The sequence below is a fragment of the Pseudochaenichthys georgianus genome, chromosome 5 (assembly GCF_902827115.2).
Source record: "Pseudochaenichthys georgianus chromosome 5, fPseGeo1.2, whole genome shotgun sequence".
NCBI classification, from domain to species: Eukaryota; Metazoa; Chordata; class Actinopteri; order Perciformes; family Channichthyidae; genus Pseudochaenichthys; species Pseudochaenichthys georgianus.
This window is the reverse complement of record NC_047507.1, coordinates 36,166,238-36,238,326: the sequence shown is the minus strand read 5'-3', so window position 1 is coordinate 36,238,326 and position 72,089 is coordinate 36,166,238. Positions and strand designations below refer to the sequence as shown.

Sequence of the window (72,089 nt, the reverse complement as noted above, 5' to 3'; positions counted from 1 at the left end):
TACAAATCAGAGATAACACTCACTATTAAATATGCTTTTTTATCAAATGAGAAATATCTCTTCAAAGACAAGTATCTGGTGCATTTTTCAGTACTTTTTTTTTAAACTTGATGTTACGTTACATTTAGTTGTAATGATTCGTAACAGGCCTTCTTTAACACAGCTTACATGTAATACCAAAGTTAAACACTTTTCTTACAGTTATCATTAAAAGCTTAAACAGCGTAAATACTCCTCCAAATTCTTGCTGTCAGGTCGGAAAAACCTCAAGTGTTTAGATCATTTGAAAACAATCTGACATTTTAATCAAAAACTTCTGAATGAAACACTTTTTTTCTTTTACTTTCAAAAGTGCATAGTGTGTTATAAAGCACGTTCACATTTGACAGCTTCAGAGTCGTATCTTCAAAACCATTGACCTGAATCTACCTCTGCATGCCCACAGGTAAAAACAGCAGCAGCAGCTCTCCATGCGGAGGCTTTTATCACGGCTGCATGCCTCTCATATCTTCACAGAAAATTACCCTAAGTGTTCAAACGTTTCTTTTGATAGGAAGAACTTGGGAGTGGAGAGTATGCAAGACCAAATCCCATCTCCAGGTGCTTATCTGACACTGGCAGATAAAACTAAAGGCTGTGTAGAATTGCCATTTTAGTTACAAGAAAAAACGTTATGATGGCCTTTATCTCACTAAAAAATGTATTAGAAAGCTGCAGCTGATTCAGAACGCCGCTGCTCGAGTCCTCACTGACACTAAGAAAGTGGATCACATCACTCCAGTTCTGAAGTCTTTACACTGGCTTCCTGTGTGTCAAAGAATAGATTTCAAAATACTGCTGCTGGTTTATAAAGCACTGAATGGTTTAGGCCCAAAATACATTTCTGACCTGCTGCTAAATGATGAACCATCCAGATCTCTCAGGTCTTCAGGGACTGGTCAGCTGTCTGTCCCTAGAGTCAGAACTAAACATGGTAAAGCAGCGTTCAGTTATTATGCTCCAAACATCTGGAACAAACTCCCAGAAACCTGCAGGTCCGCTGCAACTCTTACTACTTTTAAATCCAGGCTGAAGACTTTTCTTTTTGTCGCTGCTTTTAATTGAACTATTCATATCTTAAACTGCACTGTAACTTTTATCCATGTATTTTTTATTTTAATGTTTATTTTATTAGCTTTTCTTTTTTAATGCTTAATGTCTTTCATTTTTTGTAAAGCACTTTGAATTGCCTTGTGTTGAAAAGTGCTATATAAATAAACTTGCCTTGCCTTGCATTTATATCTATTAAGAAAAGTACCAACAGTGTGTATGTAAAGCAGATTGGTAGTTGGGTTAATTGTGCATGTTTTGCCTGTGTATGTATAACCTGTGTAATGTGTTTGGGTGTGTATTCTGGTGTGTGTGTTTCCTGTGGGTTTGTAGGTGTTGTGTGTTTGATCAGAGCCTGGGTGTTCAGGGAGAACAGTCAGGAGTCGAGGTGTCAGAGACACGATGTGCAGATAATCCTGCGTTGCCATGGGGTGCCACTAAACAGTCTATAACTCACACACACACACACTGAGCATCTGTTGCACATTTACCCTGTGGTCATGGCCCTGTGGAGCCCCGGCTTCTCCTCTCTTTCTCTCCCTTTGTTTCAGAAAGGCTTCTCTGATCTCTCTTGGTCTCTTCCAAAGAGCAGCCATAACTCTCCTCTCTCTTCATCATCCTGTGTTTCCTCTTTCTGTTGTCCCCATGTCTCCTCTTCTTCAAACTGTAAATCTCACTCATGAGATTTATATGTTAAACCATAGGGAAAACATATTAAATAAGCATTTATATTATTAAAGCAGGCTGGTGTCTTTTTGCAAATGTATCAAAATCTGGAGCAGCACATTTAAAGGACATGAAATGACATTGAAGTTACATTTAAACATTACATTATGCTTTTGTGTTTCATGATTTGTACTTTTAAGGGATATGTTAATGCTCCAGCATACAGTGTTATAGCAATTAAGATATTATAGACAATTGTGATCTTCCATCTTTTTAATGATAATGCCATCATGCACAACAACATTTAAAACTGATGTTTTAATGGGAATGTTTAACAGGACACCCCAATTTATTGAAATGTGATTTAAATCCCAGTATGGATAGTGTATTATTCAAATCGCCAACGGTGTAATATCTCTGCTCACAACAAATATATGTTTAATAAAAAAAATTGAATCAGGTATTGTGGTGCTCAAGAGAAGTCAAGGCCAACACATTTTATTTTTATTTAAAAATAAATCCTTGTTTAAAGTATCAGAACTCTCATAGAGAGGCCATCCTGCAAGTCATCATCAACGTTAAAACAGTAATGTTTACTATTTTTATTTATTTTTTATTTATCCAGAAATGTCCCATTGAGATACAAGATCTCTTCTTCCAGGGAGTCCTGACCAACACGGCACACAACAAGTTTCAACATAAAACAAGGGCATTAAACAAAAAAAACATACAATTCAAATATAAATACTGAAGGCCATTTGTGCAGTGGCAAGAAGCATAATCACATCAGCAATAGCATCAGGTACAGCTACATGTTTCATGAAGGGCTAATCGTAGCATACCTTTAAAAGCATTTACAGTAGGAAGTGCCTCTAGACAAAGTTTTACTTGCAGCGTATTCCATAAAAAGGGAGCATAGTGGGAGAATGCAGCTTTACCAAGCTCTGACTGCATCAAAGGAACATTTAAAAGCATCCCATTTGCTGCTCGTCTGGTATTAAAAAAGCAAGTATAAAAGGACAGAAGTCTGGAGATATATAAGGGCAGCTTACCTAGCAATGACTTAAGGATAAAAATCAACATGTGTGATTGTCTTCTTTGGTACAGAGAGGACCATCCTAAGGACTGATACAGAGTGCAGTGGTGGGTGCGAGAGCCTGCACCCGTTACAAAACGTATAGCAGTATGGTACGCAGAATCCAGCTTTTTAAGCAGGGAGGAAGAAGCATGCATATAGATCACATCGCCATAGTCTAATACAGACAGAAAGGAACTCTGCACAATTCTCTTCCTGGCTTCAGACGGGAAACATTTCCTTAAACTTTCTTCCGGTGCTTTGCATGTACTAAAGTACATATTCTCAAATATATATTGTACTTTATTCAGGTACTAATACTTTATTATCATTTATTTTTAATTTGATACTACTTTGCAAGTTTACACAACATTTTTTAGGCCAAAATTCAACTTTTTACTACACTTAATGTACTTACTTAACAGATGTAAATACATCAAATACAGATAGCTAATGCATAAAATAGATATAACTCAGTAATTTCAAATATATGATATAAATATATTCTAAAATGGGCTATTACCCATCGCATTTATTCTATTACTTAACGTTTATTTTGATGACAATACTTTTGTATTTTCAGTTCAGTAGGATATGGAATGCATTGAGTATATTTACGCTTCGTAAACATCGAGTTACTTATTCCACTACAGATTTCTTCTATTGAGAAACAATGCAGGAGCTTTAAGCTCATTTTATTTGCCACATATAGGAATTCTACACACAAACTGCATAACAACCGAACAAGTTTCAATGGACATGTTCCAAAACTCCACAGCATTTTTTTTATCAGATCATAGATTAAGCCGCAGAATCACACTCTCTCACACACTAAATTCATATGTATGCACGCACACGCACGTATGAGAGGCCCTTTAAGCTCACAACTCATACTTGGTCTTACAAACAATATCAGAATCTCACATGTACACCACCAGACTCTTTCACAAACAGCATCATACCGTCTTTAACGTACTGTCATTCCTTCCATCATTTACTATCATACTAGGGCGGGCCATACTATTTTTTTTTTCTAAATCGACCGAGAGGGGTGTTCAAATAACGTAGTTTGGCGTGTAGAACACAAATCTGAAGACATTTTTCAATTTCAATAAACCTAAGCTACATCAATTTGCAGTTGAATATTGTCTATTTTTTGATTATTTAGCTATTCTTCAGGAAAAAAGAGACTTAAGTTGGGGGGCTTTTATTTTGAAGTCAGGGCTTTTATTTTGAAGTCAGGGCTTTCATGTTCCTGTCTGACGTGAAAATTACAGGAAATGAAACGTTTTCAGTGTGAACTAGTTGAAATGGCTCAAGTCAAAACAAGGGCAAAATCGAATTCTCATTTGAGTAATCTTGTTGGCACTGGGCGAGAGCTGTTGGTGTCTGAACTGCCAACTTTGAGGGATATCCTGAGGTATGGCATCTACTTGAGGGATCAAAGTACAGATGATAGGAGGAACTACCCAGTGGACCAGCTGGTGGGTGACATCTTCCCTGGTCTGATTGGTCAGTGGTCCAAAGCGAATGCTCTTTTCAAGCCACCTGTTATAAATGAAAAGGTGACCATCATGTCCAAGCTCAAGGAGGTCTGGAATCAGGCAGTGAAGTTTTCCCTTGGGAAGGGAAAACTTGATGCAAAAGAGAGGTTCAGTGTCAAGTTAGACCAACTATTTGATATTTTGACTTGCAAGTCAGATTAGCAGTTGTGAGAGGGGAGGCTGTGATGGCTGTGTGATTCAAGCCCACATGAACTGTTGCTGCAGCAGAGAGAACAGGATTCCTTTAAAAGATCTTGCATACATCAAGGGACAGAAAGAGAAGGTTGGAAGTAAAGGACCCCACCAAATGGGGGCCCCTGATCTGCAGGAGCACAAGAGACAGGTGAGGACATTGGAAAGGCAGGGGATGGAAAACATGGCTGAGGAAAGGAGAAGGAGCAGGGAGGAAAATGCTGCAGCAGCAGACAAGGCAGCCAAATATTGCGCTTGCTAGTGTAAGGTATGGCATAGGGCTGAGACCAACTGCAGCGATAGCAACTGCAGCTCTGATTGATGCAGGAATCATCACAGAAGACAACACAAGTAAAGTGATTGATAAGAACAAGGTCAAGAGAGCACAGGAGAAGTTGATGAGAGAGCTGGGAGAAGAGTTTGAGGAGAAGTGCAGGGAGATGGGGGGGATCTCCTGCATCCTCTTTGATGGGCGGATTGACCTGACCAATGTGATGATGGAAGCTGAGGGCAGTGACCAATCTTTTCCTGCAAAGATCAAAGAAGAACACTATAGTGTTGCTAGTGAGCCTGGCAGCAACTATCTGTTCCACTTTACCCCAGAGAAAGCAACTAAAGAGGACTCACATGCTGAGCAGATTGCTAAGGTCCTGTTGGCCTGGCTGAAAGAAAGGGGTTTTGATAAGACCTTATCGGCCATTGGAGGAGACTCAACTAATGTCAACACTGGTGTGAAAGCTGGGGTTATGCGAAAGCTGGAGCTGCACCTGGGGAGAAAGCTGGTGTGGTTGGTGTGCAACCTGCACACTGGTGAACTTCCCCTGCGCCATCTCATTGTTGGCCTTGATGGCCCTACTCTGTCAGACAGCAAATTATCTGGGCCAATAGGAAAGCTCCTTGATTCCGCTACAGACTTGGATATCAATCCAAACTTCACCCGGATCTTTGTTGGCCCTCCACTGATCAAGCTGCCTGACAAGGTCATTCAAGATCTCTCAACTGATCAACACTATGGCTATAAAATGGTCTGTGCAGTCAGGGATGGAGTGTTTCCTGCAAGACTGGCTCTGTTGGAGATTGGACCAGTAAACCACAGCCGCTGGCTCACCACAGCAAACAGACTTCTCAGGCTCTGGGTGTCAAAGCACAGACTTAAAGGAAAGAAACTGAAGAATCTGCAATTGATTGTGGAATTCATCATTGGAGTGTATTATCCATGTTGGTTTAACGTGAAGGTCAAGCACTCCTGGATCGAAGGGCCTAGGCACATCCTGTTTCAGCTGGACTGCCTCAAGTCCCAGAGGAAGGAGGTTCTGGAACTTGTGATGCCAACTGTGAGAAGATCTGCTTGGTATGCCCACAGTGAAGCCATCCTCCAAACACTGCTGTGCTCTGAGGATCAGAAGGAGAGAATTGAGGGGGTGGGGAGAATCCTGGCCATTAGGGGAGAGGGGGACCCAGACACTCAGCTGGGGGACTCCTCTGTCAGGACCAGAAGGACTCCTGACATCAATTGTGATGCTTCCAGCATTGGGGACTTGATCAGCTGGTCAGAAGGTGTGTCAGAGCCACCTCTCACCTGCTTGCTAAGCACCTCGGAGGTGAAAAACTTCATCAAAACCCCCATGGAGGTACTAAACTGACCTTGCCATACTCAAAGCATTGAGAGGGTCGTTAAAATGGTGACCGAGGCTTCTGCTACGTACTTCTCACAGGAAAAGAGGGATGGAGGGATCAGAGCTCAGGAGACCAGCAGGAGACTGATGTCCAAGAATGAGTCAAAGCAGGACTTGTGCCACCTGACAAAGTTCAGATCAAAGTCAGAAGATGTTTCTTTGTAATCTTATCCAGTTATACATATGCAGTTCACCTGTTAATAAATATGTAAAAATGATTTGGCTTTGTCAATATAAATGATTTCCCTTATATATTTTACTATCTTATATAGACGTTCGAAAGGGTAAAATTGCCAATTTAGAAATACAAAACGATGTAGCTTAGAGTTATCCTATCTAAAAAATAAGCTCATATTTGAATTCCCCATAGAAAAACACATAATTTTGACACCCCTCATGTTAGGATTTCCTTCAGATTCATTTTGGCACCTGAGTATGACCCGCCCTACTATCATACTATCATACATAAATAACTATTCTCTCTCACACACAAAAACAAAATCTCTTAAACGCGCCATCATACTCTCGTACACACACTATCGTCTTTCACAAACAACTCTAATCTAATAGAACATTATAATAGTGTATGTGAAAGAGGATAGTAGTATGTGTGTAATCGGTAAACAATTTATGTAAGACAGAATAATAACCTATGTAAGAGGGAATAGTATTTCATGTTAATAACAATAGTCATATTATGTAATACAGAATAGCAGTGAATGAAAGGCCGAATAATAGCTTATATAAGAGGTAATAATAGTTAATTTGAATGACTATAGGTATGTGTATAAAACAGAATGTGTGCATAAGATAGGGTGACCGTTTTCCAGGGACAGTCCCCGTTTGTATTGCCCTGTCCCCGGAAATGGCCCCGCTTTTTAATATACGTTAAAAACACATAGCAACGTGAAATAAAACGTTTCATGTCAGGAAACACTGGGTAAACACTGCAGACTGTGGTCAAGCCAGCCCGTGACTGACAGGGGCCCCAAACATTTTTAGAACATTAAGAAAAAAAGTTTAAGTCACCTTTCATCAATCATCAACAATTAACATTAATATAACGTTAAATTGATAATCTACTCACTAAATTTACGATTAATTTAACTTTTTTTCTTCCAAAAGTCTCAACGACTAACAAAGTCAGGCTTTCAAAATAGAAAAGAAAGGAGAGAAAGACAAGAGAGGGACTAAAGGGCGACAGTATGTCACCCAGTTTTTCAAAAATAAAAGGTGGGTGTGGTCCATGAGTGGTGGAAATTAGTCTGTTAGCTAAGCTTAGTCCATTGTAAATAATAATTGTAATGTTTTGCAGACATTAAGTAGCCTCTTTTCTTTTTTCACATGTCATGCTTTTCTGGTTATTACCCGTCTCCTTGTGTGTTATGAAGGTTTTTATTCATGTAAACGGTCTGTAGAGTCAAAACCCTCAAAGTACACCCTGTAGCGAGTAAAACTCTAACACAGAAAATACCTCCCCAAAACGCCTCGTTGGTGAAACGTCATCATCCATTTGATTCTTCCGAGTACGAGATTACGTAAGCACGTACCCGGAACGAAATGGACCAATCCGTGGAGCTGTTACGTTACGTCCGCGGAACCGTTACGTTAAGCCCCCGCTGATTGGTCCAAATTGACCAATCCACGGACTTCCTCACACACTCAGTGCAGGCAGCTCAGCTGATTTCTCCTCCCTGACTGCAGGCTGATAACAGACAGTTGGGATTGCGGCGACATTCTCTCTGCAGACCCATTCTCACAGCGTTTATCAACCTTTTCTTACTCAATATCAAGCCACACTTATTGTTTTTACTTCGGCTGTGACTTTGTGTGTGCTCAGGGTGTGAGTTTGGCTGTGTTTGGCTGTGTATCGCTAAACAAGGAAATGACACCTCCATGGAGCTCAGCGCGATTCACAACGTCCCGACCAATCAGAGCACACTGTGCTCACAGGGAGGGTGGGGGCTGGAGCTACAACGAGCCGTTAAAGGCAAAGAGTGAAATTCAGTGAATACACGTAGTTTACAGAGATGCTGTATGAGAAACCAATGTGAGTTTGGAAAATTGCGCAATATAAATCTATTCTAGTAGACCTCAACAATGGAATTATGATCAGTGGAAAATGACATGTCTCCTTTAATATCTTCACAGAAAATGCAGAGGCTTTTCATTTCACTCCTCTTTTAGTTGACATTTAATAAATGCAGGTACATTTTTAGCAGCTATTCATACTAAATCAGTTGTCCCCCCCCCTGGTGCCAGGACCAACAGATCCATATTTAGGCTCAGCAGCCCTGTCCCCCCATAAGGCTTTGCAGTCTTGCCATGCTGTCCATTGAAAGCCAGTTGGCTAGAAAGCTTTAAGAAGGACTTGATCAGTGACTTTGCCTGTAAGAAGGCTAGGCGCTGGGCTTTTGGTGAGTAAGGCTGAGCAAGGGCTCGTAATAACTATTTTATAAATGATAATATTGGTGTTAATGTTCACTTTATTTTAATTTAAGAGGTCATGTATATTTAAGTTATATTTATTTAGATGTATGAATGTTCCATTCAAACATGTTATTAAAAGGGCATGTACACCATAAAAGATGACTATTGAGGTCTATTGTCAGGAATGTTAGTGTTATATCAAATAGTGAATTCTACTGCAGCAGAATATTGCACGTCTGCACAGTGTTATATTTTCATCGCACAGTGTCAGTAAATATTGTGCAGTTAGTATTGGACTACAAGATAGATGCAAGCCTGTACAGGTAGAGTTATTTAAAGCATACATGGGTTGGTTGGGTTCTGGAGGTGTGGTTACAGCATTGTGCTTGGTTGGCGTGGCCTGGGCCTGGTGGTGGGGCCCAATGTGATATATTTCCATGGGGCCCAAAATCCCTGGCGGCGCCCCTGCCCACTTTGTAAAACACAGTCAAGCCAGCCTGCGCGTTGTATTGCGGTGCGCGAATATCCTATGCATTACGGTAGAGGCCTGTAAAAACTGCCTTCAAAATAAAAGCGTTTACTCGGTCAATAACAAATATACCTAAAAAACACACCAAACACATTCATATATACTGGAGCTTAAATTAAGAAATATGTACTATAAATTGTGATCAATAATAATTTAAAACATACTACGTATAACTCAGAGATGGGGACTCGAGTCTGCGACTCGGACTCGAGTCGCACTTAAGTCGCGCACACAGAGACTTGAGACTTGACTTGGACTCGTGACCAAAAGACTTCAGACTCGACTTGGACTCGTGTATTGGGACTCGTGAACAATCATTGTGTTTTCTATTTTTGGCGTATTAAAGGTGGGGTAGGTACATTTGAGAGAAACCGGCTCGAGATCGCTAGAATTTGAAAATACACAACCGGAGATAATCTGCTAGAGGCTGCTACTTCCTTATAGAGCCCGCCTCCTCCAACACACACGAACGCGCACATGACCAATGAGGGCACGAGATCAGTTTGTGCCCAGATGGAAGGCTGACAGGCAGGTAGGCCATCCAGTTACTTTAGCCGGGCTCATTACGCAGACGTGCGCGCCTCTGTTACTACCTCGTAGTAACACAATAGCGACCGGCGGCACACCTGCGGCTGTACCGCTTGTAATTAGGTTCAACTACAAAAACTTCGAACAAAACGCCGAACAAGCTTGTCACACTTGTTTGAGTTGAGTGGCGTTGACATCCAACTCTTGACATGACATAAAAAAGGTCGGTAACGTTAATCATTACGTTCCGCTGCGTTAAACGTATATACAAAAATACATAGTTACATACATAAATACATCTGTGGATTTATAGGCAGGTTACAGGTTTATTGTTGACCACGTAACGTTAAAGTTACAGGTTTATCAGGTTACCATGACACTGGCTTTGAGTGAGAGGATAGAGGAATATGTTTATTAATAGTAGACTTAAAAGATGTCATTAGAGACCCAGTGTATAATAACACAGTAAATGCTTTGAATTGCTTAGATATAGCTGTGCAGTATTCTTAACAGACTGGATAGCAGCAGACAATAGAAGGCTTATTACAACCAGAAGAGACATGAGACTTATTTTTTTAGAGACTTGAGACTTGACTTGGACTCGTGACCAAAGACTTGAGACTTGATCAAGTCTCACCCCACAAAGACTTGAGACTTGACTTGGACTCGTGACCAAAGACTTGAGACTTGACTTGGACTTGCAAAAAAAGACTTGTGAACATCTCTGGTATAACTACCACATTATAACTGAGTGAATGTAAAATGTAAGGATACAGTTATAAAGACATATCTGACATTTCCACTGGGTGACTAATTTCAATTGATGTTGACACCATCTCACAACACTCCTAAAATAATATTACTTTCTGAAGCACAATTTAAAATGTATGCTGTTTAAAATCTCTCTCTCTATCTATTGTCCATCTATATTTTGAGTATTATTTAATGGAAACCGTCCATAATCAATCAATCAATCAATGTTTATTTATATAGCCCAATATCACAAATGTTACATTTGTCTCAGTGGTCTTCACAGTGTGTACAGAATATCAGTATGACAATACGACACCCTCTGTCCTTAGACCCTCACATATCAAAGAGTCATTCGAAGTCAATCAAATACTTATTTCACTTCAGGGTGATAGCAGGAGACCCCATCTAGTCAATCAGAGAAAATCAGGACAATCTGATGTAGAATAAAAAAAAAAAAAATTGTTGGTGACGTCATCACGTGTGTTTTACGCGTTGACGTCATCACATTTTTTTACGCGCTAACGTCATCACCGGTGTTTTACGTGCTTACATGTAGATATTAATATACTGGAGTTTGATAAGCGGAATGGCCCGCTAAAAAACCGAGAGAGAACAAGAAGCGTAATGGCAACACCTAAAACGAAAACCTCAAAAGTGTGGGATCATTTCATACTTGACAATGTGAAAAAGGTTGTTAAGTGCAACATTTGCAAAGGCGATCTAGCCTGGCATGGGAGCACTTCATCAATGATGGAACATCTCAAAAGAAAGCATGTCGGAGTTCTAGAAGATGACTCCACTCAGTAAGTCAACTAACCTAGCTAGCTAGCAGTAGCTAGCCAATGTTTAAATTGCATGTCCTTGAACACAACTTTAGTTTTGATCACAAAACAGCAGGTAAGACGTATTTATATATATATATATATGGCTGAGTGGCTCTGTAAACGGAAGTTGTTTTCTTGCTCTTTCCTGGCTGCTAGTTCAGTGAGTTTGAAGTAGAAAAGATCGCTTTTGCCAGTTATGTGCTATGCATCATTAATAGGTTGTTAAATATTTAAAAGCCCTGAGATGCTGTTTCTTGCAAGATGTTGCGTCTGCCCCGACCCCGGCAGTCTCACAATAATAAGAGCGCTGTTAGGAGAGATGACAGGCAGGAGGCAGCGGGGGCTAACTATTTGTACACGTTGTATGGTTGCAATCAGTATAGAGCTGGAGATGTAATTGATCGAGTGCACAAGAGAACACCGGATAATTGGGAAAACATTTAATGTGTTTGTGTCCAAATGGGATGTGTAGAAGTTGTTGTTACTTGTTACGTCACCGGGTGGTGCTGGCGCACTAGCTACAGTGGCCTGCAAAGGACACACTTCAATCATATGATAATGATCTACAGCAGGGGTGGGCAATTATTTTTTCCATGGGGCCACATGAGAAACTGAAAATATTGTGGAGGGCCGGGCCAAAAGGCTGAACTCAATTCTGCATAATATTAATTGTATTTCTTTATAAAAAGCAGTAAATAGCATTGTTTTGACAAGCTGGTAAGAGTATATGTTATAGTTAAGCAATGAAAAAGTGAGGTTGCTAAAAATGTCATTTATTAAATCGAATTTCCCAAAACAATGGTAAACAAAATGAACGTTGTTCACCATTTGTGACTCATATTAGTAAACATTTTCAGTCACATTCACTCAAACACATTTTGAGTTTCATTTACTGTTGGAAAGAGGTTCTTAGCATTCTAAAGAAATCACAATATTGTCTTTGTACTCCAAATATTAAGCAAGATATATCATATTGAACTGTCACTAAACATCACTGAACTGTGATTTTGAGAAAAAAGGCTTCCAAAGAAAGTGTCCCAGTTCACTGCTAGTTGGTGCCTTTAAATGCCAACATTTGTAGTCTAACCACCTCATTTGGTGTTTTTAAGTTCTCTTTTCTTGTTCAGTGAGAGAAATCTAGTCTCTGCTGGGCTTTAACGAGTGCATCGAAGTCAGGTTGAATGTCTGAGGTGGAGATGCGAAGCACAGCTGACAGATGATCATCAGTGAGGGAGGATCTATACCTGGATTTTTGAAACTTCATAATTGAAAATGTTTGTTCACATATGTAGGTAGAGCCAAAGAGAACCAACATCTTCTGAGCATGTCTCCTCATGTTTGGAAAGTTCTCCTCCTTGAGAGAAGAGTAGAAATCCAGCAGAGATGCTGACTTAAAGTGCTCTGCCAGTACTGCATCAGACTGCAGGTCGATGAGTTCCAGCTGAACATCACTGGGTGCATTATCCACACTGCAGGTAAAGGGAGAGGAAACCAGCTGCATTTCATCCTCGATTTTTCTGAGATCTTTAAATCGCCTTGAAAACTCACCATGCAATGCTCCCAACATGGATGAGTACCTGCGGAGGTGATCAGCTGATGGTGTGACTTCTTTCAGAGTTTGCATGTGAGTGAGAGTGTTGCTCTCCAGTTGGCTTGAAAGAAACTGCATCTTTGTCATGAAAGCCTTCACCAGGCTGTGCATTTCATGAACAAAAAGGCCCTTGCCTTGCACTTTGGAGTTCAGTTCATTCATCAGTGCAGTCACATCAACAGCAAATGCAAAATCTGCCATCCAGTCCTCATCTGACAGCTCTGGGAAGTCTTTGCCTTTCTTCTCACAAAACTCTTGAATCTCTGCTTTCATGTCCCAAACTCTTTTCAGCACCTTGCCCAGGCTGAGCCATCTGATAGCTGTGTGGTAGCCGATGTCACGATGCTCAGTCTCATGCTCCTCCAAAAGTGCGACAAACTGTCTGTGATTCAATGCCCGTGCTCTGATGAAGTTTACCATTTTAGTAACAACATCAATAACATGATCAATTTTTAGCACAGACTTGCACAACACATGTTGGTGTATAATACAATGCAAACATACCAGTTTCTGATCCGCGTCGATTCCAGTCACTTTATCTTGCATACGTTTCAAAAGTCCGAATTTTTTTCCGGTAAGATTTGGACAACCGTCCGTTGTGACAGTCCTGCCAGTCTGTCCCATTTCAGTCCCAGCGTGTCCATGCACTCGTTTACCTCCGTGAACAGATCGCTCCCTGTCGTCGTCCCTTTCATCGACCGCATTGCTGCCAGCTCCTCCGTAATCTTGAAGTCCGGTGTTATCCCGCGGACGAATACGAGTAACTGGGCTGTGTCGCGGACATCACAGCTCTCGTCCAAAGCCAAGGAGAAAAAGGCGAAACTTGCCACTTCATGTTGCAGCTGAAGCTCCAGATTCCCCGCAATTTCCTCGATCCTTCTAGTCACGGTTCGCCTGGACAGCGGGACTTGCTCAAATGCGGCTTTTTTTTCAGGGCATATTAGTGCTGCAGAGTCCACCAAGCACTCTTTGACAAACTCCCCCTCCGAGAACGGCTTACTGTTTTTAGCGATTTTGTGGGATATCACAAAGCTGGTCTTGGTTGCTGCATCCCTGGATGTGTGAAGCTTGGTAAAAAAGCCTTGCTGCTTTTGCAGCTTAGCTAGCAAAGCTTCCGATGTCCGCGCCCTTTCAGCGTCAGTCAAGTTTTTATATTTCCCCGCGTGTTTCGTCTCGTAATGCCGACTCACATTGTAGTCCTTAAAAACGGCCATATGCTCCCCGCAAACTAAACACACGGCTTTACCTCCGACTTCAGTAAATAAATACTTAGCAGTCCAATTTGTGTTGAAAACCCTGCATTCAGCATCTACCTTTCTTTTTTTAGCGGACATTTTGAGGGCTAAAGTCGTCTTGTGACAAGGATCCAATCATGTGCACGTCTTGATATACGTATTGCGTCATTATGCACGTGAATAAAAAACAACTTCAAAATAAAAGCAATGCCCAGGTCTGATCTACAGGATGCTTTTGATTTAACTTACTCGAACGATCTCCGGATTTGTTTTATCTCGTGATTTGACTTTTGCTAATTAAAGTGATAGGCATAACAAAGCTCAACTTAATTTAATGTGAAATCAAATGTAATTGATTGTATATGTATGTTTTTAGAAACTAATGTTACTCTTTTGTCTGACAATAAAATATGTATTTGTATATCAAATGCAGGCCAAAGAGGAGCTCCCCAGTGAGATGATAGTGAACTGTTCATGAACTTGTCATGAAAAGTTCATGAAATATTAGTGAACCATATTCATGAACAGCTCATAAACAGCTTATAACAAAGTTGATGAACTGTTCATGAAAGTGACATGAACATTAAATGGCACTAGGGCAGTTCATGAACTACTCATGAAACTCCTGTGCTGGAATGGTTCATGAACAATTCATGGAATATGGTTTTAGGCAGGTTCATGAACAATTCATGAAATTGAGTTTTCAGTGAGTGTGTAGGGATATTCAACCAAGAACATTTCAAGAATTGTTCATGAACATATCAAGAACTGTTCATAACAACTTCATGAACCGTTCATGAACAGTTCATACCCAGTCACTGAATATAATTCAATGGCTGGCTATGAACTGTTCATGTACATGAACTGTTCATGAACCACTGACTGTGGGTCAATTGGCAACCATAGAAAACAACAATTATGTCAATCACAATGGAACTTTACTCAAATTAACAAACAAACAAACAAACAAACATACATGTATACAGGTGGAGCACTACAATTAATCCTATCACTATTTGAAGCAGTTCTTGACACTCAGCTGCACAACATTTTTTGTTACGGGTCCCAAAAGCTTGGGTACCACAGCAACAATAAATGATTTCTGTAGAAAACAGAAAAGTGCAGCAGCAATAATTATACACAGGATCCGGTTGATCGTCTGGAATGCTTCTTATTCAAAATTCAAAGTACACAGTTACATTCAAATAGCTGAACTTTACAAACATCACATTTCTCCATTTAAGTTATCTGTCTGTCACAGTCAATTACTGTATCTCAAGGAGAAATTCAACATAGTCAATATAAATTATTACATTACATTGCATTTAGCTGACGCTTTTATCCAAAGCGACTTACAATAAGTACATTCGACCAACAAAATACAAACTTGAAGAAAACAGAATCATATAAGTACATCAGGTTTCATAGAGCAAAAACATCTCAAGTGCTACTCAACTGGCTTTAGGTAAGCCAGTCCATAAGTGCTTTGTTAATAGTTCTATTGCTCGAAGTGGAGTCGAAAGAGATGAGTTTTCAGTCTGCGCCGGAAGGTGTGTAAGCTATCTGCTGTCCTGATGTCAATGGGGAGCTCATTCCACCATTTTGGAGCCAGGATAGCAAACCCACGTGTTTTAGCTGATGGGAACTTGGGTCCCCTTCGCAGCGAGGGTGTTGCGAGCCGTTTGGTTGATGCAGAGCGGAGTGCACGTGCTGGGGTGTACGATTAACCATGTCCTGGATGTAGGAAGGGCCAGATCCATTCGCAGCATGGTACGCAAGTACCATTGTCTTGAAGTGAATTCTAGCAGTTACCGGAAGCCAGTGGAGGGAGCGGAGGAGCGGCGTGGTGTGGGAGAATTTAGGAAGGTTGAAGACCAGACGAGCCGCTGCATTCTGGATGAGCTGCAGGTCGGATGGCACATGCAGGTAGACCAGCCAGGAGGGAGTTGCAGTAGTTTAGGCGTGAGATGATGAGAGCCTGGACCAGAACCTGCGTCGCTTTCTGGGTCAGCTGGGGACGCATCCTCCTGATGTTGTAAAGCGTGTATCTGCAGCAGCGGGTTGTAGCAGCTATGTTTGCAGTGAAGGACAGGTTGTTATCTATAAACACATAACGCTATCAAATAATACTTTCTATCAATATATCTATCTTTCCCAAATATAACATATTATGGAGATCACAAAAATACACTGTCAATGTTAATAAACAAAAAACAAGGCAATGTGCCTGCTAGCCTTCGCTCAGGTCACATTTACCCAGGTGCGGCTGAAGCCCGCGAAAATGGCATCGATTGTTGCCGACAGTTTAGTATTTTTAAAATACGGTTACTATGTCAAACATGCTCAAAACCTTCTGACACACTCTCCTAAACATCTCCAACATCATATCTAATTCACACAAGTTAACATCGATCATTTTCATTATGTACTGACCTGTAGAAAACAGAAAAGTGGAGCAGCAATAATTATACACAGGATCCGGTTGATCGTCTGGATTGCTTCTGAGGAGGGGGCGGAAGTGTCCCCCCTAAGGTAACCCAGATGTCACCGCTCACCTGCCAAAGGTTCCACCTTGGCGCTACTTACTCGTACTGCTTCTCAAACAGTACAGATAAACCATAAAATGATATGAATGTCACCAAAATAAATACAGATAATGTTCAGTTTCAAATTCACTATTGTTTTGTTTTAAGATTAAAAGTTTTAAAAAAGAAAGACATTTTCAAAAGTAGATGAATATTCAAGAGGTCTTTAAAAACATCACACTGATCATCCAAAATTCATGAAATGCTCATAGTCATGAAAAGTTCATGAAATACTCATGCACACTCTTTGGGGTTTTAATTATAATGTTGTGATTGGCTGGATCATGAAAAGTTCATAAATTGCTCATAAAAGTCTGTCATGAGCAAAACAGGAACTTTATATGAATGAACAATGTTCATAAACATTTCATGAACTGCTCTTTAAAATGGTTCATGAGCATTTTAAGAATGTTGGTTCATGAACATGACAAGTGAACATATAATGAGTTGTTCATGAATGTTTCATGAGTGCTCATGAACAGCTCATAAAGTCATGAACTCCATCTCGCAGGGGCTGTGCCAGTCCCACTGCCATGGATCAGTATCTTCAAAGGAAAAGGCCTGTATCTCTCCAACAAGCCACTGCGCTAACAAACGCAATCCTGACCATGCTGGTCAAGGATATGAAACCAATGTCGATGGTTGATGGTGAAGGGTTTCGTGCAATTATCAGGCAGTTTAACCCTGAATACATCCTTCCATCCAGAATCCACTTTACTCACCTGATGGAAAATAAATATGAAGCAACCTTACTGAAAGTAGGTACAAGTGTTTAACTCACACAGAAATATTAAACAACCTTTCTGAAGGTACAACAAGTGTTTATCACTCACTCACTTTCTCACTTCCACAGGCACGCATAGATCCATAGAATATAATTTGCATTTGTATTTATTATTTGAAAAGTAGACTTCATGAATAAGAAATAAAATCACTGATACATAATTGTATTTAAATTAAAGTATAAAGTGTCCCAAACATCTTAAACTGATTCTATGTTAGATGTTTACTGTATACACTGTATGCGCTTACATTTTTTAACTAAGATCACATCTGATGTCTTTTAAGGTAAAGGAGACCATTAAGGAAGTCAAAGCGCCCTCACACTGACAGCTGATGTCTGGACTAGTCGTGCAACAGAGGCATACCTTGGCTTGTCCTGCCATTTCATCAGTGAAGATTGGGAAATGAAGACGTTGAATCTTGCCACCATGCCTCTTGAGGAGAGGCATTCTGGTGTGAACATCATGACATGGCTGGAGGAGGTGATAGCTAAATATGACATCTTGCCTACCAAAATAAAAGCAGTAGTTCACGACAATGGGTCCAATATTGTGGCAGCAATGCGAATGCTGGAGGAAAAACACGGCTGGGCCTCTGTGCGCTGCAGTGGGCACACACTTCAGCTCATAGTTAACAATGCCCTCAAAGAGCCCAGCATCAGCAGAGCTGTAGGGGCTGCAAGACACTTGATTGAACACTTCAGGAGAAGCGAGCTGGCAAATACAAAACTGAAGGTGAAACAGCAGCAAATGAACACACCACAGCATAAACTGATCCAGGATGTCAGTACAAGATGGAACAGTACATACTACATGTTAGAGAATATTCTCCTGTTGTCTGTGTATAGAAGCATTTTAGTGTTTTCACATGTGTCTGCCTGATACTTAGAGCAGGGCACAGGTCAAAGGTCCTGCCTTCCTGTTGGGGGAAGTGTGGCCAACTAGGCAGATGACTCTAAACAGACTTTCTTTGTCTCTGAAGATCCTGTATTTAATTATGATTAGAAAGGGCGCAAACAGAGGCTCCTCCTGGATCCTCTGGTAGAATTGCCTGTGTTTTCTGTGTATTTCTCAGTGTTGACTCGGGATTTCTCAATGCACGTTGTGGAAATGCCCTGTACTCACTCACGGCCGTGACTCTCGATTAAACTCAGTGTTTGATATAAAGCGGACTCCAGTTTCCATTTCTTCCATCAACATTGCTGAGCAGAAGTTTCTCTCACAGATTGGCGTCACGGAACAGGACACCAAAAGATCTTCAGAGGCTGGTAAGTACAATTCTATTTTGAGATTGTCTTACCAGCGTTTGGGATCAACGGTGTATCAAAATTACCTGAGAGAACTGAGCTGCTGCAATTTTTTTGGGTTTCTCTACTCATTTACATCTGGAGGCTAATCATAACCTCGGGAATCGGTGTCAAGAGGACGTTGTCCTGGCCAATTTCCCCGTGGTTGTTGCTGGGACATGTGTCTACGAGCAAGCACGGCCCATGTGAAAACTATGAGAATATTTGGGGCTAATAAATAACCTCGGAATATCGAATTTCATCGATTTCCTCTGTGTGTGATTCTTGGAATTAAATCACCAGGCAATTACACACAGCAAATATTCGGAGAGACTTTTAAAAGGAGCACCAGTAAAGTGGATTTTCTGAATTAGAAGCAATGTCGCAAGATTTGTATTTAAACGAATCGCCGAATTTAGGAGTTTTCAGAGGATAATTAAAGCCTAAATCAACAGCATTTCTGCTGAGGTGCCGATTCTCCGCCCCCTGTGGAGAGCAGCATGCAGAGAGAGGAACATACGGCATTATTTCCGCGACTATTACCATTTTTTAACTAAAGAAAGTGGTCAATGCGTGGTATGAGAATGTTATATGAATTGCTGAATTTAGCTGTGTTTGCTGAACACAACATTATGAGTAAAGAAGGCTCTCATAATTAAAACCCCCTCTGAAAGTCTCCCTAATTCGGATTAAAATAGGCTGGAAGAGTTTTTGTCAGGCTGAGTTGTTGAGAGTTTTTATGTTTGTTTGTCTAATTGCAGTGTTTGTTTTATTGTACTAACCGTTAAACATGGGTAATACTGTCTCCGCAAACGAGTCCGTTGGTAAGAGGGAGAATGATTCACGCACCAAGACACTTACAAAAAATCCTATTACAGACAGCCATTACACGCACATTTTCCCCCCTAATATGCCGTCAGGAATTGTCAGAAGAAGCTTGGATTGGAACAAAAAGTTATGCCGTTCACATTGTTACTTTGTGAGCACTCACAACAGAATAGTCAGAAAGGACAGATTCTGTTTGATTGGCCGTTAACGGGCACTTTTGACATGGCCGTGTTGTGGCAGGCATTCAAATTAATTGAACAGGAGGCGAATTGCTCCTGGGATGTAACGTACATGAAGGACTGCGTTAAAGCTTGTATGACTATTGCAGAAAAAAGAGGTTACGATGAGCGGAAAAATGAAAAGTCAGTTGGCACCGAGCGAGGCTCCATTGAGCTCAAAACTCTGATTGATCGAGTTTCTAAATGTGCAGCTAGTTGTCATTTGCTTAGCCTAGAGCAGTGGTTCTCAACCTGTGGTACGCATACCACTGGTGGTACGCGAGCTCCCGCTAGGTGGTACGCGAAGGAATCTGAAATATTAAAAAATATTATTTTTTTTATTTTTTATTTTTGTTATTATTATTCCTTCTGCAGGTAACGTCTCCCCGTTACCTGCAGAAGGAATCCATGCACGCAACGCAGCCCCGTTCCCTTAACTCCAGGTGACTTTCTGCCGCTTTCCTTCGTGGTGCTGATCGTTTCACCACGGAGGAAAGCACTTCACTAATTGCAGTACCCATAAGGATCTGTACAAATGCCGCAGTTTTTGCGTAATATCATAACATGTGTGCTCTGGAGAATCACAGAACGGACGATCGTCCTTATTATTATGCCGTTTAAACCAATTATTTAAAGGTGTTTGTTAAATTCGGCATCATGTAAGTTGCGCTGACAGGTCCACACACTGCTTACCCGCAGCGAGGCTCCCCCGCCCTCCTGCTGATAGTTGACGAGCGTCAAGCTCCCCGTTGATAATTCTCGATCTTATTGAGCGCGCTGATAACAATTTTCTTTTTTAAATGGCACTTCATATCAAAAAGGTTGCCGACCCCTGTAATAGGCTATTGTTGTTTTTAGATTTAGAAACGAAAACAAATGTTTTTATTTATTTTTGGCGTTGCTATGACTACCATACTACCCGCGAAAGATTAGAACGTTGCAAGCAAGCTATGAAAGAAAGCTGAATTATGCTAAAAACGTGGCTCAAAACGGGAGGTATACGGAAGAGAGGTACAGAGGAGAACATTACCGGCGAAAGGGAACAAGTGAATGAGGAGGAGGACAGTCAAGCGAGCGCAAGCGCAGGCTCCACCAGCAACGCAACAGTGATATGCGCAGCCACAACGCCGCCCAGTGCTAACGCTGCTAACGTAGCTGCGAGTGACTCCATCAGCAGCAGCGCAAGTGAGTCCATAAAAAAGAGACACAAACCAGTTCGGAAATACAACCAGGGTTACATTAAATTTGGATTCAGCTGCAGTGGGACAGATAATTAGCCCAGACCACAGTGCGTGATTTGTGGTGAAGTGTTAAGTAACAATTCTATGAAACCATCGCACCTCCAACGGCACCTTAAAACTAAACACGCCCACCTGCAAGACAAGCCAGCGGAATTCTTTACAAGAAAATGTGATCTACTGAATAAGTGCAAGTCAACAATCCAATCCAGCTGTACACCCATAGCCAAGGCCCAGGAAGCCTCGTATCGTGCCAGCCTCCGCATTGCAAAAGCCGGTAAACCACACACAATTGGCGAAAACCTTTGTCTCCCACTCGCAAAAGAAATTACAGAAATCATGCGTGGCGAGAAGGCTGCCAAACAGTTACATTTGGTGTCACTTTCAAATGACACTGTGTCACGGAGAATAGTAGAGATGGCAGACGATGTTAAAAATACATTGATTGAGCGCATTAAAAGTAGTAGCTATTATTCCATCCAGCTGGACGAGACTACTGATGTTGCAGATTTGGCCAATTTGATGGTTTATGTCAGATATGAACATGATGGTGCAGCTCAGGAAGACTTTCTGTTCTGTCAACCACTGGAGACCAGAACAACAGCTGAGCACATATTCCAGCTCCAGACGCGTATGTGCAAGAGAATGGACTTGAATGGAAAAAGTGTGTTGGAGTCTGCACAGACGGCGCGAGGGCTATGACTGGCCGCCACAGCGGAGTAGCAGCTCGGATCAAAGAGGTCGCACCGGAGATGCGATGGACACACTGCAGCATCCACCGGGAGGCGCTGGCGGTGAAGAAGATGCCCGATGGCTTGAAGTTTGTGCTGGACTCTGCTGTGAAGAGTGTGAACTTCATAAAGGCCCGCCCGATGCAGTCTCGCCTATTCCAAGTGCTCTGTGATGAGATGGGCAGCGAGCATGTCCAACTTCTGCTGCATACAGAAGTAAGATGGCTATCAAGAGGGAAAGTGCTTTCAAGGCTTTTTGAATTGCACAGAGAAGTCCAAGTCTTCTTACAGGACAAAAATGTCCCCTTATCAGATATGTTTGATAATACAGTGTGGCTCAGCCAGTTGGCATACTTGTCAGACATTTTCTCCCGTTTAAACGACCTGAATTTGGGACTACAGGGACTCTCCATCAATGTGTGTGTGTGTGTGTGTGTGTGTGTGTGTGTGTGTGTGTGTGTGTGTGTGTGTGTGTGTGTGTGTGTGTGTGTGTGTGTGTGTGTGTGTGTGTGTGTGTGTGTGTGTGTGTGTGTGTGTGTGTGTGTGTGTGTGTGTGTGTGTGTGAATACGACTCTGGGAATATAAAGAGAGCTGCATTGTTGCGGTTAGTCTCTGCCTGCCTGAGGGAATCAAACTGAGCTGACACACCACATTCTAAGCAGTTTGTTTATAACTGTTTATGTGTTTATTTGTGTGTATTTGTGTATAGATGTTGCAACATAGAGCTTTGGCAATATATGTCACTATGGTCATGCTATGAAAGCTATTGCATTTAATTGAGTGTGTGTGTATGTACTGTATGATTGAAGTACTGTACAGTTGTCATTTGTTGTATGAGAATAAGTTATTATTTTGTTCTTTATGTTCACACTTGTGGTGTGTGTGTGTGTGTGTGTGTGTGTGTGTGTGTGTGTGTGTGTGTGTGTGTGTGTGTGTGTGTGTGTGTGTGTGTGTGTGTGTGTGTGTGTGTGTGTGTGTGTGTGTGTGTGTGTGTGTGTGTGTGTGTGTGTGTGTGTGTGTGTGTGTGTGTGTGTGTGTGTGATATGAGTGATGAGTGAGGGGGAGAGGGACTGCCCTTTGTACATGTAGCTGTTGCTGACAATAAATAATGTTATTATGAATACATTTGCCTCCGAGTCCTGCATGAACTGTACGACTGTATTTTAACATTGGTCATATGGTGGTACTTGGAGAGCTAACTATTGTCTCAGGTGGTACTTGGTGTAAAAAGGTTGAGAGCCACTGGCCTAGAGGCTGTTTTTGTTGTTAAATCAGAGAACATGTCCAGAATTAAAGAAAGACACGGAAAGGACGTCGCAGCCATTGCGAAATCAGTCATGTACGATTGGCTGAAAAGACAAGGCAAATCTCCCAGCACAGCTCAGCTAATTTCCATTTTAACAGACGCTGGGCTGATAGAGGAAAACCAGGCTGTATCTCTCTGCACACAAATAATTCCCGCGATAGGACTCTCAAATTCCGGGGCAAGAAACTCTGATGATGATTTATTAATGTCAGCTGCAGCTATCATGAATACAAATAGGTTGACATATCAGGAAGGACAGTATAGACAACGAGAAAGTGAGCAGCAGGAACAAAGTGCAGCGGACAGTGGAGAGGAAATGCCAGATAGCAGCTCATTACACACGCCGGCCTCTGGCTCCGCAACGAAAATGTTACACACTCCAAACACGCCGTACGGCACCAGTTTTAAGGACTATGTCCCTCATAGAATTATCACAAGACTGCAAACATCTCAGGATAATAATTCTGCTGAAGCTGTGACAGCACCGAAAATACTGATAGGAGATGTTCCAGTTTATAAGCTTTGGACACCCGCTGAGGTGATGGATGTCACTAATCACGCTCCAAGTCCGACTAAAAGCCCAGATGAGTATCTGTCGTGGTTGACTAATGTCTGCTCAGTTTATAACTGTTTGGTTCATGATGTTAAACAGCTGATAATCCTAACATATAAGGCAGATTGGCCCACGTGTAGAGAGGAATTCAAATTCCCTGCCTGTACGGCTGCAGGTGACTGGCCTCCGACACAGATGCGTGATATGTGGATCCAGACTGTAGCTGCTATTGCAATCAAAGCATGCGCCAAAACTCACAGATTTTTCGCTGGTGACGGCTTGCGTACAGAACCCAACAGAAACAGTCCCAGAATTTCTCCAGCGTTTCATGATAGTGTGGGACAATAATGCGGGCATTAAAAGAGAGGGCAATGATTTGTTCGCCATACAGACTTTGTTGCATAATTTAATCCCTGAAACAGCTCAGGCGTATATGATGGCTACCCCAGATTGGCAAATTAAAAGATGGAAATTAAGTCTCGCAATAATGCGCGCGTTGCACGGAAATCAGATATTTCTGACCCCCAGAATTGCGCAAAAGTTGCCTCAAAATACACAGGCTTATCAGAGTGCGGATAACTCCCAGCAGTTTCAGGGACAAAACCGCACACAGCAGTATCAAAATCAGGGGACATCACAAAATTACCAAGACAAGGGCATCTGTGGCGCAACAGACCACTGGGCAGGACAATGCGGACGGCGCTGGGGAGCACAGCAGGACGCACAACCTTTGCCTGCTCTTCCCCAGCCCCCCCGCCAACACCCTGCATTACTGCCCCCCCCCTCCCCTGAACAGTCAATATGACAGGCAGGCTCAACAGGGGCAAAACGGTCAGCAAAGTCAATTTAACAGAAGATAGAGGTGCCATGATGAAGAAATAGGGTCAAATTCACAGCATTTCCACATTCAAGCAGCAACAATTCGCCTTTCCAATAACCCGCGTGAAGATCCGATTATGCCCGTCGATTTCAGTGGTAAAGCGGTAGACATTTTGATTGACAGCGGAGCAACATTATCAGCAGTGCGCACGAAGGAAAAAGTGTGTGAAGCAACCAATCATTTTGTCACAACAATGGGAGTTTCTGGCATTCCTATGTCAGAGCCCGTTTCAGAGAAAACTAATATTTCAATTGAAGGATCACATGTCCAACACTCTTTCATTATTTCAGATGGAAGTCCTATTAATCTAATGGGCAGAGATTTGCTTTGTAAATTACAAGCAACAATACATTGCACTCCAGACGGATTGTTTTTGACTATTCCTGACAGCAAAGTCTATCAAGCTGTCCAATTCATTCAATCATCTCAGGACAACCTTTATTGTTGGTCATTTCCAGATTTCAACATGATTTCTGTTTTCTCAACAACAGGAATTCAGAAAATTGCTAGCATTTCCCCTGTGTGTGCTTCTTTAATGTCCCTTATGCAGCCTGTATTGAATTGTCACTGCACAGCTGCTTTTAACCCATCAGATGACTATGCGCTATCAGTAAGAGGTTTTTGCAACAGCTCAGAAAAGTTGGAATGTGAACAATTTCTATTTTTAGGACCCCAGGGGTGCGCATTGCCCCTGAGGCTCAAAACCGCACAACAGGCTCTTTATGCTGCAGACACGATTCCTCACCTCACACTAGCTGTGACTCCAGGAAGTGACCCTGAAGAAGTGGGGGTCATGGCAGCCCACTGCCATGCTCTGCTGAGGGCTACAAAGGCTTCTCACACACACACACACACACACACACACGATCTAATTAACCTCGGAGAACAACATTACATGCTGTGTCTCTCTGAGCAACTTTCTCTCCCTCAAAGCACAGTTCTTCATTTACAGCCACCTGCACTCACACAATATGGACCCCCTTCAGATTGTTCTGAGGTTCCTGCCACATTATGGGCTAAACACAAAAATCATGTGGGGTTTGTTTGTTCAGTCCCTCCACACAGAGTCACACTTAAAGCCAATGCCAGATTGCCAGCTATCAGACAGTACAATTTACCCCATAGAGCCATTTTGGGAATTGAAGGAGTCATCCAATCTCTGCTCGATCAGGGCGTGTTAAGATATACAACGAGTCCATGTAACACGCCCATCTTGCCCATACCCAAGCACAATCGCCCTGATGAGTGGCGTTTTGTCCAAGATTTGCAAGCTATTAACGCTATTGTCATTCCGACAGCTCCTATAGTGCCTGACACTAATTCAATTCTTGCATCATTACCGTCAGATTCGAAATGTTACACAGTAATCGATTTATGTTCAGCATTTTTCTCTGTTCCTCTGCATCCAGACAGCCAGTATCTGTTTGCATTTACTTTTAAAGGTAAACAAATCACATACACGCGCCTCCCACAGGGGTACGTCGAGTCGCCTACTGTGTACGCAGCAGCGGTTAAGAGAGATCTGGACACTTTGGTCCTTACAGGAGGTAGTACCTTGCTTCAGTACGCAGATGACCTGTTGTTAGCTTCTCCCAACATGGACGCATGTCGCATCGACTCCATTCTGCTCATGAAAAGACTTTCTGAATGCGGACACAGAGCATCCCTGGCTAAGTTGCAGTACTGCCAGACTGAGGTCACATACCTGGGTCACATTCTGAGGGATGGACACCGACTCCTCTCGCCAGCAAGGATTTGCCTTTTGAACAAAGTGGCACCACCCCGCAAAAGAAAGACATGCTGTATTTTTTGGGCATGGCTAACTATTGCAGACACTGGATATACGAGTACGCTGCTATGGACTCTGTCCTGCGTGCTGCCACTCTGCAGGCTGCTCCTAACATTGTTCAATGGTCTGAGGACATGCACACAGCTTTTCAGGACTTAAAGCGAGCCCTGACATCAGCTCCTGCCCTGGGGCTCCCTGATTACCATCAGCCGTTTCACCTGCATGTCCATGAGAAGGGGGGCTTTGCAACGGGCATCTTGGTACAGAAGCATGGCTCTAATTTCCGGCCTGTTGCATACTACTCATCTCGACTCTCCCCTGTGGTACTTGGTATGCCTTCATGTCTGCGGGCAGTAGCCGCAGTTGCAATTGTTATCAAACAATCCTCTCCCATTGTACTGGCCAGTGACTGTGTAGTACATGTCCCACATGCAGTTTTGCATATTCTGAACACCTCTGCTACTCAGCATATGACAGCAGCAAGGCGCTCTGGTTATGAAGCAATAATTCTTTCAAGCCCACACATCACACTTAAACGCTCTCCCCCTCTAAACCCAGCTACGCTGGTACCGATTCCAGATTTTGAAATCACACATGACTGTGTCACAACGATTGACATGTCTTCTTCCCCCAGAACTGATATGTTGCAAACTCCTATCCCTAATTCAGATATGATTCTATACACAGACGGGTCTGCGAGCAGGCCGTCTGACACAGTACACTTAGCAGGCTATGCTGTTGTAAATGACTGGGAAGTTTTAGAAAGCCGGGCCTTGCCAAATGGCACGTCGGCTCAGGCTGCAGAGTTTTATGCTCTGCTGAGGGCGTGTATTTTGGCTAAAGATAGAGTTGCAACCATTTTCACAGACTCCAGGTATGCATTTGGTGTGTGCCATGATTTTGGTGTCTTGTGGAAAATGCGCGGTTTCTTAACATCGGCCGGTAAGCCTATTCAACATCATGCGTTAGTAGCACAGCTATTAGACGCTATCATGCTCCCTACACAGCTAGCAGTGGTTAAGTGCGCTGCTCACACAAATTCTGATGATCCTATTTCGCGTGGAAATGCGTTAGCCGACACCGCGGCTAAACAAGCAGCAGTTTCCTCCTCTTCTATGGTGCTCCAATGCCCCTTGACACAACCCACATAACCCATTTATTTGCCTTCCTTTAATGATGTCACGGACATGCAAGCCCGCGCTGATGTTTGGGAGAAAGATTTATGGCTAAGACGAGGTTGTACACTTGACGCTGAGTCCAGCTTGTGGCTCCACCCAGACGGATGGATGGTATGTCCACGTTCGTTCCTCCATGTTTTGGCACATGTTGCACATGGCAAATCACATGTAGGAAAAGGAGGGATGAATGGGATTATAAAGTCCCAATGGTTTGCTCCAGGCATTACACTAGCTACACAGATCCTGGTAGACAGATGCATGATATGCCCGCAGACAAGACGAAGAAGTGGTCAAATTCAGCATGAACACTTACCGCCCCCCTCGGGGCCCTTTGTAAATATGCAAATTGACTTTAAACATATGCCACCATGCCAAGGATTCAAATATTTTTTGGTAATAGTGTGCCAGTTCTCCAAATGGGTAGAGGCCTACCCTACCAGAAAAGAAGACGCTAGAACAGTTGTAAAGTGTCTTCTCAAAGATGTTATTCCTAGATTTGGTGTGCCCACAGGAATTAACAGTGACAGAGGTCCAGCATTCATTTCTAAGATAACCCAGAGTCTAGCTACAGTGTTAGGGTTCAAATGGCAATTGCATGTTCCCTATCACCCACAGAGCTCAGGCCAGGTTGAGAGAATGAACTTGACTATAAAGGAGAAACTCACTAAAACAATGTTGACCACAGGACTAAAATGGGTAGACGCGCTGCCGCTAGTTCTGTGCTCCATCAGAAGTTCACCAAATGCAACGACAGGGCTTAGCCCACACGAGGTATTGATGGGAAGTGTAATGTTCGCAGGATCTAGCCCCCCAGTAACACCCCACAAACTCACTCTTTTGTGGACAGAGGATTACATGACTAACTATGTCAAATATCTAACTGACATGTTGAGAAAGTTTCACAGGCAGGTGGCTGACAGGCTCCCCCAGCCCGGAGAGGAGCCCACCCACCCCTTTCAGATTGGTGATAATGTACTAATCAAATCTCTTGAAAAAGATGCTCTGTCTCCCAGGTGGAAAGGTCCTTTCCAGGTGTTAATAGTGACCAGAACAGCGCTGAGAGTACAAGGGAGACCGGAGTGGATTCACGCTACAAGATGTCGTCTCTCCCCTCTACCGGATGCTGGCGTGTGAAGGCAGTCATCATCATCGTCATGCTGGGTCTTCTGTACCTGGCCAAGGTCGCCCTGCTAGATGGAGCTGTGGAAATCCCAACGACAGGTGGCGAGGGATCTCGCCCGTCTGAGGAAGAAAATAAGGTGCTCTTATCTACGAGCGCAGACGACTTGACCACTCAGGGCCCAGACCCTGAGGGCAAAACGACACCAACGGGCAAATCAGTGCCTAGCGACAAGGACAGGTTGTATCCAATCACCACACAGACATTCAGTATGGTGCGAGAGACACAACGAGAAAGAAAAGGAGGAAGAATCAGGAGGATTGTCTCCCTCTCTGATCACAAATCAGAGACTGTTTCTTTTAACTGTCCAGCTTCAATATGTGATTCATCTAACTGTATTATTGTATCTTATGTGTCCTTAGTTTACTCAACGTGGGAGATATATCCAATGGACCGGTACCGTACAGACGGAGTGGCGTCGGAGGGGGTGAGAATGGCACTCGACACCATTGAAGACATGCCCCCAGAACTGTGGTGTAGCACTAGAGAACAGTTTAAGACAATGATAAGGGATAAAGTAGAGTGAGGAAACCAGATTACCAGGTTCCCAATCCAGGTGCTACTGCATGCAAACTGTCTGGACCAGATAGAAAAACAAATGTTCTATCCACTCCACTTAAACACTCAGGAGGTGATGTAGATTTTTCAAAAAAGGCCTTAATCACTCCTTTTAAACAAACTAAAACTAATTCTGCAGTAAGTTTAATGTTAGACTACGCACATGAACGTAATATTAGCAACTGTTGGCTGTGCCAAAATATGCCAGAATCCATGCATTCTCCTATGTTTAGCCCAATTCCTTTTGCAAGAGCGGACTATAAATTAATTAGTTGGAACGACATTTACTCTAGGATTAGCGATGAGGCTGAGGACTGCTACACTCCTTCATACCCAACAGACTCTGATAAACCGTTACAGTACAAGGGTCTGGTCTCTCTCATTGTTGAGACAGTAAATAAAAATTATCTGCCTGACGGTTTCAAACGATTGATGTTTTTAAAACTAATATGTGAAGAAATACATTAACCTAGCTTTTGAATACAGATTCCAGTTAGCTCTGGTACAAACTAATTGTTCGGTTAATTCCACAAGTCCAACATGCACAAAACAACCACACATGGCATCTTTGTTGGTTGAAGCTTTGGTAACAGTTGTGCCCTGGTTTGGCTCCAGAACAGTGAACTCCGTTGAGGTTAAAATACATGATTGTACGCAACCAATACCCCTAGGCAATCCCCCTACACGTGACTGTTCAGTATATGTTCCCCCAATTGTAGTACACGAATGGAAGAATGTGTCCATCTGTTTCCAGAATGAAGCAGGATCTCATACCTCTGCGGATGTGGGACACAGCGACTGTAATACCATAGTGAGGGTAAAATTAGCCAGAATTCCCCTCCCACAGAGAGTTTACTTAGTTTGTGGCGACCGGGCTTATGGCTGCGTACCATATGACGTTTTTTATGGCACCTGTTATCTAGCCTACCTAATTCCTTTAATCCGTAAAGTAGAGGCAAATGAGATTGCAGCGATACTTCCCTCTCTACACAGGAACAGCAGGTCCATTACAAAAGGACAACAGGTAGCGAGCCTATTTTTGCCCTGGTACGGCATTTATGTCAGTCAGCAGGAGATCATGGCATTATCCAAAGTAGTGGAACATCATCTAAATGTATCAAATATCGTGATGTTAGCGGAACATAAAGAACTGCAGGAAGTTAGGACGGTAGCACTACAGAATCGCATGGCGCTGGACCTCCTCTTAGCTGCCCAGGGGGGCGCATGTAAAGTAATTGGTGCGGAGTGCTGTTCCTTTGTCTCTGACGCTACACCTGAAGTTATGGATATGGTTCATGACACGGCTAATGGGATAAAATAATTGCATGAAACTCATGGGTTTACATTTGGGGATTTAAGTGGAACCCTTGGATCCTGGGGAGCGGGGTTGGTTAAATTTGTTGTTACTGTTGCAGTGTTTATCTTGGTTGTGCTAATCCTAGTGACCTGTTTGATCACTGTAGTTAAATTAGCCATACGCAGGGTTGCCAAGACTACCCTCCAGGCCCCACAGAGGTTAGTGGGGTATTCTACTGTAGATGACACAATGTTGATGTAAGACGCCGAGCTTCCAGACCCATGGGTCTCCATGGCAGTTCCTGTACCTTGGGTACCTCCTTTCAGCGATTGATAAATTGATTAAAGTTGACACTCAGAATAAAGAATAAATGTTTTTGACTTTTCCTTCCTCAGGTTGTTTAGAATAAATGTTTTTGACTTTTCCTTCCTCATGTTGTTTACAATAAAATGTCTGACTTCTCCTTTTCAGATTTTTGAACAAATGTATTTGAATAAAATGTATGTAGTAAAGTGCCTTACTCTTGAATAAGTGTATTGAAGTAAACGTAAAGTAATGTTAAAGATTGAGGACACTGTACCTTTACAGATTACAGATTGATCGATTCATCACTGTGAATTTATACCGTAACTTTGAATTTTAACTGAATCCCTAATGATTCTGATTTATACCTCAATTGGATTTCTTATAATCCTACATTCTAATTGTGTTTTAATAAGTAATTGCCTTGAAGTAAATCTTTAAAGATGTAAGCTGAATTTGAATTTGTGTTTGATGAATGAGATTAACTGAGTGATAAATGATAAAAGATCTTGTTTTTTAAACATATATTTTACTATTATACTTTTGTATTGCATGTGTTATTATTGTGCCTTTTTGACAAAAGAAATCAAACACTGAAGAAAGATGATTTTTCTATTATGGTTGTCTGTATCAATCTTATTCTGTTTTTGATGTAATTAATGTAATGAGAAATCCACACAACTCTGAGGACGTTTTATTTGATTCAAGTAGTGACTGAAATATTCTTAGACTAATGTTAATTGGTTATCAATAAATTGATAAAAGCGTGGATCTGTTAGAGAATATTCTCCTGTTGTCTGTGTATAGAAGCATTTTAGTGTTTTCACATGTGTCTGCCTGATACTTAGAGCAGGGCACAGGTCAAAGGTCCTGCCTTCCTGTTGGGGGAAGTGTGGCCAACTAGGCAGATGACTCTAAACAGACTTTCTTTGTCTCTGAAGATCCTGTATTTAATTATGATTAGAAAGGGCGCAAACAGAGTCTCCTCCTGGATCCTCTGGTAGAATTGCCTGTGTTTTCTGTGTATTTCTCAGTGTTGACTCGGGATTTCTCAATGCTGTGGAAATGCCCTGTACTCACTCACGGCCGTGACTCTCGATTAAACTCAGTGTTTGATATAAAGCGGACTCCAGTTTCCATTTCTTCCATCAACATTGCTGAGCAGAAGTTTCTCTCACACTACATGGTAGAGAGACTCCTGGAACAGCGCTGGCCAGTTACTGCAACTCTATCCGATCCTGAGGTAACTCCAAGGGGCAAACAGTACTTTGACTTGAAGCCAGATCAATGGGTGCTGCTTGAAGAGCTGACACAAGGGTTGCAGCCTTTTCAATGTGCTACCGTTTACCTAAGTGGACAGGAGTATGCAACCGCTTCATGTCTTCCACAGCTGGTCAAAGGGCATCAACGGTTCACACAGCAAACCCGTTTTGAGACGGGCGCAGGGAAAGTATTTTTGGCAAGTGCAGAAAAAGGGATAAACGAAAGATGGGGGTGTCTGAACACCATCTCAGCAGAGAAAGAAAACCCGATTGTTCTTCCAGCTTCCCTTGACCCAAGATTCAGAAAGCTGAAGTTTATGGGAGCTGAAGATGGCACACGGGTGCAAGGGTCAATTGAAGTCCTTGCAATCAAAGAGGTAAGAGGGTCTGAGATACAAGGCTGTGAGCAAGTTCATCAGCAGAGAGTCAGTGTTCCAGGCAGAGGGGACAAATCAGCACTGGATAACCTCCTTCAATCTGACACAGACAGTCTGAGGGAAGAAGAGGATGAATCTCACAAAGACCAAAAGCTCCAAATGGCAAGGAGCGAAGTTCAGACGTACTTCGCAGAGCCAGCCATTCACAAAAAAGATGACCCTCTGAGATGGTGGAGGGAAAATAAGGGGCGTTTCCCTGTATTGTCAAAGCTTGCAAGATCTTTCCTTTGCATTCCTGCAACATCAACCCCGTCTGAGCGAATCTTCTCTGTGGTGGGGAATATCTGCTCTCAGAAGAGAGCAAGCCTCTCCCGAGATCATGTGGAGATGCTGACTTTCCACCATTTCAACCCAGAATAATCTAGCCAAGATGCAAGAGTGTTTATCCCTTAAATTGAAATAGTTTTTTTATTTGATTAAGGGAAACTGCTATAGTTTTTATTTATATTGCTGCTGTCCTTGGTTTAAAAATGTTGACGGACAGATTTTTTATTTATCTTTCATATATTTCAGCAGAAAGTTTCATAAATATGTATTTTTGAATCAAGTATTTGTCTATTTTGTCTTCATTGTTAGTTTCCACATGCCTAAAACAACCTCAAACGTAAATTTAAAAGTTGATGGCTAAATAAGAGCATTTGAGAAATAATAATAGTCCGAATAATCGATTAGTCGTTTCAGTAATCGATAGATTAATCGATTATCAAATTAGTCGTTTGTTGCAGCCCTAATATGGGCTATCGTCCTTCTGTTTTTATTAGGGCTGTCAGTCGATTAAAATATTTAATCGCGATTAATCGCATGATTGTCCATAGTTAATCGCGATTAATCGCAAATTAATCGCACATTTTTGATCTGTTCTAAATGTACCTCAGAGGAATATTTTTCAGGTTTTTAATACTCTTATCAACATATGAGTGGACAAATATGCTTTATGCTAATGTTTATTATCATTTGAACAATGACAAATATTCTCATGAATATTAAACACAACAACCTCTGAACATTAAAAATATTCGCCTCAATTCAACCTGGAACCTCTCTCATACAATACAAATGGTGTGTGTGTGTGTGTGTTCGTGTGCGTGTGCGTGTGTGTTGGATCGTTGGAGCTATGTGCAACTCAAGGCATATGCTCGAACGGGAGCTGCCTGGACGCTGCAATCATGAGTGTGCTGACTTTTCGTACAATGTCGTGTTCAGCGCAGTTGTGTGGCTAGAGCGCTCCTCTGTTTTCATTTAAACAGCTCCTTATATCCGTTAGCGCAGCTAGCTAGCACCAGATGCTAACAACAACAATGCACGTAAGGTCTCTCTCGCTCGCTCGGGCCACACATACACACACCCTCCCGGTCCTCCCGATGGCCAGTCGGTGCCTGCCGGCGGGTGAGCGTGGAAGTGTGGTCTGCCACAAGCGGGCAGCAGGAGCGGGGCTGTCAGCAGCATCAGTTTGTAGATGGTATTTTAAACTCGATGCGCTCTGAAACTACGGGGCGGCCGAGGAAAAAAAATACACATGCGTTAATCGCGTTAAAATAATTAGTGGCGTTAACTTGACAGCCCTAGTTTTTATACAAGAATAAATAAAAAACTCAAATTATCAAAGACTTATTTCACTCCAGGATGATAGCATATATTCACTCAGAGAGAATCAGGACAATCTGATGTAGAGTTTCAAAATAAAATACCGTTGTAGTCTCATATATGAGCTATCATCCCTCTATTTTTAGATAAGAATAAAACAAACTATCCAGTATCAAAGACTTATTTCACTTCAGGGTGATAGCAGGACACCCCATCTAATCACTCAGAGAGAATCTGGACAATCTGATGTATAGTTTCAAAATTAAAGACCTTTGAAGTTTCATATATGAGCTATCCTTCAAATGTTTGAATTACATTGAACCAGAATTGTCCCCCTTTTTTCTTTAACAGTGAAGACAATTGGATATGTTAATGATATATTGACCGGAAAACTCAAAATGTCCCCGGTTTTAATTTTGAAAATCTGGTCACCTTAGCATAAGAATAGTTATGTGTGTGTGAGGCCGTTTCTCAATCTCCAGGATTCTGCTACGTCATCGAGTGCCGCCGAAGGACTGTTCTAATCTCCAGCATACTTGGAATTCCACCGAGGCCGCGTCCTTGGTTTGGGGGACATTTCGAGGCTGCACTTGGGTAGACTTCGCGTCCTTAAAATCCCCACAATGCTTTGCGCACGGACCAATTTCAAAAACCCTTGCGGAGAATTGCTGAACCGACGCAGCACACATTTAAATGTAAGTATAGTGGCGTAGAACATGTGTTGGTAAATATGGTACTTTGTTACATTTGTTTGTTATCACCAAAAATGTGTTCCGTGAAAGTAAAGCAAGTTCATAATTAGATAGACATCGTGAGGTATTTATTTTCGGTACAGTTTATGTTGAAACCGTTAGAGTGGCACACTTGTTAGCCTGTTCCATTCTTCTTTGTTTTCCGAAGCCGTGGCTTGGAAGCATACTTGCTTCATTTCTGAAGGAAGTGACTTGGAAGTACGCGACTACCAAGCCAGCATCCTCGCGATTGAGAAACACCCCGAGAGAGTATGATTGAAAAGGAAGTGAGTTTGATCGAAAAGGAAGTTGGACTAAATTCTCAGTTCCTGACTGGCTCTACATTTTTGTTTGACGGACACCGCCCACGGCACATTGGCAGTAGACTGCTACTAATTTTCCCTATGCAGCCTGAAGAGTAAAAGGGTCAAGTCCGTCAGAAAGCAATGACAGTCAGTGTAAGTGTAAGCCTAACACTTACACTGACTGTAAGGATTAGTGACATGTATTGTGCTTATGTGATGATATTTGGAGATGTTTAAACTGCGTTACAATGCGTTAGCATTCACGCTAGCATACACGCTAGTGTTAGCCATACTAGCCTGTATACATGCTTATTACACTGCTAGCATTAGCTATATTTACCTTGTTTACACTTAGCAGTCCTATATGTTAATCTGTGTATGTTACACTTTCATGCATGAGATCCTTAAGTGCCTTGTATCTTCTTTTTTTATAGTTTCACTCTGTTTGAATGTCAGTAGACTGCAAATAATTCAATAAAGGAGCATGGCTGCTCATTCCCTGGCTCTCAAAAGACTTTGGCTGGCTGTTTAATCTATGTTCACACTGAGACAGTACAACACATAGAGAGAACAGTACACCTATTGTGTAAGTACATACAAGCAGGTCACACAGTATGATCATAAATAGATATGTTTTAGATCAAATATGATCTATTCTTATGTAACAAGATATGAAAGTGTTAATTAAGTCTAAATAACTCAAAATTAGGTACTACTGTCTTATTGGGCCCATATTGAGCAGAGCATATTAAGAACAAAACTCATGTACAACAACTTCCTTACTTGCAATAAATAAGCACTAATTAGAGGGTTGTGTCCTGGATCGCGAGCCCTGGATCGCGAGTCGTGGCTGTGGTCCTGGATCATCGGTCCTGGATGGATATCCTCGTGGATTCATCTTCCTATTATACACACATGCATTTCCAAACATTTGGACTACCTATGTTGCAAATGTATTATCTTTTCAATTTACACACGGCATCTATTGCACGTCTGTCCGTCCTGGGAGAGGGATCCCTCCTCTGTTGCTCTCCCTGAGGTTTCTCCCATTTTTCCCTTTAAACTGTGGGTTTTCTCCGGAAGTTTTTCCTTGTACGATGTGAGGGTCTAAGGACAGAGGGTGTCGTATTGTCATACTGATATTCTGTACAAACTGTGAAGACCACTGAGACAAATGTAACATTTGTGATATTGGGCTATATAAATAAACATTGATTGATTGATTGATTGATTGATTGATTGATTGATTGATTGATTGATTGATTGATTATTGAGGAAAAACTCAACAAATGGCCTACTGTATTACTTGTATAATCTGGTCATGTAGAATAAGGCATTAATAAGTGTTTTATAATGACTAATAAAGAGCCAATATACTGCTAATATGCATGTTAATTAGTTGATGGTGAATTTGTGTACCTTAATATAAAGTGTTACCAAAAGTTCTTATTGCAGCTCAAATGTAGCTAGCAGTGCTCTGAGCAGCTTCAGGCTTTGTTTTCAAGGCTGTAAACCAGTCAAGGAATGAATATTTAAACTGGCTTCCTGTTGGATCAACCTGACTTCCTTTTAAAGTATGCTCTCTCACAACCAGTACAATGTCCTATCACATAAACTGTCATAAGCTCTCAAAAACACAAGGGTTGCAGTCGAATAGTACAACAATCAGCTCCTATCGTCTAATGCTGCGCTCACACCGGACGCAATGCGAATATTCGCTTCGCTCTAATCGCTCGAGTTTCACCGCGGCTGCCAGCTGTGTTTACTCGCATCATTCAAACAAGACGCGCTGGCTCGGGAGCTACAACTACAACAAAATTAACATATTTTACTGTGATTAAATTGTAATACACGTTTCTAAATGATGCCAACGTAACAACATACTGATACCGGTTAGTAAAAAACATGAATTAATGCTTTGACAAGTCTGCAGACAGACGGCAGGCGAAAAACCTTTTAAAATGCTTGTTTTCTGAATGGAGATTGGGCCGACCAGGCTAAGCTAACGTTGTATATGCTCACTCCACACTCATAACAACGGCCTACAGACATAAATAAACCAGCGACTGTATTCGCCATGACACAGACAGTCTGTGGTTTGTACTTGTTTAACTTTTGTACAGTTTCTGAACAGATATGAGGAGCTGTGATCTCTGTGTGATAACAGCTAATGGCTGATGTTTTCTGGTTGAACTTCAGTAAAGGCAGGCTGAGATCCTCACCTCTGATTGGCTTCCGCGAGAACGCGTCACGTGAATTTGACGCTCGAGTTGAAAAAATGTAACTGTCGCGTTTGACTTGGCACAGTTCAATCGCGTGATTCGCGCCGCGTCCACCGCTTCATGCTCGCCGTCGGAGCGAATTCGCGTCTGTCCGCGACTCTGCATTGACTTTACATGTAATCGCACCGCCCCCAAACATCGCATCGCATCCGGTGTGAGTGCAGCATAACCCTGTCTATTCCTTGACCTATGTGTGAAACATCACGGGGTTAAGGGATAGTGGATAGGAGAATTCAAAAGGATTTTTGGAGAAGAGACTGCGGTGCTTTGAGAATCCGACTGCACTTTCACTATCCGACGTGTTTATGATGCGCCAGCGGACGTCATGAATGTGCGTCTACTGCTGTGGGGAAACTACAGTTCTCATTCATAACACTCCGTTCGATGTCTCACTATCGGATGCGCCTCATCGCGGAGCAAACAGAAGCATCAATCTCATTACGCCAATCCTGATTGGCTGGTGATCTTGACATCAGCGTCAGGGAAATCACCCCCTATATGTAGCTTGCGCCACAACGCATGCGTCATTCAAACACCTCTTGTCGCTTCAGAGCACATCTCTACAGTAGCCGGGCAAGCTTCACTGTCCACAGACTGAACCCAAATACCCATTTCGGTCGACTGGCGCTCGCCGGCTACTCCTTCTGCTTCGCAGGAAGTCGGTAGGACTAACGCCGTTAGTATTTAAAATCGACCTTGCCCTTCTCTTGAAGGATAAAGATAAGGCAAAAGTAACAGTGAATATAAGATATAGTAAATCCTATCATGGAAACGCTAAAAACATTGAGCTGTCTGAGTGGAAAAGTACTGTGTTAAAGTTTACTGCTGAGATGCCTCAGCAGTTGGCCGGCTACATCCTGTTATCTTCAAGGACTAGAACACCATGTTACGAGTATGTGTGGCCCTGACCTTCAAAAGGCACAACTGTCTTGTGAGCGAAAACCAGATAAAGCAGGTAATAAAGACACATCGAAATTAGGAAGAGGGAGTAGGGCCCTGGCCCTGACCTTGGCTAAAACTGGGGGTTGCTGGGCAGCAAAGGCAGATTACAGCAAGAGAGAGCACCAAAGGTGGGGGCTTCACAGCAAATACTATAAAGAACAAAATGTATTCAGGATTCGGGGCTCTCTTCAACTGGGATCTTACACTGACGAGCTTGTCACGGTGAGAACTCAAGAAGGAGTCCAAGGCGCTTTGTGGTATAGTATCAGATTGATGTGTCTTTGTTGAACTGTGTAATAAAGTGCTTATTTGAAGAAACAATCCATTGGAGTGCAAAGTCTAGTTTTTGTACAGCTAACAGAGAATAGTGTCGAAGGGCACAATTCCTTTTCCCTCAGAACTAAGAACGGTCATCGGCGGATCCGGACGGCGACCCCGCTCTGGCCATATCCAAACGATCTACGCGGAGGACGGACCTGGTCCGGTAGACTCCAACACTCTACACGAGAAAGTAAGGTAGGTCCGATTTTTTCAAGCTAGCAGCACACCTGTTGCTAGCTCGCTCCCTCTCTACCGACACCACGGTAGCGAGGAAGTTTTTCTTTTCTCTTCCCACGGAGGGGAAAAGGATTAAAAAGGAGCATCCTGCCACACCAGTCAGTATTCTCCGGGAATAAAAGACCCACTCCGTCCTTTTTTCTCCGGATTAAGGACAAGGTTGTAATACCCGTCCCACATGTCGAGAGCGGGCCCTCTCCACGCCACGAGGCGACAAAGATGGACGCCCCTCTCCCTCACACCAGAGGAGTCAGGAACTCGGTGGCTCGACTCTGCGGCTGCGGGTTGAAGATCTCGGGCACAGACACACACCAGGTCTGTTCGTCCTGCCTCGGGCTGGAACACGCCCGAGGCGCTATCGACAACCCCGGCTCATGCGGACATTGTGTCCGCTTCACCGTCAAGAGCCTCCGCCGACGGTTAGCAAGACAAGCTAGCCTGTCGGAACAGGACCCCCCCATGTCCACGGACCCGCCGGCCGGCAGTCAAGACACGGGGGCGTCCGCCACAGAGAGCGAACCCCTCTCCGTGTCGGTCTGGGGCTCATTACCCGCTATGGCCACAGAACCGGAATCCCGCGCCCTGGCAGGCCGGGACCCGGTGACGACAAGACACGCGGGAACGGATTCCCGCGCTTTACCAAGCTGGGGCTCCCGATTAGACCTCACCATGGTCTCACCCGCGGAGGATGTCCTCGAGCTGGACTATGAGGAGGACGCCCTGGCGTTCCTCCTGTCCGAGTCAGATGAACAAGAAGAGGACACCTTCATGTCATCGGCCCAGGCTGCCTGGAGCGAGGGCTGCTCTCCCGGGCGACAGCACACCAGCTTCGCCCGGTCTGAGCATGGACCTGCAGGCCGTGTGCAAACGCGCTGCGGTCAGACTCAACGTCCCGTGGCCTGAAGAAGAAGCGAGCGGCGTGACAGCCCCTCCTTCTCCCCTCCGTGAATGTGTTCCCGCCGCCTCAAGAGATGCCTAAACACCATCCTCAAGTCCGCACAAACACATGACACACATTGATTGATTCCTCTGTCATAAACCATTTGCCGCTGACGCATCCAGGCTTCAGGCCGAGGGCGCAGCTCAAAAAAATTAAAAGAAAATCAATGAAGCCAATAAACAGCCCGTCAATTGTTCCCCTTCTGAGAGCAGCTACGGCATCTCTCAAAAGGCGGATTACTGACGGGTCTGTGAAGGCACCAAAGCTGGGGCTTTAAGGGCACCACCGTCACGCGCATGCGCAGTGCCGGCTGGGGTCGTGAAGGCACCACCGTCACGCGAATGCGCTGTGCCGGCTGGAGCTGTAAAGGCACCACCGTCACGCGCATGCGCTGTGCCGGCTGGAGCTGTAAAGGCACCACCGTCACGCGCATGCACAGTGCCGGCTGGGGCTGTGAAGGCACCACCGTCACACGCATGCGCAGTGCCGGCTGGAGCTGTAAAGGCACCACAGTCACGTGCATGCGCAGTGCCGGCTGGAGCCGTAAGCGTGACATCTCAGCTGGCTCTAAGGAGCATACAGCAGGAGATACTCACAACATCTGCCTGGGCTTCTCAAAACAGTTACACATTATCTATTTTCACAAGCCCAGAGAGAGTCAACCCATATTCTGGAGAGAGAGGTTCTCTCTCTCCGAGAAAGAAGGGTTTTATCTATAATGCCCGCCGAGCAGAGTCAGATTACGCAGACAAATGTCCTCGTAAAGCACCCGCTCAACATGGGTCTCAGAATAAAACTAAACCCTGCGCGCCACGGCGTGCGGAGAGTATTGGTTATTATGTAATGCGTAGTGGCACTACACCCGACTTTTCTAGTACGGGACGCGCCTATGGGTGCTGTCCTTTCACGGAAGGTGGTCACCACGGACGCAGGTCAGACAGGCTGATAGGGGATTTACGAAGGTCGCCCGGTGAGAGGTCTCTAGAGCAGAGACCTCCAGCGGGCGCACATAAATCACCCGGAGCTTTTAGCGGTGGTCCCCACCCTAAAACTCTTCCTGCCTTCTCTCAGAGGACACCATGTCCTCGTGAGGACAGACAACACGACATTGTGTATGAACCGCCAAGGGAGGTTGCGTTGTCTCCAGTCACACACACTGGCACACAAACTATCCCTTGGAGCGGCAGACGTCTCCTCTCTCTGAGAGCGACACAGGTACCGGGAGTGATGCACCTCGGGACAGAACTACTGTCCAGAGGTGCACCACTCTATGCAGACTGGACTCCACATCCAAGGATCGTGAGTCCGCTGTGGGTGCGTTACGGCAGAGAACAGTTAAATCTGTTCGCAAAAAGAAAAGATGCTCAATGACAGCTGTTCTCTTTAATGCACGATTTAAACGCACTGTTAGGCGGGGAAGCACTCGTACACGATTGACCTCCGGGTCCTCTGTACGCGCCCCCACCCCTGGCTCTGTTACCCCCAACTCTGACCAGAGTGACGGAGCAACGCCACACACTTACTCTGATGTTTCCGCCCTAGCCCGCAACGTACGGGCTGGCGGAGATATATCAGCTGTTGTGCTGGCAGCCATGGCAGCCCCCACCACGCAGGGACAGATTGTCTCAGGCGGGCGGGGGCGATCCTTCACCCACGCCCAGAGCGCGGGGCACTATGGGCCTGACCCGTGAGTGGTACAATCTGAATACAGTGGGACTCCCTCAGAAGGTGATAAACACTATTCAGAGTGCGAGAGCATCCTCCACCAGGTCTCTTTACGACTGTAAGTGGAGGGTGTTTGAGGAGTGGTGCCTTCAAGAAGGACACATCTCTTTTCAATGTCCTGTCGGGGTGATTTTATCATCTCTACAGGACTTGATCGATAAACACATGACATGAAACATCTGTCACTCAAGACAGTGCTGTTACAGTGCTGTTACTGGCCCTGGCATCCGCCAGGCGGGTCAGTGATATCCATGCACTGTCGGTACATCCCTCATGCACTCAGTTCGCCCCAGGGCAAACGAGAGTGTTGTTGAAGCCCAACCCTGCCTTTACACCAAAGGTGGTTGGTTCGTGTACCCCAATTGACATTGAGGCATTTCCTCCGCCGCTGGTTTCCTCCGGGGAGCAGCAGCAGGATCTGTTGTGTCCAGTCCGTGCTTTACGCACATATATGGACAGATCAAAGGAGCTTCGTCTTAATGACCAACTCTTCGTGTCCTGGGCTAACCCTCACAAGGACAGCCTGTTACTAAGCAACGGCTCTCCCACTGGATTGTGGAGGCAATTGCTTTGGCCTATACGAGTCAGAATTTGCAAGCACCTTCGGGTCTGCGGGCTCACTCGACTCGGGGCCTGGCTACATCCTGGGCTTTGTTCAAGGGTGTTTCCATCCAAGACATCTGTGTAGCGGCGAGCTGGTCCTCGCCGCTCACTTTTGTCCGCTTTTACAGGCTAGACGTCTCCGCTCCAAGCGTGGCCCGAACAGTGCTGGGCACCTTGTTGAGTCGGGACTCTACCTGTTAAATTCTGGTTGATCTGTGATTTTCGAGATAAGCTCGTCTGGCAATACGGGAGCTACAATTTCCCATAGTGATACATCGAACGGAGTGTTATGAATGAGAACTATAGGTTAATTACGTAACCCCAGTCCTCAGAGTAACGGAGCGTCCACACTACAGCTTCAAAAAAAGCTTGGAGCTGGGCGTGTCTGGAGCTTGGGGATTGTATTCAAGCGACACGACCAACAACCAATCACATGAATCTCCCGCCCCCGACATACAAAGCAAAAAACCCTGGGGATTTTATGGGAGCAATATATATATAAACTCCCCAAACAGGCGAAAACCTACCAGTTTCACCCACTGTCTCTGCCACCTCCCTCCATGCCTGGTTCCTCCGGTTTGTATCCCGGTAGGTGAAGAGGGTCTGGTCATACAAAACCGCGTGATTTGCTACGGCGATAATTAGTTTCTCCTCCAACTTTTTTTTAAATATAGAAATGAACGGCGGGATATCTCTCCCAGCTTAGACGCGGTTTGATTGGCTACGGCTTGAGCTGTCAGATTTTCCGAAACGGGATTTAATTGGCTGGCGCTGGCTACTCCGGCGTCTCCGGCGGAGACGGACCGCTCTGCTACCCACAATTCAGTTCGGCGAAAAAGCGAGGCAACGTGACGTCACCCCATTCAAAGTGAATGGGCAGATTGGACGCTGTCGACGCTGTAGTGTGGACGGAGGATGGAGGGGACACTGGTGGTCCCAAGCGTGAGTTCCTGACCCTCCTTATGGAACGCCTGAGAATGAAGAAAACATCACGTCAGCAACTGTTTGTGCCCCATGGCGGTGTGACTTTCCCAGCCGCTCACTGTCTCAAAATCTGATTCTAAATGTATAATGTTCTCTATAAAGATAGAACTAATACACAATTATGAATGTATAATATAAGCTGTTTTGTGTATTTAATCATGCATTGGTCTACAATTTAATGATGGCTTCTACATATTTCACATAAACAGACAATGAAAAAATGTGTCCTTCATGCTGATAACTAGTGTATGCATCTGCAATTAGTATTCTAAACAGAGTAGTGTGTTGAATCCTTATTTCTTGCATTTGAAACAGATACAAAAAAAAAAGGTGAACTTACTGTTGTGTTCAACTTCTGCCACAAACTGTACATGTTTGCCACAGCAGGAGCCACAGAGCACTTGAACTGTCCCCAGATGTTTGCCACAGAAAGGACAAAACATGGCAGCCTGAAAAGACATACATTGATGTAGTAAATCCATTGAATCAAGTCAAAAACACACAGTCTAAATAGTGGTTAGCTAAATCCGTTGAATCTGTGTTCTCTCTCTCTCCTTGAATGTCTTCTCTATATTTGTTCTTGAGCATGACTAATGCACACTATTCTCCTGTCATTACTTTGTCCCTCTTCACATGTTGTCACTTCTCTTTCTCTCTCAATTCAATTCAATAGCTTTATTAGTATGACCATTGCTAAAGCTCTGTATAGTTGCAACATCTATACACAAATACATACATATAAACAAACTGCTAAGAATTAAAATGTCCTTTTTCCACGGTACTCACTATGGCCCGTGTTATTTGTCTGCACTTGATTTGTCCTCTCTTTTAACAATGTTCTTCCCTCACGTTATCTTCTCTTCACGTGAAGCTCCCCTCTCCTCAGCTAACGCTAGCTATATAAATATGACGCTCTATGTATCAAAACAAAACTTACCTTCCTATATCTATCTCCACTTAAATTAACTTTCTTTCCTCCCGATTTCCATCACTCTTGTTCGTTCACTCTATGTCTGGTCAGGTATCAATCTGTTCCACGTAGCGCGCCCCCTAGAGGCCTGGAGCACTTCCGGAATGTTTTTTTTTGTATGTGTTTTGGGATTTGTACGTGCTTTGGACTTTGCATATCGTTTTGGTATTTGCAGCGTTTTTTTGTTGACGCTTGGCGGTGGGCATGTCTGAAGCTTGGGGAGTCAACGTGACCAACAACCAATCACATGAATCTCCCGCCCCTGACATAGCAAAAAAGGAAAAGTCCGGGGTTGCGTTCGGATAGTTTAAAAATCAGCTCCTAAATTCTAACCAGAGGCGGATTTAGGATTGTAGGAGATCCGGGGCTTAGCCCAGGAGTTTTTTTGGGGGGGGTGCAGGGGTAAAGTGCTATTTTTTTTACAAGTGGGGGGTGGACCAAACATCCTTTAGGGGGGTCGTTGCCTCCTCTAGGGGGGTCCGGGGGCATGCTCCCCCCGGGAAGATTTTTTTTTTTATATTGAAGTTAAAAGCATCAATCTGGTGCACTTTGAGAGCAACATTAACCCTACCTTAATAATACCTTAAAGGGGACATATCATGCTATATTTGAACAATATATTGTAGGGCCATACCTATATAAATAGTTTTTCTTTCAAAATACCAAACAGATCCTGCATTTTAGCCATGCCTCATTTCGCTCTATTTGCTCTTTCCAGCGCTGTTTTTGCAGGGGGCTGATTCTGTGAGCTGCAGCACATCCCCCTGCAGGAGAGGGGAGAGTGCTCTGAGATCAGCTGCTGGGCTGCAGCGGGGAGAAGAGGGGGAGAAAAAGAGATCTCCGTCCTCCGTGTTTTATTCTTATATTATTATATAGAGTCGTTATTCATTTGTTTTAAAGCTCAATAAATAACAAAGAAGACCTTTGACCGGCACTTTTCTAATTTTGTCCGGAAGATATAAACTTTAACGGACATGTTGACCGGCGAAATAAAAATCGAACTGAAACTCTGCCGCACGGTCCCCTCGTTCCTTGGAAGAGCCGGAGAGGAGGGTGTTTGTCATCTGCTGGTGGACTACCGGAGAGAATTACAGCGAGGGAGGGATTGCATTGAATTACAGCGAGGGAGCAAACACTTGCCTCGGGGAGGGAGAAAAAGAGCCAGAGCAGAGAATAAACAGAAGGGCAACCATGCACGGGAAGTCTTCTTCGCTGCTTTTGTGGCAGACTACAGCGCCACTTACAGGCCTGGCATATGTACTACAGCGTCTCCAGCGCAATGGCCGGCCGTGGCCCAACCCCACATTCCCCTGATAGGTGGAGAATTGACCAATAAGCGGAGCACCACTTCTGTGACGTAGAAAATAATTCAAGATCAGTCTGTATCAGATCCGTTGCAGCCCCGTTTTTAGAGATTTGGGTATGGAGGACAAGAGAGAGGGTTGTGTTTTCTGACACTTGGTGAGTTCCCTGGAACACCGGGGACTAGGGGTGTAACGGTTCACAGAAGTCACGGTTCGGTTCGTACCTCGGTTTGGGGGTCACGGTTCGGTACGACAAGTACAACAAGAAAAAGCAAAAAAAAGTCCCAAATGCATAATTCCAGGTTTGTTGTTATTTACTTTTGAACAGTAGTGCAAGTTTCAGTTTAAAAATAAGGAACTCTGACATTTTGAATAATTAACTGTATTAAACAGTTAAAAACAAACCACAAACAGTACCACACACACACTCATATGGCCATAGTATCTATAATGGCTGATGTCAAACAAAAAGGTTTCATCAAGCTGTAAAACTAAAAAGAATGTCTTGAAAATATTACATCATAAATAATAAGAAAGTGTTTCAAGAACGCAAAGTCGTTGAAAAAATATGCCAAAAGCTTCCGTTATTTATTTTGGTCTCTCGGCTTTCATGTCTATTGGCTTCTTAAAAACAGCGGGGATCAGCTGTTGAACTGCTGTTGTCTTTTGCCGGGCTCCGGTGATTGGCAAATCTGGGTGATGCCTGTTGATGTGATTTAGCATGTTTGGCGTGTGTTCCCATTAGCATACCGCACCGCTATCGAACAACGCCGACACACCGTCCTCTTCCGATCCACTGCGCATTGTTTATCGTTTTATAGATCTATTCTCATCCACCATCTTTGTTTGTGACGTAAAGAGTATAAGAGTCACGTTTCTGAATCGGGCACTCTGAGCGGATGCAGTCACAGCCAATCGGATTCAGAGTGTTGCCTGTCCGTTCCGTTGCCTGTCAGTTCCGTTGCTATGGTTCCGTTGTTATGTGTACTGAAACGAGAGCCGGTATAATTCCACTCGCAAAAACAAAATAAAAATTGGAATACGTTATTTTAGTGTCTTAAAAGTAGACTGAGGTATGAAGGGTTAACGTTACATCTTAGAATAATTTTTAGTCATGTTCTGTATACATACTAACATATAAGGGTATTGACTTAGTGTGGTTTATCTTTTTGTCGCTGCTTTTAATTTAAACTGAGCTGTTGTGTTCATCAGTAAAGTGGAACTTCTGTGTGAACTATTCATATCTTAAACTGCACTGTAACTTTTTATTCATGTATTTTTTCTTTTAATGTTTCTTTTATTATCTTTTACTGTTTTTAAATGCCTTTGTCTGAATGTCTTTCATTTTTGTAAAGCACCTTCAATTGCCTTGTGTTGAAAGTTGCTATATAAATAAACTTGCCTTGCCTTGGTTACTCCATGTTTACTAGCTATAAGATTAACGTTACAGTACATCACTCTTTTTCACTTCTTACTCAGTCAGCCAGAGTGCAGATATCACCATTAGATTCACAAACCTGAAACATCATCCATTTCTTCACTGCTGGCGATGACATTGTTGTCAGCTGCTGATACTGCTGCTGCTGCTGCTGCTGCTGCAGCAGCTTGTGGCGCCTGCTTCGATGAAAATAACTTTCTAATATCCATAACTTTATAGGCTATTAGCTTAAAACTCGTCAGGCACAAGGAAGGATCACTTCTTCTTCAGAGCAGGGAAGGCTACGCAGTACGCAGGCTAATGTCCCGCAGCGGCTGCCTCTCTGGTGGACTCCGGTACTGCACATTACTCCCGAGACATTTAAAAAAAAAAAAAAAAAATGTAAGTGAAACATCCGGGGCTTTTCAGAAAACATCCGGGGCTTGAGCCCAAGTAGCCACCCCCTAATGCCGCCTCTGATTCTAACCCTATCTCCTATTCCTTGACCTCTGAGTGAAACGTCACGGGGTTAAGGGATAGTGGATAGGAGAATTCAAAAGGATTTAGGAGAAGAGACTGCGGTGCTTTAGAGAATCCGACTGCACTTTCACTATCCAACGTGTTTATGATGCGCCAGCGGACGTCATTGTGTGCGTCTGCTGCTGTGGGGAAACTATGGAAACCACAGTTTTCTATACAGCGGACTACAACATGGATGTTTAATAAGAACGAGGGACTACTGTAAACTCATCTAGAGACTCTGCACCGTGCTCTGATGCTGTTGCTTTGCTTTATGAACGTGGACAACAGAGAAACATATTCTTCATGACCAAAGTTGGAATTGAAATAAAAATAGGAAAGTGAAACTTATGCTCGTCACCCTCTCCCTCCGGTCCACATTAATACAAAAAATGATCCCAGTATGATTGTATGAACTATGAAAATATCTTAAAATCAATACAAATGTATTTATTATAAACGTTAGTCCTTAACATCTATCACTGTGTATATCACCATTCAAACATCTTTTAAAAGTTGAACAAACCCCACACAGCTCAGTGAAATGTTGACTTTATTTGATAATTTCAGTAAAAACTAACGTTCATATTTCTCTTTTTGATTATAATACTGATGAACGTTCAAAACAAAGCACTTTGGCAACTTACCACATACGTTTTAAAAAGCTTAATAAGCACCGTAACTTTCATGATATAATTTCTCCGTCATAATCGATTGTTTCCGTAAACGGCCGACTGTTGTGTGACGTCAAATGCTGCGGCTGCAAGGCATTGTGGGGCAGCATTTTCTCCTCTCCTTTCGGTTAGGGAGGTCCAGTGGCTCCTAAGCTAAAGGAGGTTATAAAGGAAGTTTGAAACCTCCTTTCCTATCATTCTAGAGAATTCGAACGGCACTTATCATGGCTGCCACTGAGGGACTTCCGGGTCATTTCACTCCGTTAGGAAGGTTCCTAAGCTAAATGGACTATTCGACTGCAGCCCGGTTCTTCTCCACTATTGCCAAAATGGATGCCGGTTTTGTAGCAAGGGTAGCACGGGCAAGTGTAGTAGCAAGGGTGGCTTTAGTGTATGCAATGTCTCGCAGGAGGCCATGTAGTGTGCGTCGCTGTTGGGTACATCCGATACTCAGAAAACGTCTGCAACGGGGGGAATACCACGTTCTGGTCCAAGAGCTCCGCCTGGATGATGTATTGTTTCAGCAGTAGTTCAGGATGAGCAAAGACGTGTTCGACGACGAGTTGCTCGGAAAAGTGGGTCCACTGATTTCAAAGGCAGACACCCGTATGCGTTTGCCGAGCGACTCGCCATCTGCCTACGGTACGTTTTGTGTATTTCTACTTCTTTAACCTGACTCTGTATATAAAGAGAGAGAATGCATGCCATGGATGAATGATGAATGAAGTCTGTGATTTAGTTCAGATGGATGACATTAATTAAGATAGCTAGGTAAATACAGTATTGCTCCCCTGTGTACATGGCGTGTGTGTGTGGGGGGGGTCTGTGTGTGTGGGGGGGGGGGGTCTGTGTGTGTGTGTCTGCGGTCTGTGTGTGTGTGTGGGGTCTGTGTGTGTGTCTGTAGTCTGTGTGTGTGGGGGGGGGTCTGTGTGTGTGTCTGCGGTCTGTGTGTGGGGGGGGGTATGTGCGTGTGTGTGTGTGTGTGTGTGTGGGGGGGGTCTGTGTGTGTGTCTGTGTGTGTGTCTGCGGTCTGTGTGTGTGTGGGGTCTCTGTGTGTGTCTGTGGTGTGTGCTGGGGGGTGGTCTGGGGGGTATGTGTGTGTGGGGTGTGTGTCTCTGTGGTCTGTGTGTGTGGGGGGGTCTGTGTGTTTGTGGTCTGTGTGTGTGTGCGTGGGGGGTCTGTGTGTGTGTCTGTGGTAAGTGTGTGTGTGTGTCTGCGGTCTGTGTGTGTGTCTGTGGTATGTGTGGGGTATGTGTTGTGTGTGTGTGGGGGGGGTCTGTGTGTGTGTGTGGTCTGTGTGTGTGTGGGGGGTCTGTGTGTGTCTGTGGTCTGTGTGGGGTCTGTGTGTGTGGGGGGTCTGTGTGTGAGTGTGTCAGGGTTTCCGCTAGGATTTTTTCTCGCCGGTCAAATGTCCGGGCAGAATTTATTTTACCGGACTAATTTGAAACTTACCGGTCATATTTCAATAATAATAATAATAGTTGTGTAGCAGAGTTTCCATTAGCAGGTAATAACCAGACTATGAGCAGATATGCTTCAGTTTAAAACTCAGTTCACGGGTCTCATTTTTATATTGCTTCAGTTTATAATCGTAACAGATCGAAAAATTCAGATTCATTTTTCAATAAATGATTCCACAAACAACAAACAACATAATTATTACATTCAAACAAACTACTTGTAGTAGATAACGTACATTATTCAGAAGTTTACATCAACTTTGAATAATAACACGGGAGAAACGGAGCCTCTCTTTTCCCCTCTCTCTCCTGACAGCACGTCAGTTTCTCATGCAGCTCCTGCAGCTCGCTAAACAGAGGGCGGGGCTTCAGGTGCTCATGCAGAGCTGCGTGTCTCGGTCAGACTCAGCAGCTGATCTGATCTCTCTCTCGCGTCCGGTTACACTTCACTCGCGGTCATGTCCATATCGATCAGACCCAGCTCTCCTGATCGGCCTTTATAGAGAGCACCGATCAAACTATTAAGAGTGAATATCGGCCGATAATGACCGGCGGCCGATCGATCGGAGCCTCCCTAATTATTACCAGACATTTTGACCATCAGGTTTTGAATTTACCGGTTTTTTATAAATTTTACCAGCTAAAAACCGGTAATTACCGGCTAACGGAAACCCTGGTGTGTGTGTGGGGGGGGGTCTGTGTGTGTGTCTGTGGTCTGTGTGTGTGGGGGGTCTGTGTGTGTGTCTGTGGTCTGTGTGTGGGGGGGGGTCTGCGTGTGTGTCTGTGGTCTGTGAGTGTGTGTGTGGGGACATATACTTTTTTTTAATCATGTATATTATCTTTTTCTCAGGTACCTGGCAACCGGTGACTCATACAGGACCATAGCATTCAGCTATCGGGTCGGGCATGCAACCGTGGCTGTCATTGTCAGGGAGGTTGCGGGTGCCATCTGGACCGCCCTGGTTGAGGAGACCATGCCGGTACCACAGACCGAGGACTGGAGAGCCATCACTGCTGGGTTCCAGGAGCGCTGGAACTTTCCGAATTGCGTTGGTGCCATTGATGGGAAGCACGTGGTGATCCAGGCTCCGGCAAATTCTGGGTCCCTGTACTTCAACTACAAGTCCACCCACTCCTTGGTACTACTGGCTGTAGTGGATACCCAGTACCTCTTCAGGGTAGTGGATGTCGGAGGCTTTGGAAGGAGCAGCGACGGTGGGAGCCTGCGGGAATTCTGCATTTGGAGAGAGGCTCAGAGATGGCAGTCTGCAGCTACCACCTGACACCGTCATCCCAGGAGCAGAGCGGCTCGGCCTTTTTCCCCATGTGTTTGTTGGAGATGAGGCTTTTCCGCTGCTGGACAACCTGCTGCGTCCGTTCCCTGGACGTCACCTCACACGCGAAAAGAGGATGTTCAACTACCGCCTCAGCCGGGCCAGGTTGGTGGTTGAATGTGCGTTTGGCATCCTCTCATCCCAGTAGAGAATGTTCCGGCGTGTCATCACCACCAGCCCAGAGGTAGCAGAGTTGTGTGTGAAGGCCACCTGTGTGTTGCACAACTTCCTCCGCAGGAAGACGATAGGAAGGACATCACGCACACCTATCGCCAGTGTTGTGCTAGTTACTGAAAACCAGTAACTAGTTACCATTACTAGTTACTTCATTTCAAAAGTAACTCAGTTACTTTACTGATTACTTACACCAAAAAGTAATGCGTTACTGTGAAAAGTAACGTTTTAGTTACTTAAAAAAAGGGCTCCCATTATATTAATGCCCTTATAGCCTTCATTTCAGTACTGTTATTGCATTGAAGAATAATACAATCTGTTGATCAACTTGACATGCATTATATGCAATCTGGATAGCATCGATATTAGCTGGCTTTACATTTTTGTATATTCTTTCTCCAGGTAGTTGGAAAAAGTTTTCCGTCTCATATGCCGTGTGCCGCCCGGACATGCTATCATGCTAACTAGCTCCCTGAAAGCGGGTGACTCCACTGTAGCAATAGCCTGCATGTGTTCTACAACATACCGTGCAATGGCTTTATCGACTTTCCCCTGGCTAGCAGTCCCTTGGTTAAAATCCAGCCGCTGTTGCTTAGGTGCAGGTGGAGTGGCGTCGGCTGAGTCTCTGTGGTCTTAGCTACTAGCTTCGTCCCAGCATGTTGTTTTTGCAGATGTTTTAAGAGATTTGAATGACTGGTTCGGGCAGTAGATAGGCTCTTTGACCCGCCAGGACACAACTTACATTGAACTAAAACGTTCTTTTCTTTGTGCTCGACAAAAGTGAAATAGTGAGAATATCTCCAGGTGGAGAAACTAGACTTGAGCTCCGCCGCCGCCATGATAGTCTTGTTAGTAAACAACACAAACACGCCCACAGCCCGTCTCCGCATGTGACACAGGAAGTATTTAAGTACATGTACTCAAGTACTGTACTTAAGTACAGTTCTCATTTCTGTTCACCTGGCTGTTGACTATATAAAAAAACTAACGCAGTAACGGACCATGTAGTAACGGTAACTGAGTTACTGAATTTAAAAAGTAATGCGTTAGAGTACTAGTTACTGCCAAAAATAACAGCGTTACAGTAACGCGTTACTTTGTAATGCGTTAGTCCCAACACTGCCTATCGCAGAGTCCACGGATGAAGCTCCAGCTACTCCAACCCTGCGTGATGCACCGAGGATGGACTCCAACAACACCACACGCAGATCCATCCAACTGCGGGAGACCTTCAGCTCCTATTTCAATGAGGAGGGTGCAGTGCCATGGCAGCATAACGTGGTGTAGGGTCACCATCTCAATCTCTTTATTTATTTATATAGCACATGGCTCTTTTAAGAGCCTCCAAACCAAAAGCTCTTTTAAGAGCTACCCATATTTTCTTTAAAAAGCAAATATTCGAAATGAGCCATTTTAAAAAGAAACATCCCTAATAAACATGTTTCTTAAATTGATATTATGCATTGCTAACAACCTTTTTCCTTCAGCCCTGTTTTTACTGATAAACCAATCGTGATTTCAACAGGTTTTCACATGAACAATTATACAGAAGACAGCACATTATACATCGATATACATGAAGCTTCTGTATCTTCCGTATGTTGTAACTCACAAACGACATGAACAAGTGAAGACACAGTATAGCCATAACATACTTTAAATAACTTGTATTTATAATAATGTATATGTAATATTGTGAGTGAAGTGTGTGCAGTGATGAGTGTAACATATGTAGTGTGGATCAGTATGGCTGTAAATAACAAAAAAAAAGTGATTAATCAGTCTTCCTCCTGCTCTGCTTCAAAAAATGCCTTATGAATGGCAAATTTCAGCCTTATCTTCTTTGCCATGGACATCCTTCGCAATGAAGGCAAGAGGCCCCGGAGAAACAACTCGTCCTCGTCCTCCTCCACCACAGGACGAGGTTGAGGTAGTGGCATGGAGAGAACAGGAGCGATGGCTGACAGCAACCCTTTCTCAAAGGCGGACATCTCGCTTCCCCTTCTCCTTTTTCCCCGGCCCTCAACATTATCCTCCTCCTCTCCTGTCTGCCCTGCCTCAGCTTGCTGGCTGCTGGCTGGCTGAGTCTCACCAAGGCTTTCATCTAGCTGGCTTTGGCTCTCATCCTCTGGCACCTGGCTGGGGTCAGGAGTAGTACAGGGGGGTGGAGGCAGGGTTTGCCGGGGGATATTGCTGGACGTCTCATGGTCAATGAGAAATGGGGTTAAAAAACCCATTTTTGCCTTCTTCTCCCTAGCTTTCTCCTTCCGGAACCTGTCCCTCAGAGACTTCCACTTTGTCCTGCACAATTCCTCTAATGAAATGAAATAATAAAGTTAATTTGTTGAACTACTTGAAGAATTGACTAAATGATTCCTACATTAATGAAAAGCAAATCCCTTTATCACTGTCATTTGCATAAAAGGTTTTACATTCACACTTTATATGATGAACATTTATGACATTAATGTCTATGGTGCTATTTTATGCTACATTCCATGCTGGCTAAATATACTGTCTATGCCTGCAAACTGTCCATTCAATGTTAAAATTAAGTACACTGGATATATCAAATCAAGTTTTATTTATATAGCACATTTATAAACATTTATAAACGATTTTTGGTCGAGCCAAAGTGGTGTACATATAATAAAACTAGCCTACAGTAGAGACACGTTACAGCTAATACAACAGCACAGTTTGTTCAGAATATCATATATAATATAAACTCCCCAAACAGGCGAAAACCTACCAGTTCCACCCACTGTCTCTGCCACCTCCCTCCATGCCTGGCTCCTCCGGTTTGTATCCCGGTAAATGAACAGAGACTGATCATATAACACCGGGTGATTCACTACCGCTGTAATTAATTTCTCCTCCATTTTTTGGAATATGAGGAAAAGACCTGCGTAGTCTCTCCCAGCATACACGCGGTTTGATTGGCTAGTGCTTGTACTGGCAGATTTGCATAAATGGGATTTCATTGGCTGACGCCTCCGTCGAGGCGTCAAAAGTTGAACATTGCTCAACTTTTGAAGCTTGCAACGCCAGCAACGCTCCACGTCGCTTCCCAAAATGCAGTTCGGCTAAAAGTGACGTCACCCCATTCAAAGTGAATGGGCAGAAGCGTTGGAAGCTTCAACGCACGCCGCTGTGTGGACGGGGCGTCATGCATACTACAATTCCTCTCTCACACTATCATTCTCTCTAACACACAAAGTTTTCCATCTTGCATACACTACTAGAGTATTATATTGTAGTATGATGTTGTCTGTAAGTGGGAATAATAGTGTTTCTAAGAAAGTACAGTTTGGTATGTAAGTAAGTTTGATTTATGGTCCAGACAAAAGTGTGTGAAAGAGAGTATGATTGTGCGTGTAAAAGTGTTTAGCAATATGTATAACATAGTTTAATGGTGTATGTGTGAGATTCTGAAATTGTTTGTAAGACCAAGTATGAGTTGTGAGCTAGACGGCCTCTCACACGCACGCGAGCGCGCGCGCACACACACACACACACACACACACACACACACACCCCAACTCATGCTTCTCTACACAAACTGAATGTGTCACACTCGTTTTTCTTCTTACTATTCATTCACACAGAGGAAGCACTATGTAAAAGGGAGTGATTTCATTTTTGCAGAGCTACAAAAGAAAGTGTTTGTGTGTGAAATCTTAAAATGATTACTGTATAGTGCAATCCGGGGTTTACAGACAATCACATTTTCATATCTAACTTGCCAATATGACTATTTTAAGAATGAAAAGTTCATCCTAAAACAAATAAAAAGAACAACAAGCATTTCGCCAAAATGTGTCTGTTTTTCATTAATGTTGGTAAATGGTGAACTCTGAAGTAACATAATTGTTTATTAAGGTCTGTTTTTTGTTTTTTTTAAACACAAACAAAATACTTTGTATTCCTAATAAACTGGTCTTGACATTTATGTTTGAGACCACATTTTGAATATCAAAAATAAAATGATTTGACATTTAATGGCCAGATAATCTGGGTGATCAATACAGCATCTCAGGCTAAAAAAGTAGACGGAAATAGGTTGTTTAAAAAAGTAACATCCAGATGTGGAGAAAATCTGTTGCCTACCCGGTAAAGAAATACATCTGACGTTGTTTTCTATACAAAAGTATTTAAACTACATCATTTGGCAGGATGTATAAGAATAATATCATATTTAAGAGTTAGAAACAGTGACAGTTACAGGCAACGCTGGATAAATACATTTTTTATTTTTTATACTTAGTTTTTATTATTTTCAGGAAAAACAATACAAACAAAACAAACAAAAGTAGTGTCAGAGATCAAAGAATTATCTATACATAATGTAACTAAGGTCAGGGTTCGCTGTGACTTAGTGAAGGGTCTTGTAGGCAGTCCACTTGAACAGTTTATTTTCAAATTCTGGTAGTTTCATTCTGAGCACATGGGTGAGTCTTTCCATATGGAGTATTTCTCCAACAACTTCCAACCAGTCATTGGCTGCAGGGGGTTCCTCCTGTAGCCATTTCCTGGTGATTGCTTTTTTCGTTGATGCTATCAGTATACTCACAAGATATTGGTCTCCGTATTGGACAATGCTCCTTGTGAGATTTCCTAAATAAAGTACTTCAAAAGTGTTCGGGACCTCATATCCCAAAATCCGCTTAAGCAAAGTCCATACATCATCCCAGTATCTCTTCATTTTCGCACATTCCCAAAAAACATGTGCATGTCCAACATCCCTCTCCCCACACAGTCTCCAGCATGCCTCCTGAGTACGTGCGTATTTACTTTTAATCCTGGGAATAATGAAAAATCGGATTATATTTTTCCAACAAAACTCTTTCCACATCCTTGAGCTGGTGGTAAATTGCTGTACAGTAGTACATATATTATACCAGTCTTCATTGGACAACAGTATATTTCTCTCTTTCATCCATTGATCTCGAACATACAGTGTAGACGTTTTCCTGTTCATGACTAGACCTTGGTACAGCGCTGACATCACTTTACAAGAGACACTATTGTATGCTTTACACAATGTTATAATCACTCTGTGCATTTCGTGCTGCTGGTGTGGTTTAACTTCTTTCTCAAAGAAATCTCTTACTTGTAAATACCTAAATAAATCCTGGTTATTCAAATTGAACTCCTCTTTAAGTTTTTGAAAGCTTTTGATTTGACCCCTCTCAATTATAGTGGTGTTTGCTGTAATGCCCTTGTCTGACCAATGTCTATATGTTTTATCGAAAATGCCAGGCTTAAACTCCGAGTCATAAGTCAACCAACTAAGAATGTTGATCTCTCTTTCCAAGTTGTATTTTCTAACCACTGTAAACCAGGTTTCAAGAGTGAATTTAGTGATAGGGTCTAGCAATTCCTCCTTCCTTTTGAACATAGTTCTGTTCGCAATCATGCTTGGGATATGGTAGTCTGATACTGTATTTAATTCAATATCTTTCCATTTTGCAGTATATGTTGTATCACACCAATTAACTAAATAACGGAGTTGAGCTGCGTAGTACTATTCTTGAAGATTCGGTAGAGCCATCCCTCCTTTATCTTTAGGTGCTTGGAGGGTTGTGTATTTTATTCTCGGTTTCTTTCCCGCCCAAATGAACCTTGAGATTTTGTTGTCCCATTCTATGAATTGGGTGTTTCTACAGGTAAAGATTGTAACATATACAAAATTATTCGAAGTATATTCATTTTAATAATTTCTATTCTTGAGCTGAAGTCTAGAGTGAAAACTGACCATCTTTCCATATCTCTTTGGATTTCCTGATTTAAAGTCTTATAGTTCGCTTCATTTAGTGTTGTTAGGTCACTTGTTATATTCACACCTAAATATTTTATTGCCTTTGCGCTCCACCTGAGTCTGTATGCTTGTTGAATAGGAAGGGATGGGGTATAATTTATAGCCATCACCTGGGTTTTTCCTACATTGAGCTTATAGCCCGAGAGATGGCCGTATGAATCAAGTAGTTTCATAAGTTTTGGAAGGCTACGATCTGGCTGCGTCAGATGGATCAATATGTCGTCAGCATATAGTCCTATTTTGTGTTCTGTGCCTTTAATCACTACCCCCTCTATTCCTTCATCTTGTCTAATTGCTTGAGCTAAGCTGCTAAGGGCTCAATAAAGATTGCAAATAGAGTAGGGGACAGACATCACCCCTGCCTGGTAGATCGTTCTAGCTTAAACCAATTTGTAAGGTTGCCATTTATTTTTATTCTTGCCATAGGATCTTGATAAAGTGATTTAATGCAGTTGATTGATTCTTTACTAAAGCCAAATGCTTCTAGACAGAGATAGAGAAACTTCCAGCTAACGCTGTCAAATGCTTTTTCTGCGTCCAGATTTAGGAGTAATGCACTCTCCCCCTTTCCCTTCACTTCTTGAATTACATGTAATGTTCTTCTTATATTATCATGTGTTTTACGTCCCTTGATAAATCCTGATTGATCTTCGTCTATCAGTTCTGTCATGAAATGCTCGATTCTCTTAGAGATTATTCTTGTGAAGATCTTATAATCACAATTCAGTATTGATATTGGCCTATAATTTGCGCAGAATTCTTTGTCCCTTCCCTCTTTAGGGATAACAGTGATTATGGCCTCTTTCCACGTGGGGGGGATTATCCCCTTCTTTATAGTGTCGTTGAATGATGCTAGTAACAACGGAATAAGTTCGTTTTTACACATTTTGTACCATTCGGAGGGGTACCCGTCACTTCCTGGTGCCTTATTATTTTTTAAATGATTAATTGCCTCCTCCAGTTCTTTTCCTGTGATATCCAAATTCATGATATTATTTTGTACCCTCCCTATTGCTGGCAGGTCTAGAGAGTCGAACAATGTTTTAATTGTTTCCTCCCCTGCTGCAGCTGGCTGTGAGTATAGTTTTTTGTAGTAGTTTTCGAATATCTTTTCTATCTTGTCTGGTTCAGATTCTAATGTGTTAGTCTTGGGGTCTCTGATTTTGTGGATTGCATTCTGCTGCAGTTTTTTCCTTATTCGTCTGGCTAACCGTTTTGATGCTCTGGGGCCGGCCTCATAATACGTTTGTTTCACAAATCTCAATTTCATTTCTACCTCATTCTCTAATATCTCATTAATTGTTTTCCTTATTTCTTTAATTTGATTAAGTAGTTCTGGATCATTAGAGTTTTTATGTTGCTGCTCTAAAGTTCTCAATTCTCCAATCTTATTTTGGTATAATTTGAGCCTCATTTTCTTCAGGTATAGAGAGTGGGGTAATTTGTGCCAAGGGGCAAGTATTGCCACCCCTGTTATCTAGAAAACCATAGAAGAAGTTGGTCATGTGACCACATATTTTTGAAGAGGCATCCATTTCAATCATCCTGCAAAGAAGGGAGACACATGGCTTGAGAGGTAAGCACATTTAAGTTAAAAAAACTATTTTTTGCCCTCCAAAGTAACATTTCTATGATCAAGGTTTTTTGATTGCTGTGTTTGAACAATATAGACAACTTTGAAAACAGTTCACACATGTGTTAGTGCTTTAGTAAGCCACAACATGAGTCTATACAGTTAGCATGATGCTAGCTCAAAAAAGCTGGGGGATGCATTTTTTTCAAAATGGTGGACTTGGGGTGATTTGTGCCAAAGGGCACAACTTAACCCAACTTATGATTATTTACTATATATTACTTTATTGTATTTTATTGTTATTGTACATTGTATTCTTACATTTGATCACTAAAACGATGTGACATTCTTAATTTTAGACCAAAATCCATCATGCCACGCAAATACAAAAGGAAGACAGACAGGGTTTCAACTCCTCTTGAGGAGTTGGAAAGAGCAGTGAAAGAGGTGCAACAGGGGAAGACCATACGTCAGGTTGGAAAGGAGATGAAGATCTGCAGGATGACCATAAAAAGATATATGGATAAGAAAAAAATAGGAGAAGTAACAAAGCCAGGCTATGAAAGAACAGCAGTCGCCAAACGAGTTTTCAATGAGAACATGGAGAAAGAGCTGGCTGACCATATTAAGACACTAGCAGCAATGTTTCATGGCATAGGTGTCATGAAATGCCGTGAACTGGCTTTTGAGTTCGCACAAAGAAATAGCATTGACATGCCTGCCAGCTGGACCAGAGACGAAAAAGCAGGTTAGATCAAGTATAGGCTATTGGATAGTTATTTGGAGCGGATAGCTTCAACTTATCTGAATGTAAACTGCAATGTGCTGATAAACTTTTAACCTTTTCTAGGACCTGATTGGTTCAACGCCTTTAAAGCACGCTACCATTTGGCATGCCGCGTTCCTGAAGCAACCTCTCTTGGAAGAGCTACTGCCTTTAATAAGCACAACGTGGGGGAGTTCTTTGATAACCTCTCTAAAGTGATGGACAGGTAACTTAATAATCATCTGGCTTTGACATGCTGATATGATCACATGAACACTCCGAGACCCCTCTCTCTCTCTCTCTCTCTCTCTCTCTCTCTCTCTCTCTCTCTCTCTCTCTCTCTCTCTCTCTCTCTCTCTCTCTCTCTCTCTCCCACCCACACCCTGACTAGGTAGCCTGGCAGCCTGGCGAGAGGGCACAGCATCTCTAGAGGGTCTTCTGTCCTCGGCAGCAGAGTTGACATTTACACACACAACCACATCCAAGTAGTGTTAAAACTGCTTTAAACGTCTCTGATCATCAGCACTACCTTTTATTTCATTTCAGGTACAGCTTCCCTCCACACATGATGTACAACATGGATGAAACTGGTGTGACGACAGTGCAGGTTGTCACAGAGAAAGGGAAGAAACAAGTGGGTTCAGTAACATCTGCTGAAAGAGGAGAGCTCGTCACTGTGGCCTGTGCAGTAAACGCCACTGGAAATGCAGTGCCACCCATGTTCATTTTCCCGCGTGTCCGCTTCAAGGACAGCCTCCTCAATGGATCACCAGCAGGTTCCATTGGTCATTGTACAAAGTCTGGATGGATGAATGAAGACGCCTTCCTCATCTTCCTGAAGCACTTCATCCGCCACACCAACTGCTCCACCGATCACCCAGTCCTGCTCATTCTGGACAACCATGAGTCTCACATCTCACTCAAGTCAGTGACAATTGCTAAAGAGAAGGGGGTCATTATGCTCACCCTGCCACCTCACACCGCTTGCAACCATTAGACAAGAATGTCTATGGACCACTCAAAACCTACTATAACCGAGCGATGGATGGGTGGATGCGATCACATCCTGGGCGAACCGTATCGATCTATGAGGTCTCGGAACTTGTGAAGCAAGCGTTCCTCTCTGCAATGTCACCAACAAACATAACCTCAGGTTTCAGAGCAACAGGCATATACCCTTTCAACAGGGACATCTTCCCGGAAGAAGACTATGCACCATCAATGGTGACAGACAGGGCAAATCCAGAAGATGAACCCAGTGCCACTGCTGACCTGCCTGGAGAAGAGCCCTCCACCAGTGCAGCTGCTCACCTGCCTGGACCATCTCATGACGAGCCAACACATGTCACAGGTATTTAAAAAAAAAGTCTGGTAGGCCAATAGTGGCGGTGCGCATAGTGGCATGGCTCAGGCTTACCCTCCACCTGACCACGTAATCTTGTTGTTCCCTGTGTTCAATGACAATAAAGTTCCTTTCCTTTCCTTGAAGCAGATCCAGACCCAGGAGAGCCACATGCCACTCTGACAAATACCGAGCACTTATCAAGTGACAAATCTGGTTCTTCTGCTCACTTGGGTTATGTGTCTCCAGAAGTCATTCTTCCCTTGCCAAAAGCCACAGAAAGAAAACAAAAATTGTAAGAAAGAAAGTGAAAACAAGAATCGTGACCGACACACCTGAGAAGATGGAGTTGGAGAAGGCTCACAAAGAAAAAGAAGATAAAAAGGCTGAACAGGAAAAGAAAAAGAATGAAAGAGAGAAGAAAAGGGCTCTGAAAGCTGCAAATCAAACCAAAACAAGAAGAACACAGCTGTGTACAGTAGCTCAGAAGAAAGCTCCACCACCAATGATGAGGCAGAAGATGGCCTGGAGAAGACACACACAGCAGAGAAAAGGAACGGGCTGAAAAGAAGAAAAGGAGTGGAAATAAGAAGGGGGCTCTGAAAGGGTCAAAACCAACCAAGCCCAAAAAGAAAGTGCTCTCCAGTAGCTCAGAAGAGAGTGACTTTCCGATTCCACTTAGCGATGCCACTCATTATGAGAGTTCAGATGTCCAGAGTGATGATGATGATGGTGACAAGGATCTGTCTGCTGGTGACTTTGTCATTGTGAAGTTTGCAGGTAAAAAATCCAAATACTATAACTATGTTGGATTGGTGGAGAATGTTGAAGGTGACGAGATCAGTGCAAAGTTTCTGAAGCAAAGTTGTAAGAGGTCTGTTGATGGAAAGCCCATCTTCACATTTAGAGAGAATGATGAAGGAGTCATCCCTAGAGGTGATGTGCTCAAGAAACTATCCACACTACAACAACTTGGTGGTACAGCCAGAAGGGAGTATAAATTCACATTCCCCTGCAGCATTGACAAGTGGGATGTTCAGTAGTAGGCCGAATCTGTGAAGAGATTCAGATGCAGATGATTAGGTGCTCATTTTGGAATTTTAATTTTGTTCTGAGTATGTGTTCATGTGGCGCTAGGCCTTGTTTAAGCAAATTGGCCACACCACAAAACTTGGTGGTACAGCCAGAAGGGAACAGAAGTTCATATTTCCCTGCAGCATTGGACAAGTAGGATGTTAGGTGTTCATAGGCCTTGTTATAGAAAAGTGGCCTTTGATCAATCAATCAATGTTTATTTATATAGCCCAATATCACAAATGTTACATTTGTCTCAGTGGTCTTCACAGTGTGTACAGAATATCAGTATGACAATACGACACCCTCTGTCCTTAGACCCTCACATCGTACAAGGAAAAACTTCCGAAGAAAACCCAGTTTAAAGGGAAAAAATGGGAGAAACCGAGGAGGGATCCCTCTCCCAGGATGGACAGACGTGCAATAGATGCCGTGTGTAAATTGAAAAGATAATACATTTGCAACATAGGTAGTCCAAATGTTTGGAAATGCATGTGTGTATAATAGGAAGATGAATCCACGAGGATATCCATCCAGGACCGATGATCCAGGACCACAGCCACGACTCAAGATCCAGCGCTCGCGATCCAGGACACAGGACCGCAGGATCATCCATGACTCCGGATCCCGGCGTATATAGACACCAAAAAGAAAGAAAAGTGGGGAAGCTGGGTTAATCGGAACATGAGAGTACACAGGTACAGACAGAGAGAAGGAAGAAGTAAGATGTCCCCCGACAAACTAAGCCTATATCAGCAAAACTAGGGGCTGAATCTAATCAGCCCTAACTATAAGCTTTATCAAAAAGGAAGGTCTTAAGCGCACTCTTAAAAACGGATAGGGTGTCTGCCGCCCGAACACAAACTGGAAGCTGATTCCACAAATGTGGAGCTTGATAAGAAAAGGCTCTGGCTCCCATTGTACTTTTAGAGACTCTAGGAACAACCAACAACCCTGCATTCTTGGAACGCAATGCCCTAATAGGACAGTAGGGTATAATGAGTTCTTTAAGGTAAGATGGCGCCTGCCCATTAAGGGCTTTGTAGGCAAGAAGAAGAATTTTAAATTATATCCTGTGTTCTATAGGGAGCCAGTGTAAGGCAGCCAGAACAGGAGTAATGTTGTCCCTTTTCCTAACTCTGGTTAGTACACGAGCTGCAGCATTTTGAATCAGCTGAAGCGACTTGACTGACTTCTTGGTACACCCTGATAATAAGGAGTTACAATAATCCAGCCTTGAAGTAACAAATGCATGGACTAGTTTCTCTGCATCGTTTTGAGGCAAGATATGCCTGATTTTTGCAATGTTACGTAGATGGAAGTAGGCGATCCTTGAAATTGATTTTATGTAGGCGTTAAAGGATAAATCCTGATCAAATATAACACCAAGATTCCTTACAGTCTCACTGGAGGCCAAATGAATGCCATCCATAGTTAGTATATCTTTAGATAATTTGTTTCGTAGATTCTTCGGGCCAAGTACAATAACTTCAGTTTTGGTCGTGTTTAACATCAAAAAGTTTAAGGTCATTCACGTTTTTAAGTCCTTAAGGCAGTCTTGAATTTTATTTAGATGATTAATGTCATCAGGCTTGATTGATAAATATAGTTTGATGTTGTTAAAACTTTAAATAAACATTAAATAAATAATTTTGTATTGAATTTGTCTTGCTTTTATATAGCAATATTGTTTGTGAGATTAAAATGATCTGTTTTACTTCAATTATCAATGGCACAATTTACCCCAGTGTATTGTCTCTAATGGCACAACTTCCCCCGCACCGGGGGCAAGTTGTGCCACAAAACCACTTTTTTTTCTAAAGCTATATTTCTCAAACAGTTTATTTAAGATCCGAAGTGATTGTTCCCAGGGATGCATAACATCCTAAACTATATGTACATATTTTAGTTGGAGGCATTACTGTAATCCCCTTGCTTTAAAGGCACTTTAAGTAAAAATTGGCACTACTTACCCCACTCTCCCCTACCGTTCTTGAAATTAGCTCCCCACGCATGACTGCTTTTAAAGCATCCCAGACGATGGTTGGGCCGACCTCCCCATTATCATTCTCTTCATTGTATATGTTAATTCGCTTTTTGACCGCCTCAACAAATTCTGGATCGTTCAAGATACCAACATTAAGTCGCCAATTTGTCTGTCTTGTCTGCTTATTTAAGTTCAACGTCAGGTATAAAGTGCTGTGGTCTGATAAATCTGCAACTCCTATTCTGCATTCCTTTGCTCTGAATCGGTCCCCTGCATTAATGAAAAAATAATCTATTCTGGTATAGACTAAATAGGGAGCTGAGTAGAAAGTGTAATCCTTTTCTAATGGATGTAGTTCTCTCCAAATGTCTACTATTCCCAATTCTGCCAATGCAGTACGTATATATTTGGACAATTTTTTTTTACTATTTTTCCTAGAGCTAGTTGAATCCAGGTTGTGATTCATTGTAATGTTAAAATCCCCCCCACATATTAATATACCTTCCGATTCCTGGGCTATAAGCTCAAATAGATTCCTGTAAAAATATTTTTTGCTTTCAGGAGGGGCGTAGACATTAACTAATGTGGTCAATTCACAAGTATATATCTCCCTTATTTATCTCGTATTTCCTTAAGAAGCTCAAACTTTGTTGTATTTCATAGTAGAATGGATACTCCTCGCCTACTACCACCTTTATATGAACTGTAAAATGTATTTTTAAATCCCATCTTTTTAAGTTTTTCATGCTCTTGCTCTGTAATATCTGTTTCTTGTAGGTAGTTAACCTGTGTTTTTTCCTTTTTTAGTTTAGCTATAACCTTCGCCCTTTTTTCTGGATTGTTTAACCCGTTTACATTAAGGGACACAATTTTCAGATCTTTAAATATTATCTTGACCCTTCTTTGAGGTTACCTTTATCCTTCTGACACTAGTAAAAACATAAAAAACACAAAAAACTAATGAAACATCATCACACAACTGAACCCAAAAAAGAGAAGACCTCCAAACATGGGGAAATAGTCCATTCCCCAAATCCCCGGTGGAGGGGGAGTCCTCATCGTTGACGGGGGCCCCTCCCTAGACCTGTACCTCCGTTGTGAGGTTCCATAATGTCTAGACATGTCCAACTCAAAACACTCGACCTCTCCCAGTCGTTGTCTATAAATGTTTAGTGATTTTAAGAAACCTGTATATAACTATGTAATCCTACACATTCCCATTCAGGACTTTTAATGTTATCTCAGGTCTTTTAGTTCAGTGAATCAGAAAAAGTCTCCCTTGAGACATCCGTTATGTTTTCCACCCGCAGCTCACCTGAATTTGTCCTCTTTGATCCGTGATTTTCCGCCCTTCTTTCAGTAAAACTTTTTAGGACTTCCACTGATAACTTTGCAGCTTTTCTCTTGTGCGGTCAGCTGTGCCGGAGTCGGGGCCGCGCCCTCTGCCCGCCACTCGTTTCCACTCCGCGGGTCCTCGCGGCCACGCCGGTTCCGTATCCTCGCCGGGCACGTCCACCGTGTGTCCTCTTTCCTTCATGTCCTGCGCGGCTTCCCTGGCATTATCATAGGTCTTCACTCCTGTGTTCCAGTGGATCCGTATTTTTGTGAGCGGCGTCTGGAAACGGATTCCCTTTTCCTTCAGCATTTTTTGAATGCCTGAATATGCACGTCGCTTCTGGACCACAGCTGTAGGATAGTCGTGGTCGAAAAATATTTGTTTGCCCCCTGCGTGTATATTTTTCTGCCAAGCCTTCTTTAAAACCATCTCTTTTATTTCGAACTGGAGGAAATTCACCACGATTAATCTGGGAGTAGAGCCTTTGCTCGGTTTTTGGGCAAGTGCTCTATGAGCGCACTGGATCTGGAGCCGAGTTTCTTAGGGTATTTCGAGTTCGGTTTTCAGAAGTGACTCCATGTATTTGGCTGTGGAGCTCCCCTCCGTGCCCTCCGGTAAGCAAAACACTCGGATGTTATTTCTCCTCGATCTCCCCTCGAGATCAGTCAATTTTCCTTGCATCAATCAAGTCTGCTCCATCATCACCGACATCACTTCATTCACCTCCGTCTTCCACTCTTCCACATCTGATATGCGATCCTGCGCCTCGGCTATGCTCACCCGTTGCGCCTGCAGCTCTTTGTTGTTCTCCGTAAGTTTACGGTCGAGTTCTTGTCGCAGATCAGTGATGTCCTCCCTCAGCTCCTTCTTTATTTCGTCTTTGAATGTGGATAGTTCTTGTCGTAGTTCGAGTTTAAGGTCTTTAATTTCTTTGCTAATGGCGGCAAAGCCTGCCCGCAGTGCATCTGAGCCGTCGTGTTCGCTAGCATGGTGTTCGCTAGCCTCGTGCTCCGGGGTTTCATATATTGTAGATTGATTTTTCACTTTGCCTGGTCCTTTACGATTTTTACTGTTCCTCCGTGTTTTTACCCCACTCATTCCTTACTTTAAACGTTGAGTTATTTGCATTTAGTGGGATAATTTTCCCGACCTGGGAGAGCCTCTCAATCACACAACCAGTCTCTCTGCCATCTTGTGGAAGTTCCTATTAAGATCTGTTTTAATAACAAAAAATATAGTTTGAGAGTACTGGGAGATCACATAAAGGAGTTGTAAAACATTGATTGATGACATTATATAAAATTATCAATTAAAGGCAGAAAGCCCTTATAATAATCTTTGAGAAAAAATTACGTGTAACCACATAACTGAACTTCAAATATTTTCCCTGTGCGAATACATGTGCAAATAGTTGGCTTTGTTGTGTTTTAACGTCCAAACTGCCACATGTGGAGCAGGAACGTACGTGTACGGACAAAACATTTGAAGTTGTCAAAGTGAAATGATGGAAGGACTACGAGACCCTGCTGCCAGCGGTTGACTGCTGGTGAAGAGAAACGATTTACCCTCCAACCTCCATGACCAACACTGTGTGTATCTGTGAAGTTTTAATAACCTGCCTTTGTTTTGATGGAGAAGCCTGTGCATGCTGTTGCGGTCAACCTGCAGCCTTCAGGAAATGTGTATTCATACTTGACTCACAGGATAATATGTTTTTGAGGTGAATAAAAGCTTCCTTTGCATGACATATTGCAAACAACCCTTAATTCGTATTTAATGGCTGCTGGTAAGGTACGTTAATGACATACATTATAGTTTTTCTGACGATTATTTCTGGTCCAAAACAGCACCTGTTATTTCCCTTTAAACTTATCTTATAAACTTAACATTTTTAGCGTTCTTTAGCTTTGAGACCCAGGAAAGGCGTGCAGTGAAGCAGTTTTCTAACTTAGATAAAACTACTATTTTTCTTTACGGTATGCATGCAGACCCTTTTATGGTCGTTCAGCTAATGGTTTGTTGGACTTTTATCCCCTGCCGGGCATACTTCAGTGAGTTGTTTATATGGTTTTTCAGTTCACTCCTCTATAAAACATATTTTTCCCATTATCGGATGGCATTCCTGTTTTGTGTTTTTGTCTTTTTAAATAATGGGAGATGAACAGCTGTGCCTACCAAGATTGTGTTTCTTTACCTAAATCGTTTTTATCTATATGTTCCTACTCTGTTTCTTCTGTTGCTGTAACTCCATTTAACAATACTTATATATATATATAAGTATATATTAGGGCAAGTTAACGCGTTAATAACGCAAAAAAAATTGGTTATGGTATGGGCAGGCATATGTAATGGACGACGAACCACAGGCCACTCTCGATTCCACAAACATTACCCTAACCCTACCCCTACCCCTCACAGCAGATACTGCCTGGTTTTCGGACCCCCCCAGACCCCCCAATAAAGCAAAATTGCACGTTTCAGAGTGGCCTTTTATTGTGGCCATTCTAAGGCATACCTGTGCAATAATCATGCTGTCTAATCAGCATCTTGATATGCCACACCTGTGAGGCTCACTATTACAGATTTTTTCAGGTTTTTGAACAATATTTGAGATAAAAGGTTATTTTGTGTATATAGAAAATGTTTTCGATCGTTGAGTTCATCTCATAAAAAATGGGAGCAAAAACAAAAGTGTTGCGTTTATATTTTTGTTCAGTGTAGCTCCGACGATCCATCACACACACACACACACACCATTTGTATTGTATTATTGTATGAGAGGTTCCAGGCACGCACGCACACACACACACAATTTGTATTGTATTATTGTATGAGAGGTTCCAGGTTGAATTGAGGCGAATATTTGTAATGTTCAAAGGTTGTTCTGTTTAATATTCATGAGAATATTTGTCATTGTCCAAATCATAATAAACTTAGCATAAAGCATATTTGTCCACTCATATGTTGATAAGAGTATTAAAAACTTGAAAAATATTCCTCTAAGGTACATTTAGAACAGATCAAAAATGTGCGATAGATTTGCGATTAATCGCGATTAACTATGGACAATAATGCGATTAATCGCGATTAAATATTTTAATCGACTGACAGCCCTAATATATATATATATATACAAATGTTCGTAGAAAGCTGCACTCAACTTTCTGAGTATCTTTCATAACTGGACCTCGGTTCTTTCCTCTTAGCTAACATTTAAGCTAACTGGTTGCTCTCGCTACAATAGCCGCTCCGGGTCAAAAATGGGAAAGCAGACGAAACTTCAATGGTGGTATTAATAAACGGACAGCATTAATATATACCCACATATTGCACGTCTGTCCGTCCTGGGAGAGGGATCCCTCCTCTGTTGCTCTCCCTGAGGTTTCTCCCATTTTTCCCCCTTAAACTGTGGGTTTTCTCTGGAAGTTTTTCCTTGTACGATGTGAGGGTCTAAGGATAGAGTGTTTCGTTTTTCTCATACTGATATTCTGAACAATCTGTGCTTTTGTATTTGCTGTAAAGTGTCTCGACTGTAGGCTATTTTTATTATATGTACAGCACTTTGGATCGACCAAAAATCATTTATAAATGTGCTATATAAATAAAACTTGATTTTATTTGATTTGATAAAGGGGACCTATCATACAAAATGTACTTTTTGATGTCTTTTACGCATAAAGTCAGAAAATAAAACCCTCTCTCTTTTCCTCCGTACCCAAATCTCTAAAAAAGGGGGTACAACGGAGCTAATCCAGATTTGCGGCCGATATGACGTAATATCGGCGGCGGACCCACAGCACTATCAGAAACGTTGCTATCAGAAACAATGCCCTACTGTTTTGGACTTAATATGGTCGGTGTTTACATTAGCATCGATAACGCTCAGAGAGCTAACCTGTACTGGAGAAAGCATGTGTGTGAAAAAGCAGGAAATAAAAAGGAACTTACCTTGTGGCAAGAGAGAAAGCCTTTGAGCTCCATAGTAGGGCTGCTCAATTAATCGTATTGTAATCGCAATTACGATTATGGCTTGCAACGATTACGAAAACAACGTAATCAAAATAAAACGATAATTTTTTTAATATTATTATTACTTTTTTTTTTCTAATTACATTTTTTTGTATTGGTTTTTCAGTTGAATCATACTTACAGTTCAGGGTAATCAACTGTTAAAAACATACTGTTCACATTTTTTTCTCCAATAATTGATGGTTTCAAAGTAAATGGTAATCGGGATATCAATGATTGACCCAAATAATCGAGATTATGATGTTTGCCAGAATCGTTTAGCCCTACTCCATACTATTTCAGAAACAATCCTTGATCTAATAATCCTTGCCTTTCATCAACGCAGCATTTTAGACAGTATCTGCCAGGTCCCACAAAAAAAGCTTAATTTTTTGTATCAATCAATGTTTATTTATATAGCCCAATATCACAAATGTTACATTTGTCTCAGTGGACTATCACAGTTTGTACAGAATATCAGTATGACAATATGACACCCTCTGTCCTGAAGGATAAAGATAGGCAATAAAACATTGAGCAACGGCAGGATTACACCACAAGAGAGCAGCGAAGGTGGGGGCTCCCGCTAGGAACAGTATATAAGCAGGATGTATTCAGTACTCGAGGCTCTCTTCACACTGGGATCTTACACTGACGAGCATGTCACGGTGAGAACTCAAGAAGGAGTCCAAGGCGCAGGCGCTTTGTGGTATAGTATCAGATTGATATATCTTTGTTGAACTGTGTAATAAAAGTGCTTATTTGAAGAAACAATCCATTGGAGTGCAACGTCTAGTTTTGTACAGCTAACAGAGAATAGTGTCTAGGACACAATTCCTTTTCCCTCAGAACTAAGAACGGTCATCGGCAGATCCGGACAGCGACCCCGCTCTGGCCATATCCAAACGATCTGCGCGGAGGACGGACCTGGTCCGGTAGACTCCAACAGCTTGGTGACCCCGACGTGATGGTCTAGAGTGGGTAGTCTGGACACCGATGACCTTCTGAGAGGACACCAATAAATTGATGGTTTCAAAGTAAATGGATAATCGTGATATCAATGATTGACCCAAATAATCGAGATTATGATGTTTGCCAGAATCGTTTAGCCCTACTCCATACTATTTCAGAAACAATCCTTGATCTAATAATCCTTGCCTTTCATCACCGCAGCATTTTAGACAGTATCTGCCAGGTCCCGCAAAAAAAAGCTTAATTTTTTGTATCAATCAATGTTTATTTATATAGCCCAATATCACAAATGTTACATTTGTCTCAGTGGACTATCACAGTTTGTACAGAATATCAGTATGACAATATGACACCCTCTGTCCTGAAGGATAAAGATAAGGCAATAAAACATTGAGCTGTCTGAGTGGAAAAGTACTGTGTTAAAGTCCAACAACTGAGAAGCCTCAGTGGAAATATACTGTGTAAATACTGTGTGCAACAAAAACGCGGGGTCAACCAGATTAAGAACAGAGGCATCCTGTTATGTCCAAACTGATAAGCCACAAGGTTGCAGAACTCATTATTCGCACACTAAATCACCCACCAAGCAGGCGCAACAGTTCACAAGGGCAGTCTTGTGAGTGAAACCAGATAAGAAGTGAGTGAAAGCAAATAAGGAAGTAACAAAAGCGCGCCAAAGGCTAACCTAAGAGTTGCTAGGGTAGCAACAGCAGATTACACCACAAGAGAGCAGCGAAGGTGGGGGCTCCGCTAGGAACAGTATATAAGCAGGATGTATTCAGTACTCGAGGCTCTCTTCAACTGGGATCTTACACTGACGAGCATGTCACGGTGAGAACTCAAGAAGGAGTCCAAGGCGCAGGCGCTTTGTGGTATAGTATCAGATTGATATATCTTTGTTGAACTGTGTAATAAAGTGCTTATTTGAAGAAACAATCCATTGGAGTGCAACGTCTAGTTTTGTACAGCTAACAGAGAATAGTGTCTAGGACACAATTCCTTTTCCCTCAGAACTAAGAACGGTCATCGGCAGATCCGGACAGCGACCCCGCTCTGGCCATATCCAAACGATCTGCGCGGAGGACGGACCTGGTCCGGTAGACTCCAACAGCTTGGTGACCCCGACGTGATGGTCTAGAGTGGGTAGTCTGGACACCGATGACCTTCTGAGAGGACACCAAAAAACATTGAGTTTACGGCTTTTACGAGAAACCATCTCACACAATCAAAAACCCGGGTAATTCAGAATCAAGGAGTAAGCAATCTGCCTGGTACCACAAATAGATGTGTTTTGAAAGACTACTAAATTTTAGGATTGTGTGAGAATGGGCAGAAATAATTGTCCCAGCTAAAAAGTAAAGATAAAACGTAAATAAAATTGTGTGCACTAAATAGATCAACAAGGGCATAAACAAATCTGTGGTGAAGAAGCGGGTGAAACCCGTAATTTATGAGGATCCCGCCGCGGTCCAAAGGGAAGGTGTAAAACGGTCGCCGTACCAGTAACCTAGTACAGTGTAAAACTAGGTGAGGCCCTAGTATCTAACGGAAGGTGTAAAACTGGTCCGCCGTACCAGTAACCATAGTACAGTGTAAAACTAGGTGAGGCCCTAGTATCTAAGGGAAGGTGTAAAACTGGTCGCCGTAGCAGTAGCCATAGCACAGTGTAAAACTAGGTGAGGCCCTAGTATCTAAGAAAAGGTAGAAGACTAGCAAAAGACGCTAGCAACCAGAGAATCTAATAAAGAAAGATAAGGAAAAGTAGAAAATGGAAGGCGAATTTGCGAGAGAAGAAGCACTAGGCTTCAAAATCCCAGATGTACGTCGCGAGGTTTGGAAAGAATGGGTGAAAGAAGGACAAAAGGAAGTTGAGAAAAAGGATCACAAAAAAATGGGAAAAAGGGGGTAGCAAAATTGTACCGAAAATTGACAGATAATGGCATACTGACAGCACACAGACAAAGAACTAAGGATAAAAAAGGAGAGTTGTTAGGAGGAAAGGATACAAAGGGAATGTTCAAGAAAGCCACAGAGGGGCTTGAGGAGGAACTTTTCCGCCATAAAAGTATAGACCCGGGAAGATGGTCTTTAAAAAAGAAAGCACACCAAGACGAACAAGAAAAACTATAACAACTAATTAGGACCTCATATGCCATGGTCT

General features: G+C 42.9%; 2 protein-coding genes across 2 annotated transcripts; one reads left to right on the top strand and one right to left on the bottom strand.

Moving 5' to 3' along the window:
* Positions 1-12,429: 12,429 nt before the first annotated feature.
* Positions 12,430-14,111, bottom strand: LOC139433871 (general transcription factor II-I repeat domain-containing protein 2B-like). The gene is made up of 2 exons (XM_071203312.1): positions 13,554-14,111; positions 12,430-13,512 (listed from the first exon to the last, which is right to left on the bottom strand). The coding sequence occupies exons 1-2, from the start codon at positions 14,109-14,111 to the stop codon at positions 12,430-12,432; spliced, it is 1,641 nt and encodes a 546-aa protein (XP_071059413.1).
* Positions 14,112-21,486: 7,375 nt separating this feature from the next.
* On the top strand, positions 21,487-50,824 carry LOC139433870 (zinc finger BED domain-containing protein 5-like). Its single transcript, XM_071203311.1, has 4 exons — positions 21,487-21,672; positions 21,714-22,156; positions 50,392-50,521; positions 50,627-50,824. The coding sequence occupies exons 1-4, from the start codon at positions 21,487-21,489 to the stop codon at positions 50,822-50,824; spliced, it is 957 nt and encodes a 318-aa protein (XP_071059412.1).
* Positions 50,825-72,089: the final 21,265 nt, after the last annotated feature.

Coding starts and splice junctions, on each gene's coding strand:
- LOC139433871 (XM_071203312.1), bottom strand. CDS start 14,111: ATGGCCGTTTTTAAGGACTACAATGTGAGTCGGCATTACGAGACGAAA. Junction 13,513..13,553: donor GGAGCGATCTGTTCACGGAG/GTAAACGAGTGC, acceptor GAAATGGGACAG/ACTGGCAGGACTGTCACAAC.
- LOC139433870 (XM_071203311.1), top strand. CDS start 21,487: ATGGCAGACGATGTTAAAAATACATTGATTGAGCGCATTAAAAGTAGT. Junction 22,157..50,391: donor CTCAGCCAGTTGGCATACTT/GTCAGACATTTT, acceptor TCTTTTTCTCAG/GTACCTGGCAACCGGTGACT. Junction 50,522..50,626: donor TGGTTGAGGAGACCATGCCG/GTACCACAGACC, acceptor GTGGTGATCCAG/GCTCCGGCAAATTCTGGGTC.